Raw genomic sequence first — 71,508 nt, 5'->3', positions numbered from 1 at the left:
TTGACTACGGAACCCTAGAAATGGTTGGTATGAAGCCGTAAGTATAGTTACAATATTATTATTTTTAAGTTGTTTCATTACAATTCAGCTATATTCCGAAATCTTCAATCCACAAGGACATACCTACATATGCCTAATACACCCAGCTAGTTTAGTAAATAAAATTGCTCATTTTTCAGAATCACCTTATCAAATTTACTGCTCAATCGTAGCAATACAATTGGGAAATTCAACAGTAGGACACTTTTAGAGTAAGTAACAAGATTTATGGAAGTAATTTTTATATAACTAATAATACCTATTGATTGAGGCTAAAAACGTTATTGAACACGATTATTTCGTTATTTAGCTATGTCGATCATTGAGCTGCGTAGAGTATGTGTTTTATAAGGTAGGTATGAGAGGGTTTCGTTGATCAAGGGCCAGCGGAGCCGGCGCTATCGCCTACCTTTTAAAGTCACTGCACACGCCGCATAGGCCGCCTCCCTGCTTTCACAAGATGCGTTTCACTCGGGACCCCTCGTTACGACAGTTGTAAATATCACTTATTGACTAATTTAAAGATTTCAAAATAGTAAACCAATGTTATTAACTTATTATGAACGAGCCGATTTTGATTTTGACTGATAAAGTTTTGACAGTTGCGTCCTCTGTGTGACCTTCACAGCTGATCGGGCGTGTTTACGAATCTTGATACGAGATGGACTTACGAGTTCCATTTTTCACTAACCATAAAAAACCGGAACCAAAAAATAATTCAAGGTTAGTATTTATTGTTGATTATCGCTTATTTTATATTGGTAGAACATTTACTTTCTTTCCGTCCCTTTTCCGTCCTAATATTCTTCTATATTATTATGTATTGATTTAGTGGCCAAGGTTGAGTTCGGAAAAAACTTTATAGCCAGGTACCTACTATCAGCTGTAAAAGTGCATGGCGAATTTATCAATGAATTCATTCATTGCACTCTAATTAATGCATTGTGTGATCAGATAACCACTCAAATAAAATAAAATAAATACACAAACACGATTGTCGGCCTAAGAACACCCAGGTGGGGCCACAAGCCACAACTGCTTAATACTCACAACTACGGACTCAGAGCAGCCCATCTTCAGAATAATCGAGCCAGAAGCCGAGCCGCGAGCCCCGCGCTGCACGGTCACGCAGCGTGCAGCGGCCACGGCCAGCCGTCGGCTTCGCACTCGCAGCACCCCGCACGCCGGGCCAGAGGTCATTCATGAATACCAAGTCGACTTGACCCGCCGGTGCAAGTCATTATTATTTTATTTATTTTGAACGTTATACCAAGTTATACTAAGTTACTTCTATTTATGAAATTGTGAAGTACGTATCATTATAATAAGATAGACTTAGGTAGGTACATTCAGCAGATCGCCCTGATCAATGTCGAGACAATAATTAAACCAAGTTATAACCATTTGGTACGGCTGGCTATCCAAGTGAATAATTATAATTTTTTATGTTCAGGGTTTATTTATATCGAGGCGAATGTTTCGAGTTGAAATCTCCAAATTTATTTATTTTATTTTATTTTATTTATTAAGGTCTGCCAACAGCGGTTACAATAATACATGGTTAGGTATACATGCATTAGTATTTTAAGCTTATTGCACAACTAATTATAGGCAAACACCACTTGTGTAATCTTAAATTAAATTAACATTGAGTAGCTTAAAAAAGGAAACTGAAACATGCTGTAGTTTTACAATTTGGAAACATAAACTGCACTGAAGTACTTATTACATGCATTGAGACAAGAAAAGAAGATACAAGACAAGATAATTTGTTCTAAGATTTGCACGGCAGCGCCATCTCTCTTCGCTAGCTCGTAATCACATGTGTTGATTCAGTTAGGAGATCGAACTAGTTTCGGTTCTACCTCAGAGATGGCGGGGGGGCGCCAAGCCTTCGGTAATTGTGTCATATACTTGGAAATTTCGTCCCTTGCTTTCGTGATCCGATGGCCGAGTGGTTTTACAGGCATCCGTCCGGTTAACGGAGTACGCTGGTTCGATTCCAGCTCGGAACACTTGGAGGCCTTGGTCACTTTTTCTTTGTATGACATTTAATTATTTAATGTTTATAGTATAATAGTAGTGTTACTACTTAAAAATACAAATTAAAATATTTTCAAATGAGAATAATTTAATTTGTTCTAAGATAAGTTGGGTAATTCTACTTTGAACAATTTAACTGTAGATGTTGTTTGTTGGCCTTTAAGGTCAGCATCGGGTCATCGCGTATAAATAACAGCATACCATAGGGGATACCCCCATTTGCCAGAATTTCATTTGCCATAATTTTATTTGCCATCCTATTCAACAATCATAATATTGTTTCTCATAACATCTTATGCCATAATCATTGTTTACTATATTAATCTAGTGCCAGAAACTTTGTTTCCCATAAAGTCAGTTTCCATAATGTCATTTGTCAGAATCATCGAAATCCGTAATTACCACATTCCATACCATCATTTGTCATACAAATTAGCGTCCAGAAAAGTCAATTTCCATAATGTGCTTTGGCAGAATCGAAAACTACTATAATAGGTACTAGAAGGACTAGAGAATGAAACTGCTATCAGAAAGTAGGTTAGGTTAGGTTAGAACTGTGACCCCCTGGAAAATGAAACTGCTAACAGAAAGTAGGTTAGGTTAGGTTAGAACTGTGAACCTCTGGAAAAGAAAACTGCTTGAAAAGTAGGTTAGGTTAGAACTGTGACCCCCCGGAAAATGAAAATACTATCAGACAGTAGGTTAGGTTAGGTTAGAACTGCGACCCCCTGGAAAATGAAACTGCTATCAGAAAGTAGGTTAGGTTAGGTTAGAACTGTGAGCCCCTGGAGAATGAAACTGCTGGAAAAGTAGGTTAGGTTAGGTTAGAACTGTGACCCCTGGAAAATGAAACTGCTATCAGAAAGTAGGTTAGGTTAGGTAATAATATGGGCAACAATTAATATGGCAATAATTGCTTATGGCGTTTGAATATTCTATGAAACCATATTATTGCACTTAATAATATGGCTAACAAATAGTATGGCATTGTATGATTATGGAAGGTAATATTCGGATAAACAACGAGTATGTCATATGATTTTTATGGTAAACAAATCATTCGGGCAAATGAAATTCAGGCAAGTTAGATTCGGGCAAATGAATATTATGTTAAATGACTGTCGGGCAAACAATAGACAACCATACCATAGGTACCTACAGAAGTACCTAAAGGAGACTGGATAGAGTAAACCATTATCTCTGCTTCATCTATATCTACTCATTACGTAACTTCTCTAATTACGTATGTAGGTAAATAACACCAATAATATCACATCACCAGTAACGATTTATTTATACAAAACTAAAACTACGTACATACTTAGTAATACAAGTAAATTTTAATCAGTATATAAACAGCACTCGAAGAATTCACATCAAAGTTTTTACATAACTCTTATAAGATGAAAGTTGTAATAACAGGAGCCGCTGGATTTCTGGGTTCTCGGCTGGCGAAGGCCTTGCTGTCCTCAAACTCGTCGTTGGCCGTGTCGGAGTTGGTGCTCGTGGATGTGACGGCGCCGGGCGCGCCGCCCGCGCGCGTCCCCGTGCGGGCCGTGGCTCTGGACCTGGCCGCGCCGGGCGCCGCGGAACAGATCATCGAGCCCGACACGGCCGTCGTCTTCCATCTAGCGGCCATCGTCAGCGGGAACGCGGAGAAAGACTTCGACTTGGGATTCCGAGTCAATTTCGACGCGACCCGCGCGCTGCTAGAGGCGGCTCGGCGTCGCGCGAACAATGTAATTTTCGTCATGTCCAGTACCGTGGCGGTATACGGAGGAAAGTTACCGGACGCGCCGGACGAAGACTTCGCACCGATGCCGCAGACGTCGTACGGCTGCGCCAAGGCGATGGCGGAGCTGCTGGCGCGCGAGTACGGGCGGCGCGGCTGGGCCGACGCGCGCGTGGTGCGGCTGCCGACGGTGGCGGTGCGCGGCGGCAGCGCCAACACCGCCATCTCGTCGTTCGCGAGCGACATCGTGCGCGAGCCGCTCGCGGGCAGAGCGGCCGTGGTGCCGGTGCCGCCGGAGCTGCGCATGTGGGTGTCGGGCCCGGCGACGGCGGTGCACAACCTGGTGCACGCGGCGGCGCTGCCGGCGGAGGCGTGGCGCGCGCGGCGCGTGGTGTCGCTGCCGGGGCTGACGGTGGCGACGGGCGAGATGGCGGCGGCGCTGGCGCGCGTGTGCGGCGCGGCGTGCGCGGCGCGCGTGCGCTGGGCGCCGGACGCGGCGCTGGCGGCCATGATGGGCTCGGTGCCGGCGCGCCTGGCCGCGCACGCCGCGCTGCGACTCGGCTTCCGGGAGGACCAGAGTTACGACGACCTCATCCGCGAGTACATACGCGACGATCTCGGCGGCCGCGTACCTCAGTTATAGGCGGTAGACACATTTCGCTTGCTTTATTTTCAAATAAAACTAAAAATTGGCAATAATCGATCGTTTATTAATTGAAAAATAAAGATTCACCTTCAATTACTGTCCTTAACTATGTGTACCTACGTGTCATCTTTTTGTACATTCAAAGGTACTATAAATTTCTCTTAATTAACAATAATAATAAGGACTGTATCGATAAGTATAAGGACAAAACAAACCTCGTCTAAATGTTGACGTGTGCATAATTTTATATTATTATGTTCCGAGAGTATGATCTGAAGGTATTGGTAAGCACTATTTGATATAAGAAGGTCTAATTTTTATTTTAGAGACTTTATGGTACTTTCATTAAGGTCTAGCAAATAAATTTCGGACAACCCCTATCTGGCTTAATTTGAGAATATTTCAATGACTGTTTGCACGATTTCAACAAACAAAGGTTAATATGCTGCCAAAATATATTCTTTAAGAGTCCTCTTCATGGTTTTTCAATTGGGTACTTGCAGAATAAATGCGGTGAATTTATATAATTAAAAAAAACGCTATTTTGAGCAACGTTCCGGATTGTCGTAAATTTTTGATGCAAGCAGGATGAGAGAAACAGATAAAAAAATTAGCCATAGGCCAAAGTCTAATTGACATTCACGGTGTTTGAACAGTGCCTAAACCAAATCGATATAAACAATGTATGAAAGTTAAATTCGACATCAAAGTCGGAGTTAGAGGAAGCACCATGCCACATTCTCTAAATGGCCGCCATACACAGATCCTGAACTTTATTTCTTAAAAATAACTGGACAGTGTTATGGAATAAGCGATCAAGCGACAGTTAGTTGAAATCGAGAAAATGAGCTAGAAAGATTTGAAATTTGAATCTGTTGTTGTAAGTTCATTTATAAAGCAAAAAAGTTAATTTTGACACTGAACCTATAAAAGTGTTCATAATTTAAATTGATAAAAAAAATAACACCATACCTATTCAAGTTTCGAAGTTATTAACGTTTTTCCGCTTGATTCTTTATTGAACTAATACTGCGATGAGGTTAATTTATTTCGCCGTAGCGTACTATGAGACATATTTTGTCGCTTGATTCTTTAATGCAAATTGTTAGAGGTAAAGTGAATACTGGAATAAAATAAAATTGCATATATTTGAGTAAATAGTGCTATTGTAAATAAATTAACAACAATGTTTTCCTCCACAATGATTAGGACTAATCCGTCTAACAATTTAGTTTTGTTCTGCAATCAACTTTTTTTAATAAATGTCAAAAAAATCAGCATATATGGCAAAATTGGCATTGTAACTAATAATAATTCATTAGTACTAGCCAGGATTACACACACAAGATATTATGATATAACAAAATCTCTTGATACTTAGTTCTCATCAAGCGAAATATCCTGCAATTTCAAATATGTAACAACGAATTAAACGACACCAACAGGGCGGTTAAATCGATATTGCGTTTATAAATCATCAAAACTTTAAACCAAAACGAATTAATAACATCTTTATGGCGTTTAACTCGATTTTGCGATTTAGAATATACGCTTATTATAATTTGTAAAAGTAAATTTGGCGTTCAATTCGTTTTTACGTAACGACTTAGTACACAGGGCCATACAAATTTTAACGTGTCGCTTGATTCTACCCCTTAAAATAAGGCTGTAAGCATGATTTTTCAACAAAGAAATAATCAATACTATAGATTATCACATTTATATCCGAACTGCATTCATAACTTTTTTTTCGGATTTTGGCGCTTAGTTCGCTATTCCATAACACCGTCCAACTATGGCTAGACTATGTCCAGATATTCTGCTTTGTGGATCATATGTCGTTGAGGTTCACACAGTACAATTTTTTTTCGCAATCGTATCGTTTTTTACGCACTTTGTGAATTTTCTAGTAGCATTTGTCCGGAATCGTAATTGTTACTCGGGAGGATTAAGTCAATACTGTCTAAACCACTTGCTTTACGTCGAGTTTCTAGGACAAAATGTGAACCTTATTATGTGCCTTATTAAGCCTATGTCTTGTTTTAAGAAAAAAATATAATAGCAAATAAATACGGCTACTTAAAGTTGTCCTCATACTTAACGATACAGTCTTTAGTCTCTCCCTCCCTAGCTTCAGTCGTGTTCGACAAGAGTTACGAATTCCCTCTTCGCACGGGTACCGTACGACGCGACGGTTTTTCGTCGTAGGTATCGTACGACGCACCAAGGCAATTTGTAGAAAGAACTGAAATCTGACCAAAATAATATTGCCGGAAAAGCACGCGTCCTTGTAATGTTCGATCACTGATCAATAGTTGAAGAGGCTCTCCTCGATGGCCCGCTCCGAGTCCCAGACGGCGGCGTCGTCGCGCCACTTCTTTTCCTTCTTCACCTTCTTCTTCCGCGGCGGCGACTCCGCGCGCTCCTCCCGCGCGGGCGAGCGCGCCTCGGCCTCCGCCCGCGAGCTGCGTCTCCGCTTGCGGCTCTTGCGATCCGGCGAGGGCTCCGGCGAGGGTTCCGGCTCCGGTCGCTCTTTGTGCTTCTTTTTCTTCTTCTTTTTGTCCCGGCGCACCTCGCCGTCCGCGTCCGCCTCGTCGCGCGCGGGCGCGGGCCGGTCGCGCGCGCCGGCCCGCGCCAGGCGCCGGCGCACGGCGGGCGGCGGCAGCGCGCGCTCGTAGTCGGCGCCCAGCAGCGGGTGCCGCGCGCGCGTCGGCGGCAGCGGCACGCGCTCCGGCGAGCCCTCGTCCGCCTGCAGCGGCGCGCGCGGCCGCGGCAGCTTGGCGCGCAGGCGCAGGTGGCCCCGCACCGCCACCGCGCGCACGCAGAACCCCGCGCCGCGCGCCGCCGGCGCCAGCACGGCCGCGCGCTCGTCGCCGCCCGCGCCCGAGGCGCACACCTCGTACGCCCGCCCGCCCGCCTTCACCTTGCTCTTGAAGGCGACGTCGAGCGTGGCGCCGCGCAGCGCGCTCGCGGGCAGGTCGCGCGGGCAGCGCACGATCCACACGTCGTCGTCGGCCGTGACGGCGGCGCCGGCCGGGAACTCGCCGAGCACGGGGTGCATGTGCGCGTGCGCGCGCAGGAAGCGCCCGAGCCGCCCGCCGTCCGAGGGCGAGGGCCGCGCCGGCGCCGGTACCGGCGGAGCGCGCTCCGCCTCCGAGCTGGACTCCTCGAACGTGATCCTGTCGGAGATCCTTCGCCGATCTGCGGGCAGGGATTTCTTCGGAGTCGTCTGCTGCGGCGCGGGGGGTTCGGGCCCCGACCGCGAGTCCTCCTCGAACGTGATCCTCTCGGAGAGGCGGGGGCGGCGGGGGGACGCCGTCGACTGCGACGCTTTCCTCGGTTTGGAGTCCGTGTCGGGGTGCGACCGCTCCTCGAAGGCGCCGGGCTCGTCGTCGGAGGAGTCGCGGTCGCTGACGAACTCCTTGCTGGTGTAGTGCTTCGCCTCCGGCGGCGGCGAGCGGGGCGGCGCGGCCGGGCGCGGCTGGACGGTCGTCTCGCCCGCTTCGAATTTCCACCACCCGTCGAAATAACTCTCGTCGTTCGCGGCTTGTTTAATTTTCGTCTTATTTTTTTTCCTCGGCGACGGGCGGCTCTCGGCCGGCGCGTCGGCGAGCGTCTCCGCGGGGCCGTCGGGAGCCTCGGTGGTGGAGGAAACGCGTTTGCGTCTTTCTTTATCGCGCTTTTTCTTTTTCTTCCTGGGCTGTTCGGAGTCGGGCGTGGGTTCTCGGTCGGGGTCGGGCTCGGCGGCGGCGGAGGCGCGGCGCTTGCGCGCGGCGTGCTCCTGCTTGACCCTCACGCGCAGCATGTGCTCGGCGGCGGCGGCGTCGTGGCCGTTGGCGAGCGACTCGCGCTTGACGCGGCGCTCCGGCGCGGGAGAGGGGGAACACTTTTCCTGTTTGGGTTTCTTGAGCTTGTGTCGCACGCGCGGCGTCTCGAGGCCCTCTTCCTCCTCCGACTCGCGGTCGCCATTTTGGAACAACTCCTTTTGAAGTTTTTTTTTGTAGTTTTTGCCAGATTCGGATTCGCCGTCGTATGTCCTAAAATAAAATAAAAATATAGTAGGTATATCAAATTCATTCATATATCAGCCATCTTTACGAATGAGGCCTGCGATGGTTGCGATACACATCCACAAAAGCAAAAAAAATATCAAATTATCCTTTTTTTGACCTGACAAATGCATGTTTAAAATCTGGTAAAAAAGGTGGTTGTAAAATAAAATAAAAAACAAATATGCTATAGAGGCCACTTGCAGGGGTGCCTAATTAAGGATATCAAGCATATCCATTTTTTATTTTCTTTGGGGCTATGTATGTGTAAGACTTTGTAATGCCTAATATCGTAATATCACTGCAATCATACCTGGTACATATATTGTGATTGATCCAATATATTATGTATATTTTACATTAGTTCTGCAAGATTTCAATACAAATTTAACTAAGCATAACTATTAAGCAGCTTTCTTTTTATTTTTGACAAATAAATAGGTAACTGATATAGTTTTATCTGGCTACTTAGGTATAGGTAGGTATGTATGTCAATACAACAAAACTATGGCCGGCAACAAACAGTCTTAATTTTCATAATCCTAAAAAATCATAATCTTATAAAATAAGATTGACTGCCTTGCCACACACATTCTTAAAATTCAAATTATTCGCAATCTGTCAGATCAATCTGAAAAAAATCATAATCTTAAAAAATAAGACTGTGTGTGGACAGTTGCGAAATTGTATGGGAATATGTGCACTCGATCTGATTTCATAAGATTATGATTTTTTAAGATTATGAAATTTAAGACTGTTTGTTGCCGGCCTAACAAAGATAAAAAACATTTATCTTGTCATGTGAAGGTGATTTGGGGATTGTTACTATTGTGCGTGAGCTGTAAGGTCACATTTTTGATACATTTGTTTTGAAGTATGTTCAGATGTGGCTAAGACGTATTGTTTGCCAAATCTAGCGATTATTTACAAATTGGTTGAATCGATTAGGCCATTTAGGCCCTATGTACAAGGAGGCGCTAAACAAATATAAGAATTCTATCAATTTACTGAAATGTCATTTGAATTGAAATGACAGACTCTGCCACAGCACTAATTTAAAAATAAAAATGAATGACGTGATAAATTAATATCGTAAAATACTGACTAACGAAGATCCGCTAAAATGTAACATGTGTTAGATTATCTTTAAAGTAAGCAATATATTGATTTTAAGTACTTGATTTTTTTAAATATTATTACATGATTTTATTTAAAATTTCATTAGGTCGCACCATCATGTGTCAAAAATGTGAGCTTACAGCTCCGGGACAATATGAACAAAATGTCAGCTATACAGCAAAGAATAGGAGTAACAGGGAATCCAAACCCTCTCCCTTATGACCAAGTCATCAAACCACCTGAGGCTTTACTAGAGATGACACACATTAATAATATATGGCCTATTTTGCTTTTTTGGACAATTTGGTTAAATGGTAATAACAAAAAATATCAGAAACAGTTTTATTGTGTTTTAATATCTAAAAGGTATTCTTGGAAAGTTGATAAATACAAACTACTCAGATTTCATATCAACAGTTACTGATTAAAATTTTTTTTATTATATACTTTATTTTCAAGTGATTATTTATTAGCTACTTCTGACTGTTCAGTGACAAAAATAAATCTTTTTGGCAACAGTGGTGAATATTTGCTATAGATGGGACCTTAGGCAGTCTATAAAACGTAATCAATAATTCATTTTATATAGAACTTTTAGAAATCCATAAATAAAGTTACAGGGCTAGTAATGTTTTTATTATTTGTAGTTCTTACAGTAACATAAATGAAATGTTTAGTGTTTATTCATTTGGGTTTCGAACGAAAACTACTACAAACAGCAGGCGTCACACGACTAACATTTTAAAAAACTTACTTTTCCGGTTCCGTATCGGAGTCATCCTTTGAAGTGTTCGTCCAAGCAAACTGCTCATCTGACGAAGACCCCATTACTCTACTGTTCAATGCACTATTCCTCTCAATATTTCCATTAAATAACGAATTTTAGGTTATAATCATAACATAACCTATAAGCGCATCAGTGCAAGTTGTTTTGACAATGACATTTACATTTTTGTTACCATGAAAAAAAGTCTGTTAGCCTGGAAAAAAGTGGCAACATCGTATTGTCATGCCGTTTTGTTTCTTTATTTAATTTAATTTATTTATTAAAAATTCACACAAAAGTTAACAGTATTTCACCAAAGCACTTATGGGGTCTTATGATTTGAAAGAAATGATACAAAGAATATAATAAACCAAGACGACCCTTTTTAGAGTTCCGTACCTCAAAAAGGAAAAACGGAACCCTTATAGGATCAATTGTGCGTCTGTCTGTCCGTCTGTCACAGCGAATTGTCCCCACAACTACTGAACCGATTAACTCACAATTTGGCACATATATGTTAACCTGTGACCAACCTGCATATATTTACAGATATTAAGCTAGATTGAGTTGTTAGGCCAAAAAGTGTGTCCACATGAGAGGGTAAAGTTGGGGCTGGTGTCCCTCTCGCACTTATTGCCACTATCAATATCATTTGAATGACGTCATCAAATCAATGTCATAATCTGGGGATACCAGTCAATATTCAAAGCTACTAGCAAATCTACTAATACCCTATTAAAGGTTTTTTTTTTATTACGCAAATCTTTGGTTTTATGGCTTCATAATATGACTTACCAATTCGTTACAAGGTATTAATACCCTTACCTCGATATAATACAAAAATAATTTAAGAAGTTTAAACTTAGTTATCAACTTATCATACAGGTAAAAATACTATTACTACTATAGTAATCTTTTAACACTGGTCACACGTGCGAGAGGGACACTACCCCCAATTTTGACCCTCTCGTGTAGACATACTTTTGCTAGTCTGACAAGAACGCCTTTCTGCGCTGGTGATAAGGTTCAATTTAGTATGGCAAAAAAAGTGTGAGTCCCTATTGAAAGTCCATGCCAACCTAAGACCCAAAGACGGACGCGGGTCGTATGTAATTTAAATTAAGAGACGGGCGACGGACGGGGACGGGGGACGGGTGTTTAGCGGGTGGTCTAGTGGTGAAGACGTTAGCCGCGTAAGCTGAAGACCCGGGTTCGATTCCCGGCTCGGCCACCAGTGGGCCTTGTCGTTTTTTCTTTCGTGTATGATATCTATTTAAATTTATAAATTAAGAGAATTGAGTTTTATTATAGGGGCCACCAAGAGGCCACTTTTGGGGGGTAAAAGTGAAAATTAAGAAATCAACGAAAGAGCTTTTTGTAAGTATTTCAAAAACAAGTAATTTAGTATAGATGGTATAGAGTAATTATTTTGTATGTCTTTCCCATCACGGAACAATGGTATTCCGGACCTTTGGGAGGCGTGCGCGGGGCCGAAGCCAACGCGTAGAGGCCCTTTCGACACTTTAATGAAATGTAAGGGGTACACCGAGCGAATGTTGCCCTTGCCCGTATCATGGGACACACGCAGAGGCAACACCCGCCAGGGTGCAAGGAGTATTTGAGAGTTAATGGAATCTAAAATGAACTGGGCTATTATGATGAAAATGATGGACTAAATACTGGGCTATGGATAAAAAAACCGGACGCCTGCCTAATAAAACGGTATCCAATTTTATTTCCGGCAGACGGTGACTCGTAATTATTATTATTAGAGTAATTCAAGAAAATAGTCCAAAAAAATATTTGCCCTCTCCCCCTTGGCTCCAAAAATACTAAGCGTAAAAAAAATACACGAGATAGCAAGCATGATAGCCTTAAATCTATAGATAACAGAAAAACCTACCTATTAGAAATTTATTTTTCAGTCCGACTTACCCTTGAAGTCGGACAAGAAAATAACTTAAATTACGAATTTCACTCACTAGGTCACTACCGCTGCATGGAGTTACCAAATCTCTTGAAATTGTGTGAGCGCGTTTGAATATTATATAGATAAGTAAATTCATTTCTGTTCCGTTTTTCTAGAAATTGTTCAAAATATCGATAATTCGCAAAAATGACTTCAGTGCCTTCAAAAAAGGAGGCGCTTACGCCCTTAGTTCATGTGGTGTACGGAACCCTTGCAACACGAGTAAAACTCACACTTATTCCCTTTGGTGCGACTCTGTCCGTCTGTCTATGTGTCACTGTCACATTCCTAAATATCTCGAAAACTACTTAAGTAGCAACAATTGTGCTATCGATTTGAAATTTGGCATAGTTATGAACATTGTTAATCTCTACAAATTGAAAGTATTATTTAAAAAATTTAAAATGAAAGGGGGCAAACTGTAAATTTCAAGTTATGAGGTCAAGTGAAAGTTTGAAAAGAAAGTTAGCAAGAACTCATATTATAGGTACATATAAAAAAAATTTTTTATAATATTTTTGTGTAATGGAAAAAAAAGAAAATGTAAAAAAATACCGTTCCCCCTTTGTCTCCTAAGTTTACCAACGAAATATTAGGAACATTGTATAAAACATTGGTTTTATGCAAAATATTGCAGGAAAAATAAAATCGTGCCTGTATCTTGGAAACTTGTTTTTTTAATTAAAAAAAAAAATCAGATTTTTAACTTTCAATTTAATTACCCTTGCGGATGTATATAGTAAGTACCAGTGGCGGGGCGTGAAAATTTTCGTTGGTAAAGCCGGAGGGGTTTTTGGAATCTGTTTTGTATGGACTTCTACAGATACTAGAGAATTTTAGGGAACCCGTTGGGAATCGAGTTGTATCGACGCTCCGCCACTGGTAAGTACTTCAAAGTCACACGAGATTTTACGTGAGAAAATCTCTTTAAAAACCAGCATACTAAAACGGGTCGCGCAAATTAGCGAATTCACCGAGATATATACCTAAGATAAGTACTTATAGAGTAGTCAAGAGTTATATGTGAAACATGAGATTATTTTAACTACTGAAAGTACGCACGGAACCCTCGGTTGGCAAGTCCGACTCGCACTTGACCAGTTTTTTTAGACTTCACTTGTCTTTTACATAGTTTAAGGTTTATCCACACTGTGTGTTGATTTAGATTTCCGTGATTTCTTCATCGACATCATTTAATAGTTAACTGTATCCTGGCAACTTTTTTTTCTTTGCCTGGAAAATGCAACTATATTTTTGATTTATTACGATCTCAGACGAAGGATAAGGATACTTGACTTGACTTGACACAAGCGTACACCCGTAAGGGACAGATATAGAATAATGGAGTGAATTTAAGAATCACTTTAAAAATGGCTGACAGTTTACCATAAACAACCTACGTAATTTGGGCGGATAATAAGCTTGACAAGTCACGTCCTTATTGTTTGCCAGAAACTCGTTAGTGGCAGCGGCGAAAAAGTGAAACTATGACAAAGACAAAAAATAACATTTTGCTCTCTGTCACTCTTATTATAATTTGTATGTGACCATCTCGTTCGGTAGTGGTATTATTATTTGGCTGTCTAGTCTATAGTATCCTTTGTTTAAGATTACGGCTTGCAACAGACAGTCTTAAAAATTCATAATCTTAAAAAAAAATTGTATGCAAATTGACAGTTCAACTGACATCTGTCAGTGTCAGTTTGAACTGTCAATTTGCATACAATTTTTTTTTAAGATTATGAATTTTTAAGACTGTCTGTGGGGAGCCTACGATAAATACACGGCTGTCCAAAATCAAAGCCTAGCAAGTACCGAAATTTTACAGGAGAGGCAAACAAAGATTTTGTTAAAAAAAAATAGTACCAAAGACCTTTTTCTCACAAGACTTGCTTTTATATAAAGAAGTATAGCTTGCTTTACAGTGTGTGTGTGGATTGAGTGAGCACCTTCCGAAAATAAAAAAAAATATGCTGATCATTTAGTAAAAGTTCTAAAACAATTGTAAAACGAATCTCTGAATTTGTAAAAAGATAAATCAAAAGATACAGCCATTAACATGTGCTCACTCAGTTCTCACAAACTACCAACGAAAACAGTGAATATATTCATGTTGACGTTGACAGGCTTCATCGAAAACAGCTGGTTTAAATATGACGTAGCCAATGCGCGTTTGTCATCATATTTCGCGATTAATGCTTCCCATACTGTGTTATAGTTTTCTGCGGCAGGTATTACTCCAGCACAGATCGACTTAGCTTTATCTGTCAGATGACTAAATAAATAGTGAACACGCTCAGAATCCGTAAGGTTTTTATTCTCATGAATAACACGTTTAAATGTTTCATAGAAGAAAGGAAAATTTTGAATATCTCCATCGAAAGACGGAAGATCAATCCTTGGGATTTTAATGGAGTTGTCCTTACAGGAATGGCTCGAATCCCTGGATGTCGGGGTGCTCTGAGAAGGTGCATCAATTTTTCCAATTTGACATTTTATTACGCAGTAGATATCATCAAACGCGTTCATTGCGCTGTAGTTGACGATGTACTCTGGGTTCAACTCCAAGTTCAGAAGATTGACTTCATCCATCAAGTCTATAAATTCTTTCCTTAGTTGATCGACCAATCGAGCTTGCGCGATGAACTGAGAGAAAGCCTTCTTTTTTTTTTTTTTTTAATTTATTGAGAAACAAACAGTCTTATAAAACATGTATGTAAATATGCTAAAAGCTAGAATTTCTTATAGAATAGACCTATAGTTTCATATATGTAAATATACTTTTTTATAAACTTAATACTATGAATATTAGTTACATGACAACTGCAAAAAATCTAATACAAAAATAAGATAAGACCGAGAATAGCTGACCATAAACTTTAAAAACTTTAAAATCTAACTCAGTAAAGAAGAAACACTTTTCTTAAATATTCCTAACGAACTGCCAAAAATATCAGTGTTCATACAGTTTTCATTGTACGACCTGCATGCGCGTTTGATATATGATTGCTGTGCATACTTGGTACGACATCTTCCAACACTGAACAGCATTTTGCTCCGACAACCACGTTCTGTTCTACGAGGCACTCGAAACCCTATATTATGTAGAATTTCAGGGGCATCTACATGATTGTTGACGATTTTGTATAAAAACACCAAATCATTGCATGATCGCCTTAATGATAGCGGCTGAAGTTTATGTCTTGAAATTGATGAGGCGTAATCTCCATATCTACCTCTAATTCGGAATTCCAGAGCTTTAATAAATATTTTTTGTACCCTTTCGATTCTCTTTTTATGTACGTCATAGTAGGGATTCCATACCACCGAAGCAAATTCCAAGCGACTTCTGACGTAGCTATTATAAAGTATCTTGTAAGTTAATGGTTTCCGAAAAGGTTTAGCAATGCGGAGAATAAAACCTAGTTGTTTATAAGCTTTATTTAAGATACTATCGATATGAGAGACAAAAGTTAATTTAGTGTCCATTAATACGCCTAAGTCTCTTATACTGTTCTGACGCGTCAGATTACTCCCACATAATTTATAATTGTACAATAAAGGATTTTTTTACGTGCAAATGTAATCACGGAACATTTGCTATTATTTAAAAATAAATTACTCCCCGCGCAGTAGTCTTCAAACCGTAGTAAATCATCTTGCAGCAGAGAACAGTCATCGAGGGTCTTAATGACTCGAAATATTTTGGTGTCATCAGCATAGAGAAGGGCTTTTGAATTATATAAACACTGCGTTATGTCATTAATATATAAAATAAATAACAGAGGGCCCAGGTGGGAACCCTGTGGGACGCCTGACGTGGCTTGTTTAAAATCAGATGTAAAGCCTCCGAGTACTACAGCTTGTGTCCTATTTTCGACATAAGACTTAATCCAGCGAAACAGATCCCCATGTATACCTAGGTTCCATATCTTTAACAAAAGCGTATTGTGGGAAATTTTGTCAAAAGCTTTTGCAAAGTCTGTGTATATAGCGTCAACTTGATGTTTATTATCCATGGCGTCACGTATTACCTCAGTAAAGGACAAGAGATTACTTTCAACGCTTCGACCTTTGTAGAACCCGTGCTGGTTTGGGTTGATGTGACGGCGCACGTCATGGGAAAGCTGGTCAGTAACAATTTTTTCTAATATTTTGCCAAACTGGCACAATTTTGAAATAGGTCTGTATTTTTCTATATGTTGACTTATATTACCTTTGGGGATAGGTGTGATCCACGCCTTTTTCCAGACATGTGGAAAATGGCCCTCATTAATTGATTGACTAAATATTATTGTAAGAGGAATTACTAATGTACTCGCACATTTTTTTATTAATAAAGGATGTATCTTATCGGGACCAGCTCCCTTGTTTACATCTACAGAATTTAAATATCTAAAGACTAAATCACCTGATATATTGATCGTATTGACGTTAAACACAGGATTAGATGCAGGTTCTAAACTGTCAATATCTAAAGGTGGAAAATTAGGGACTTCGAATACTGACTGAAAATGATCATTAAATAAGTTACATATGCTTGGACCATCAGAAACCGATGCACCTCTGCAGTACATTGTCTGTGGTATGTTTTTATTTGATGTAGTAGACTTAACAAAATTCCAGAAAAACTTTGAGCGATACCTAATTTGATCTTCGGAAAATGTTATGTAATTTTTGTAACAAGCTTTCTCAACCATTACAGCTCTTTTTCTTAATTTTTTAAAAGTTTCATAATCTAAGGGATTTCCAAAACATTTCCATCGTTTATGATATTTTCTTTTTTCCTTTAAAATTTTTTTCAAAGACATGCTATGCCACAATGGAGCTGAACATGAATTTTTCGAGGGGAAACTAGGAACGTGTTTATCTAGTAAGGTATGTAATAAACTATAGAATTTATTTACACAGTCTTCGACATTTAAATCTTTGAAAAATAAGTCCCAGTCTGTATTTGACAATTCACTGTTAATATTATCAAAATTCGCTAAATGGAACTTATAGACTAGGGTTCGCGCAGTCTTAAGTGGGGCTGTATAATTCAGGTTAAGGTTCAAGTATAATGCTTTGTGGTGTACATCCTCGAGTGTTAAGGGGCAATCACATTTGCTAACGCTACAAAGGGTATTGCTAAATATTAGGTCAAGAATACGGTTGTTAACATTAGCTATGTCGTTAAATTGATTTAAGTTATTAAGCGCCATAAAGTCAGATATTGATGTTACTAAAAAGTTACTAGAAGGGTTCAAGGATAATTGGCATGAGCCCATATCTATCCACTCAGCTTGAGATATATTAAAATCTCCGGTGATAAGAAATAAATCGTTTGGGTGATCGTATATGACTTGTGAGGTTAAGTCAAAAAATGAGACGATAGTGTCTTTATGATTCGAGCCGGGCGGAATATACACGCATCCTATATTTAAGTATATTTGGTGTGAGTGCGTATTGTTGTTGTTGATGGGAAGCGAGACCCAGATGCACTCTGCGTGCGCGGGGGAGGGGCAGGGCCAGTCGCGTTGCAGCGGCCGGAGCTCGCGCCGCACTGCCACCGCGACCCCCCCGCCGCGCGCAGCGCCGCTGTCCTCCTCCGACCGGTCGCACCTATATACTATATAGCGGTCATCAAAATATTCCCTGTCGTAAAAGTTTGACGTTAACCAACTTTCCGTAATACATATAAAATCTAAGTCTTCAAGTGCCACTTGTGAGAGAAACGTATGTGATTTGGTACGAAGACCCCTAACATTTTGGTAATAGCCTCTGAACAACTTACTATACATTATCAAAAGGAAACGTATATATTTGTATTTGTACATTCATAATTACAACCAGAGTTGCGTCGTAGTTACATTCGTGGTCATTTAAATAGTGAAGTAATGAAATAAACAAGTGTAAACAGACTTTATTGGTTAGTAATGTGTTTGCGATGTTTATCATACATATTAATAAGCTAGTATCTTCATATAGCGCACAGGCAGCAAAAAAGTATTGATAAGATTCAAACGCGCATGCACGCCGGTAAATTGTGGTTATAAGCAGGTAGGTATTGTAAGTTTTTATTACATTTAAATTGGCCAAGTGTTTATAAACAAAGGATTGGTATTTTTTATGGGCAGTCGTCAGGGAAAACAAAATACAAGATAGACATATTTGGTGTAGTACAAAAGGAACATATATTAAGTAACATAGTCATTTTAATTTAGATAAATCCGATTCATTATGTATCCCTATGATTTTGGAGGTATCGTTCTTACGCATGAGCAGTGGCGTAGCGAGGGGGGGGCCGGGGGGGCCATGGCCCCGGGCGGCACATGACAGGGGGCGGCAAAATCGGCAATTAATTTTTTTTACATACATAGAGACAGAGTCGCACCATAAGTGTTCCTTTGTACCTTTTTGTTACGGAACCCATCTAATAAATAAAATTTTAAATTATGAGACCAACAGTTTTCAACTTGAGCTGAGAAACGTGCCAATTCTCTGTTTTGTGCTGGCGCCGAATGCACGATGTTCATAAGTATTGCACATTTCAAAGCGATAGCATAAGTAGTTCTCGAGATATTTAAATAATGTGACAGACAGACAGACAGACAGAGTCGCACCATAAGGGCACAAATAAAAGGACCTTTTTGGTAAGGAACCCTAAAAAGGCGCGAAATTTAAATTTTCTATGGGAATTTAACCTTCACCCCTATATTTTCAATATTTTTTTGAAGTGTCAGGATATAGTTCGTCGATGATTCCGCCAACGTCAAGGACGTTAGGAAGGCACGCGTTTCAAGAAATTAACTAGCCGCGGAGCCCTCTATTTTACAAATTTGCCGTTTTTTTTAGTACCAAGATCTGGTTGACCGTCTTCTTTAGTAGGAACAAAAGACAAAAGCTATTGGTTTGGAATGTTTGGATTAAGTACCTCAAAAGGAAAAACGGATCCCTATAGGATCACTCGTGCGTCTGTCTGTCCGTCTGTCACAGCCAATTTTCTCCAAAACTACTGAACCGATCAACTTGAAATTTGGCACAATATGTCCTGTGACCCAAAGACGGATAAGCAATTTAAATTAAGAAAATTTAATTGTAGGGGTCACTTTTTGTTGGCAAAAATGAAAATTAAAGTTTTTTAAACTATATTGTGTTACATATCAAATGAAAGAGTTTTTTATAAGTATTTCAAAAATATTTTCTCAAATAATTTTTCGTAAGTAATTTAAGATACTAGGTAAAAAATGCACAAAAAAATACACGAGATAGCCTTCAATGTATGGATTACACACAGGCTCTAGGCGCCATATGGTAAGGGGGCGCCAAAATCGAGAATGTGGAAAAATCCATACAAAAATATTGCCATTCATAAAGCGCGGTTGCTAGGGCGCCGTAAAAGGAGGATTCTAGTCCTTGACGAACCACATTGTTGTGCGGCGAACGGCAAAGTAACGTCGCTATCCAAATACAAAAACATGAGTCTACCCGATAGTCCAAAGCGTTCCTCATAAAGCCAAGGGCGCAAATGTTTGTGAGTCACAGCAGATGGTGAGCGAGCTTCAAAGCACTCAGATCACTTAGTGATGGCGAAATATAAGGCCTAAAAGTATGTTCCCAAACACAGGAGCCCTGTGAAGTCAAAATACCCCAAAATATGTCAAAGACTGCAGCTCTGCAGACGATAAAAGCTTGAAAGTTTGCGGATTCCCCGCTGGCGAGTTGTCTTAATAAATCAGGTCAATAGGAAAAAAAATCGCGCTCGCTTCGCTCGCGCTTACTATTTATAATTATCTTCTCTTTTAGTTAGGACAAATTCCGAATCTGCTTTCCTGACTTGGCCACCATAGTGCTCCATTTTGTACTATACTAGGGTGCGACTACGAAAGTTCAACCTGTTCAACCATTTTTCCCTTTCGTACTCTGAAGTATGATGAAATCCATAAATTCTGTATTGTTTTAATATTCAAATTACGGCATTACTATGAAAAAAAATTCGCGCTCGCTTCGCTCGCGATTTATTTTCCTGCTTCGTGAAACTTCTTCCTAAGGGCGCCGAAACTCAAACTCGCTCTACCCTGATCCAATGTATTACGGGCCGGCGCTGATTACACAGGAAAGCAGAAAGGAAGGAAGATTATAAATATACAGTCAGCGTAAGTCGGACTTAAAAGAAAAAAAACTCAAATTTCAGTCTGCCGCTGAAAGGAGTTACCAAATCTCTTGAAATCTCCCTAAATTAATTTCCGTTTCGTTTTTTTAGAAATTGTTGAGAATATCGATTATTCTCAAAAATGATTTAAGTGAGTTCAAAAAACGAGGCGCTTAAGCCCTTCTTGTGGTGTACGAAGCCCTTACAACGATAGCACAACTCGCACTTATAATGACCAAATAATCTAGACATGTTGATCATAAGAGGGGCGGCATATCGGCAAAGTTGGTGATCGGCCCCGGGCGGCAATCACAGACGCTACGCCGCTGCGCATGAGGATCTTACAGTCGCGGGTCCATAGGAACATATAGTTAAGTTCTGCCTTCATCTCTCTGGCGCGCTTTAAGAGCAACTTGTTCTCGGGTGTAAGGTGGTCACTGATGAAGATAGCTCGTGCCGGTCCATCCAGGCCAATGTCCGCGGTGGTGAGGCCGCGGCGCGCGCGCACGGCCGCCAGCAGCTCGTCCTTACACACCCGTCTGGTGAACTTCACTATGATCGCCGGCGGGCGCGCCTCCTTCACGTTCGCGCGCGCTCCTTGGCTTCTCGTGCCGGCCGCCATACCCTCAGAATTGGACGCAGAAATATCTCGTGTGGAATTGTTGTTATTAAAACGGCGAACTCTGTGCACGGAATCAATGTTATTGAGCTCCATTTTCATACCTACCTTCTTGTATATTGAGTCTATTATTGTTATGAGATTTTCATTCTTATTAAATGGTATGCCCGATATTTCGACATTATTCATACGAGCTTGCTGATCCCTGACGCGCAGTTCATTTTGGAGGTTATGTATGTTTTGCTTTCCGATTTCTAGTTCAGATTGAAGTTTTGTAACGACGGCTGCCTTGCTCTCCAAAGCAACGGTCCTGTCTTCCAAATCAGAAAAGCGGGTCTCCATTTCGCTCCATTTTGCCTGGAGAGAATCGACCGTCGTGGAGATATGTTCAATTTTTGAATTTGTGGAGCTGAATTCTGCCCTAAAAGCTCTTAATTCCTCCAGCACGGCAGATGATCCTTGTGAACTATCCGTGTTCGTGCGGCAATTGGTACAGCGTACTTTTTCTCGCCTTTCGGCATTCATTTTGCGGTAGCTGGCTTCCAACACACCTATACAAGTGAAGTGGCATAATCCTCGGCAGTTACCACATTCAACTCCATCAGTCACAGACAGGCCACAAGTCTTACACTTCATAGTAAAAAGATTATTGTTTTCTATAGATAACAGTTACACTCGCGACCAAATATCGTATTGCTAATAAGTGCGCGGTTTGAAGCTTCGGCGCGTTGACACGATCGTTAGCCGCGGCCGCAACGAGCGAACTGACTTCTTGTCACTGCTTAGCTTTGGAATCATGTCGAAAATGGTTTGCAAACGCATGAAACATTGAGCACGTTTTGCTTCCGCGAGCTTAAGTCTAGTTGCCATGGTTACCTAATTGTTACTATGACAGCACGAGAAATATGAATAAATGCCTAAGATGCACAAATAATAACGAATAATATTCAACTTGTATAGTACCTTAATACAAGTCGAAGGAAATTAAATAAGTAGGAACGGTCCGCTTGTGTAATATCTTAACACAAGTGTAACTTTCGCGAAAATATAATTAATTACAGTGAAAGAAAAACTGAGGCTTTTAGGAATAATTTACCCGTAGTATTCAGTTTAGTTTAATGTATTAATAACTTAAATACACCGATATTATGTTACGAAGATCGCTATAAAACTTCCCGTGAAAATAATGACAAATGTCAAAAACAAATTTTGAAATTTTATTTGAAATTTACGAATATAAGTAACGCGATGAATAGTCCCACGCGCTCCGCGTAAATGAAGTCACAGAAAATAAAAATAACTTAGTATGACTGTGCCTTAAGTAACACGATGTATAAACGGGAACATTTTTATAAAACAATTTAAATAAAGGAAGTTAAAGGAAATAATTTAAATCAGTGAGCAACAAGGATTACTTATTGAGAAATAAATTTAGAAAATCCGGTTCGAAGGACCAAAAATATGGGGCTGCGGAATAACTTACCGAATATTTAGGTCACTGGTTTGCTCCTTGGCGAGTGTTCTCACTGACTTTGGGTTTAGTTGGTTGAATTTAGATATTAATTTTAGGATCCTTTTAATTATATACGATTAACACAATCTTCGCAACACATGAATTTCGAGTTTTTCTTTCGTGACACTGACGTTACTGTCACTTTTTTCTTTATTTCAACTCCTTGTTGACAACACCCGACGAGGAGGCCATAATAGGTTTTTAACAAGAAGTTTTGAATTGAGGCGCAAACAATTCATTTAACATATAATATTTATATACTAACATTTAGTAAAAAATAGGCCAACCTACCTCTATAAATATTAGATCACCTAGTGACGTATTAAATTTTTTACAAATAGTTTCTTATGCTCACTCAATCCACACACTTTTGAAAAGCCGAATTTTGATGAAAAACATAAGATTTAGACCGCTATTATATGTGTATAGTTTAGTAAAAGTGAAATGGGAATTTGTAAAATACAAAACGAACCACTAACGTGTCAGGTTTTTTTATAATAAATTTTTGTAAGTGCTCACTCAGTCCACACGTTTTGAGAAAGTTAAAAATGTAAATATCTTACGATTTGTAGCACCTAAGACACTCGAAAGTACTTCAACATTTAGTAAAAATTTTTACTAAATATCCACCATCTAATATTATTTTATATTCGTTGTCTGGTTTTAAAGATATTCAGACATAACTTTTCTCATACAAATGTATCAAGTAGGGTGACCACACTATGTCGGCTCCTGATTTTCCCCACCTTCCCATTGTCATATTGAGATTGGGGAGTTTCGTTCGTTCAATTTTGATAATATTAAACTAATACCATATTAATTATCCATCTGCAAACTGTTTTTAGGTTATGTTCTTGGCCTAGTGATGATGTGTATTGTGTAATTTTTATCGACATCAGGGTAATAACCATATCGACATGCATGCATTAAAAAGGACATGAATGATAATTGGTAAGAAACAAAGAATATAATACTTCACTAGTAAGAAACGAGAACCTGGTAATCTAATCGCGCTAACAGATGAGCGTACCGGATTTGTAAGTGGGAGCGAGAAATAGTTATTCTTTTCTCGCTCCCACTTACAAATCCGGTAAACTATTATCAAAATTGAACGAAACTCCCCAATCTCAATATGACAATGGGAAGGTGGGGAAAATCAGGAGCCGACATAGTGTGGTGTGGTCACCCTACTTGATACATTTGTATGAGAAAAGTTATGTCTGAATATCTTTAAAACCAGACAACGAATATAAAATATTAGATGGTGGATATTTAGTAAAAATTTTTACTAAATGTTGAAGTACTTTCGAGTGTCTTAGGTGCTACAAATCGTAAGATATTTACATTTTTAACTTTCTCAAAACGTGTGGACTGAGTGAGCACTTACAAAAATTTATTATAAAAAAACCTGACACGTTAGTGGTTCGTTTTGTATTTTACAAATTCCCATTTCACTTTTACTAAACTATACACATATAATAGCGGTCTAAATCTTATGTTTTTCATCAAAATTCGGTTTTTCAAAAGTGTGTGGATTGAGTGAGCATAAGAAACTATTTGTAAAAAATTTAATACGTCACTAGGTGATCTAATATTTATAGAGGTAGGTTGGCCTATTTTTTACTAAATGTTAGTATATAAATATTATATGTTAAATGAATATATTCACTGTTTTCGTTGGTAGTTTGTGAGAACTGAGTGAGCACATGTTAATGGCTGTATCTTTTGATTTATCTTTTTACAAATTCAGAGATTCGTTTTACAATTGTTTTAGAACTTTTACTAAATGATCAGCATATTTTTTTTAATTTTCGGAAGGTGCTCACTCAATCCACACACACACTGCTTTACAAGACAAACTGTTGAAACTAAATGTATGTGTCTATTTAGAACTTTTATGTGCCTTACTAACAATTATGTAATTACAAAAAAATAATAGTATTGTTTCGTCAATTACAAAACAAAAAGCTAGCAAGTGGTCTTACTAAGTATTTTAAATGGTTAATTTTCGCATTATCCCGGCATTTGCCACGGCATTTGCCACGGCTCATAAGAGCCTGAGGTCCACTTTGACAACTAATCGCAAGATTTGGCGTAGGAACTAGTTTTTACAAATGCGGCTGCCATCTTACCTTCCAACCCGAAGGGTAAGTAGGCCTTAATTGGACTTAGTCCGGTTTCCTCACGTTTTTTCCTTCACCGAAAAGGGACTAGCAAATATCAAAATATCATTTCGTGTCTGATCACATTATAATATTTGTTTGATGGGATCATATGTAATAACAAAAGGCAACATTATTAGACAATTAATTAAATTTTATGCATAAAACAAAAATCAGTCATCGGGTAAACAATAGGCTACTTGACCCTTTTTATAGTTTGTCTTATAGCATTACTTACTATCCAATTAACGGAAAAAAATATCACTATATTTTATTATGGCTTATAAACCGCAAAAAAATATTTTTAAAGAATACGTTTACGTAATATTTCAGGCAAAAACAACATCAGCCATGTCATCTATAAATTTTCTGTGAATAAAGTAATTCAGTGCGAAAACAACACTTTCTGACAATTTAAGTACGAGGCATAAAGGTATTATGTAATGTCAGCGATTGATTTGACATGAATTCTATGAGGTCACTACACGGCCGACAGAGTTTTCGGTGGCCAAAAAAAATTTATTCACATTTTTGAATTAAAAATACGTAGACATCGTACACATTTAATAGGTACCCAAAATATTATAGAAGACAATTATTTATTGCGCCATTGATATGAGTCTAGTAGCCTATTCGCCTCCAGGTTAAAGATCATCCGAAAGGTCATTAATTGGCAATCGACTCCAAAAATCACGCCTTGTTCCTGGCATTAAAGGCACTAATTTTGCAACTAGAGTGTCCTTTTTTTAACACGATAGTTTCGTATGTAACACACGCCATATACTGCACATCAACAACCTGTTACAAGCACTAGGTACTACTGGCAGTTATTCCTTTAGGTAGATTGGAAAGGCATAATTGTTAGAACTATTTTAAGTTGCTCCCATCGTCAAATATATATAAGTAAGTTAAGTAGGTACCTACGTAAAATAGATCGCAAAAATAATGTTAAAAAGCATTCCGAATGTTAATACCTCGATCCAAGCCCCATTAAAACATCACAAATAAAAAACCACAATTCAGCACCACAAACACTTTTGCGATCGCCACACACAATATTAAATAAGTATAATATCACGGGCTAAAACAACGAACATAATGAGAATGACTATCTAAAAGCAGCTGCTAAAATTCGTCTCCATCGATCACTTTTATTCATCATGCGTTCGCGCAGCAGCGCAAAGTACGACAAACTAGAAACTTCAGGTTGAAACTCGTTCCCTAAATTCTGATCCCAAACGGAACAAACGCGGGCGGGGGCGCGGGAACGGCGACCGTTTGAATTCAAACTTCACTCATTACTGACTTGCTATGTTTTATTTATTGTTATATCACAGAATATATAATAGTACAAGTACAGAAGGCCCACTGCTTTGATGTTCACGAAATGCCGCCTTTATAAATACCTACAAAATTCTTACAAAGAAACGAGCCGCACGTGCGCGGCGTCCGGTGATAGGGTTACCTATAGATTAAAATAATTAATACTCACATAAAATGTTATACTATTATATTCAAGTCTTGGGTAATTTCTAGGTATATATACTGTATTTATATATTTTTGTTCAAGTTCCAACATCACAAAAGCCTTATTGAACTTTCCCGTGGGACTTAATCAGTAGTAGATCTGTGTAAGAATGTCCTATGGTATTTATTTTATTTAATATGTCTATTTAACTAACTATTATTAGCCATTTCACACGCGGACATCGCTTAAAAAAACCTTGCGACGTAAAGTAACAATAGAAAGTGCGACCCTGCATTCCGTGAGAATGCGCGCCACCCCTGAGTAGGCCGCGAACTCGCGGCCGCCAAGATGTACTTGTAGCGCGGCGATAGAATCGCCGAGTGAGCCGCCCCTGGTTATATTTGAATTCCTTGTTCAACCCTTCGGCAATTTTTTAAATTTAAAACCTAGTATGGGACAATTCCATATTCAAAAACCTAGTATGTTCCGTTTACAAACTCAGAAACCTAGTATAGCATGCACTTACTAGGTTTTTGGACTTGAAAATGTTACTTACTAGGATTTTGATTTTGATATTTGCATGTAAGATATGCACTTGCTAGGTTTAGAGGGTTCCGTAACTTTGATTCTAATTGAGATAGAAATACAGGTGTTTTTGCATTAGACGCAGCTCAAAATTCGAGGCTGATTGATTAAAAAAACGTATTTTGACAAAAAATGTCCCTTGCTAGGTTTTGATTTTGGACAGCCGTACAGGTTCATAACAGACTTTGTAAAATAGCAATAACGAAACGCTTGACAAATGTCTTACTCGTATCTGTGTCCGTGAAGGCAAAATTTGACATTTTCTTTCTGTCAAAAGTTTGTCTTAAACATGGTGAGTCTGTGTAATTTATTAAAGTAAATCCATTAAAATCGTTTATTTATTGTGCATAAAAGTATTTAAATGCTATTTGTGAAATTTACGCTGGGTCTGGGCATAAGTTAGAACTGTATATTTTGATTCTTAACCTTAAATTTACATAGTTATTGTGAAGACAAAATTTTGCGGGTTACTTGTCGTCGTCGATTAATAACACGAATTAATATACGGTACAGTGATTCTTCCCTCCGGTGCGAGGTGTCTATGCGGCACGGCCGATAGGGCCGTTCTTTGGTCTCGTTTTGCGGTCCGTGGATAAGTGTGTTTTTCGTATGTGCAGGCTCGCGGCCCCAAAAAGCACTTGAAGCGTCTGAACGCGCCCAAGGCATGGATGTTGGACAAGCTCGGAGGCGTGTACGCGCCTCGGCCGAGCACCGGGCCGCACCGGCTGCGCGAGTGCCTGCCGCTCGTGGTGTTCCTGCGCAACAGGCTGAAGTACGCGCTGACCGGCGACGAGGCGCTCCGCATCGTGAAGCAGCGGCTCGTGCGCGTGGACCACCGCGTCCGCACCGACCCCACCTACCCGGCCGGGTTCATGGGTGAGTGCCGAGTGCCGAGTGCCGAGTGCTGCTGCTCTAGTCTACTGCACACTTCACACTGCAGCTGCAGGACCCTTCTCTCGGTTCTAAATTGACAGTGGCTTGTATCCTATCTAGAAAGCTCAGTATCAGTGACATTTCTATGTTTCGTGATAACATTTTTGCTATGGATAGTTGGATACTGTTTGTAATCAACTGTGACATGTTAGACCATAATGATAACCCTAATCCTACTTTAAAGTAATATGAAGTTGACTTACATTGTTCTTAATAAGTTACCTAAGTAATAGTAAGTTTTTGCAAAACCCTATGGAACAATAATACTGATTTTTGTGTGTGCTTCAGCACCACATCTACTTATTTAACAGGTGACAATGTCTGTATAATTATTTAACCATCAAAAAAAGACGAGAGAAAAAGACTAAAGGAAATATAACACATTTTTTTTTCTTAATAATATTGATATTCTATTTTGATTGTCATTTTTAGGGTTCCGTAGCCAAAATGGCAAAAACGGAACCCTTATAGTTTCGTCATGTCCGTCTGTCCGTCTGTCCGTCTGTCCGTCTGTCACAGCCGATTTACTCGGAAACTATAAGTACTACAGTGATGAAATTTGATGGGAATATGTGTTGTATGAACCGCTACAAAATTATGACACTAAATAGTAAAAAAAAGAATTGGGGGTGGGGCCCCCCATACATGTAACTGAGGGATGAAAATTTTTTTTTCGATGTACATACCCGTGTGGGGTATCAATGGAAAGGTCTTTTAAAATGATATAAAGTTTTCTAAAAAACATTTTTCTTAAAGTGAACGGTTTTTGAGATATCAGCTCTCAAAGTCGTAAAAAGTATGTCCCCCCCCTCTATTTTTATAACTACGGGGTATAAAATTCTAAAAAAAATAGAGGTGATGCATGCTAATTAACTCTTTCAACGATTTTTGGTTTGATCAAAGTATCTCTTATAGTTTTTGAGATAGGTTGATTTAATTATATTTGCTGCTACGGAACCCTTTGTGCGCGAGCCCGACTCGCACTTGGCCGGTTTTTAGTTTTAATACTTATTATTATTTTAATTGCTGTTGATAATTTTTAGATGTTGTGTCGATTGAGAAGACCAATGAGCTGTTCCGTCTGATCTACGATGTGAAGGGACGCTTCACCATCCACCGCATCACTCCCGAGGAGGCCAAGGTTAGCCACTTCATTCACTATATCTATCTATCTACTTGTAATGTGTTTGTGTCAGAGCAACTGCCACAAAGGTATAGTAACAAATCACTATAATAAATAATGGAAATCTCACTGTTGTTTTTATTTATAAGTCTAAAATTGTCAATTACTTAAATTTTAATTGTAAAATGGTATTGGTACATTGAAGTAGTATTTTCACTAAAAATATAATTGTGATAGTGACAGTGGATGAGTTAATGCTGAGGCTGACTCAAGACCACCTTGTGAGGAGTGTAGTGATAGTAAAAATGTGTGGCGTGTTGCAGTACAAGCTGTGCAAGGTGCGGCGCGTGGCCACGGGCCCCAAGGCGGTGCCGATGCTGATCACGCACGACGGCCGCACGCTGCGCTACCCCGACCCGCTCATCAAGGTCAACGACTCCGTGCAGCTCGACATCGCCACCGGCAAGATTATGGACTTCATCAAGTTCGAGTCCGGTAAGTTATTACTCCACGATTTGATATAGGGGTGAATGACAATGATCGGCCAAAGATAAAAAACCTAAATTAACACGGCGCGTACAGTTTTAGATGAAAAAAAATTAGGGAACTGTTGAGGTTAGACATTTTCACCAAATACCGCAATGTACTGAAACTCGTAACTCGAATTCTCACTCCATGTGAATACGCCCTAAGGGCTTGCCTCGCTTTCATCAACTCCCTCAGACTCCTTGAGGTAATGACTGAAGAAAAGCAAATCTGAAGGATACCACTCTTTTTTTGTGTAAATTAAATAATTTCAGTTTTTTATCTTATACTTTTAAACGAGCAATTCTTGTATATTTATTTATTTATTTATTTATTTATTTATTTATACCGACGATCTCGGAAACCGCTCTAACGATTTCGCTGAAATTTGTTATGTGGGGGTTTTCGGGGGTGAAAAATCGATCTAGCGTAGCCTTAGATCCCGGAAAACGCGAATTTTCGAGTTTTCATGAGTTTTTCTTTCTCGTTTGTAAACGTCAAATATGGTCGCACGAGGTCAGTCTAATGTACGCAGATAGATCGTAGGTGTCAGGGTTTCGAATCCCGGCCAGAAATTAAGTTTTTGTTTTTGTCTTTTTTTTGTTTTTGTATTTATATGAGTTTTTTTTTTATCTAAAGACGTGATATATTAAAATAGAACCGAGCGAAGCTCGGTCGCCCAGATATTAATGATAAATTCGTGATTCTCATTCTCGTAAAGTCCGCATTTGGATTATCACGTTACATGTGCGCAGAAAGAGGCTAGTCTGTTGTTGCTGGGCAGGACCAGGGACCAGGGGCACCCTGGAGGCGCATAATTGAGCTAGTATAGTTTCAGGAAACGTGGTTGTGACTTGTGATAGATCAAGGGTTCCCAAGCTATTTTTAAGCAGTGCGGTCAAAAGTGAAATGTCCATTCCCCCAATAAATATTACATGTGTGCACTTGTTGAGTGTCCGCGGGGCGCGCCCCACAGTTTGAAAATTGGTGTGGTAGACAGATATATCGACCAACCCACATGTGATCCTGTAAAGGTTCTTATTGGAAATGGAACTTTGAAAATCATAAATTAGGTTGTATGTAGCTTGCACAGAACCTCAGATGTATTGGAACACGTTACATAGCATAACATCACAGTAAATGTAATTCATTGTACGGAGAAAGTGAACAGCACCAGTTGATTAAATTTTCATTTATTCATAACCAAATAAATACAAACCTTATTATTAGATTAACATCAGATTGAACACATGGTTGAGGAGGCTTAGGCGTCATAAAGTTTGATTTAGAATGAGAATCCTGACGGTTATTTGGTGATGTTGCAGGCAACCTGTGCATGATCACGGGCGGCAGGAATTTGGGGCGCGTGGGCACCATCGTGTCGCGCGAGCGCCACCCCGGCTCCTTCGACATCGTGCACGTCAAGGACTCCACCGGACACACCTTCGCCACCAGGTCCGTTCCACTCACCAACATATTACTAACCCTATGTACATATATAACAATACTTTCATGATATCATGAAACAAAGTTATTGACCTAGCATTTTGTTCCAACAAAATTTGCTCAGTTTGGTCACTTGAGTATTTTGGAAGATAATTCCTGCCTATGGGGTTGAGTTTGGGCAGCTAAAAAACTTTTTTTATAAACCCCGAAAGTCTAATGATTTTATCAATTTTATGTTCTTCACATTAAATTAAAATATTATTAATTCTATTATGAATTTAGATTTAACAACTTCGATTTATTAGACTAGCTAGATGTCCTATTAAAATGACTTATTTATCAAGTTTGTATGAAGAGAATGTTGAACTATGGTTCTAATTACAAAAATATTTCTACTGTCTTATTTAGATTACTCTACACCGTGTTTTTATTGATTTCCGTTAACTTTAAGGAAAGGTTCTTTAGATAAAATACAATTAATTTCTCTAAGAAACTAGCGTCTTAACTCTTACGGTTATCGACTTATTAAAAACATAAAGATAATTACTGAACACGTGTGTGACAGCCTTTACCAATTTCTAATGGTATTTGTTTTGACATGTGCCGTCAATAATTTGACACTAACTTGAATGTTATTCTTTAGGGTCTCTCACATTAATAAATTCATTAATTATGTATGAAAATGATGAAAAAATTTTTTTTTGCGAACTTAACTAAAACTGATATACAGGGAGGTTCCTGATAATGAACCTTACGACGTGTCTAATTTAACGGAAAACAAAAGAAACACGGTGTATAGTCATAAGGGGTATATTTTTATAATGTACCAGACCCCATACTGCTAAGCGAAACATTTCAAATGTAGGAAGACAGGTGTGTAAAGGTTTTCAAGATTTTGGTTGGGACAGGGTTCAGGGTGCGGGGAAATTCGTTCGCGTGAAATCGAAGGAAGGTCTTATAAAGCCTTTTTCTCGTATCAGCACTATATCCGCTAGTTGTCTTTGCTGACCAATTATATAATAGTACATTGTGCAACAAGGGGAGGAAGTTGAATATTACTAACGAGAGTAAGTTAAATCGCGACGGCTTGCCGGAGCGATTTAAAGACTCGAGTTTGTAATATTCATACTCCCCGAGTTACACACAATGTTTTTCATCACACTCGCAATGTAAAAAATATGTAAATAGATGTAAAAAAGTTAAGTACGGTACAAGAAATTTCATTATTCCCTTGGGAGAACGATTTTTCTATAACTCACGATCCGCCTGCGCGCAATAGCACATTTAAAGTGCGGGTGTGATGAAATAGTTATTTGTTTTACAAGGGGGCAAAGTTGTTGTTTAACCGCACATGCCAATATTGATACCCGAGTAAGCGAAAGATTCCAATATTGAACCGCGACCGTAGCGTGTGAAACACAAACCAAATTCTGACTATAAAACATTAAACTAAATCAAATCCATCGATTTATTCCATATTTGTGCTTCAAAATCATCATTAATAGGTAAATTCTATCAGCTAGTTTAAGACATCAGATTAAAATTTGTATGAAGTTACTTTGCACTCTTGTGGATAAAATTCAAATTTGCTATCTGTTTTCGAATAGCAAAGTAAGCCTTTTCTCGTTGGTGGCAAAAAATATATTCTGTATAGAAGCATAAATCAAATTAGAATCTGAATAGGTCCTAGCGAGAGTAGCGACTTGTACCGGGCTCGCTACTCTCGCTAGGATGCGACTCGTGTCGGATGCCCCGAGAGTGTACGGAGGGTGCTGTGTCGTTGCAGGTTGAACAACGTGTTCATCATCGGCAAGGGCACGAAGGCGTACATCTCGCTGCCGCGCTCGCGGGGAGTGCGGCTCACCATCGCGGAGGAGCGCGACAAGCGCATCGCCGCCAAGCAGCAGGCCAGCTAGGTTACGCGCTACTTCTAAATAAAAACACTAAAACCGACCTCGTCTTTTATTTGTCCGGCTGGAATCTTATAGTGCCAACGCCAACACATGACCGTACCGCACGAAGCTCATACACATATAGTGCTATTCAAATCAGTTAACAGTTTAAGTTTAAGAATATTTTTTTCCCCTCACTAGCTCGGAAACACGTTTTTTGTCCTTTAATACCAGCGGGTAAAAACGCATTTTATAAAATTAACTTTTTAACAAAAAATAAAACCGCCTTCAAAAATAAGCGCGTTACAAAACACGGAGAAACTAAACAGCAAAAAATAATAAACCTTTGAATTCAGATTTCTTATCGTATTGCAATAATCTAAACATCCAAATTATAAACAAATCAATTATTTTTGTAGTCGGTACCAGACCTGTTCGTCGCCTTGTTATTTCCTGTTTGCTCCACCCAGGCTGGCCCCGACTCCAAAAATAATTGATTTGTTTATAATTTGGATGTTTAGATTATTGCAATACGATAAGAAATCTGAATTCAAAGGTTTATTATTTTTTGCTTTTTAGTTTCTCCGTGTTTTGTAACGCGCTTATTTTTGAAGGCGGTTTTATTTTTTGTTAAAAAGTTAATTTATTTGTTGATTTTTAGTGGTTCCTAGTGATATTATATGTATCAGTCCGAATATATGTACAGTAGTGAAAGAATTATCCTTTAACTCCTAACCATTGAGGAGTTGACCTTCCATCATCAACTCAGCCACATAAAATTACTACCGTCAGGCGTAAATACTGGTGTACCTTTGAAAAATACACTAAAAACATTACATGTGCCTATAACATTTGAAGAGTTCCCTCGATTTCTCCAAGATCCCATCATCAGACCCTGACTTGGTGCCAATGGGACCATCTCGGGGTTATACCCGTTCGATCAAAAAAAAAAAATTGAAAATCGGTCCACGATTCTCGGAGATATCGAGTAACATACATACAAAAAAAAAAAAAAAAACTCGAATTGAGAACCTCCTCCTTTTTTGAAGTCGGTTAAAAATTGATAAAAATAGGTGAATCTAGTAATAAAGATGATTTACCACCTTCTTTATTACTAGTTTCACCTACTTTTATCAATTTTAAAGCATTTAATTTGACTTTATTCAAAGTCAAATTACTTTACCCACTAGTGCGTTTGCGTTTTTACCCGCTGGTATTAAAGGACAAAACACGTGTTTCCGAGCTAGTGAGGGGAAAAAAAATCCTATTTCATAAGCAAGTTAGCTAAGAAGAATGATTTTTCCTCATACAAAACCAGTTATCAAACTTGGTTATCTACGAGGAACAAGGGTCGAATTCGAACCTTACTGCATGTCAAAACAATCACTGACATACATGTTGAACTTTATGCCTTCATACTTAAAAAGTGAGAAAATGTTGTTTTCGAATAGAATGACCTGATGCACAGATAATCTATAGATTAACATGACTGTGTTGTTTTCGAATGATTACAGAAAAGTATACTTTAAAAATATTTTTTCTACTCGTCGACTGTAATCTGTCAATTAGGACACCACAGACTAAATTATAAGTGCTAACTTTTCAGTGTTGGATACTCTATGGCAGTTCCGACTCAACTATAAAGCTAGGAACATACTACGCGGACGTCCGTCGTAAATCGACCGCGACCGCGACCGATCAGTGTGCACGGAACAAAACATCCAGCGAGCCAGATTTCGATCGGACGTCCATGCGCTCAAGGCCACGTCCGCGTCCGTCGACCGATAGTTTGCACGGTTATGTGTATTTCCATTGTCCAGATTCCCGTCCGCGGTCGATTTACGACGGACGTCCGCGTATTGTGTTGCTAGCTTAATAATATATGTAATCTCATTATAGTTGACTTTAAGTTAACTGTAATAATTTCAAAAATAGATCATACAATTTCTATACTAATTTGAGATACCTGGCAAATTTTTCTGCATCTGAAATACATTTTTTTTATTTGTCGCGTTATCGGCCAATGAGACGGTTATTACAAACAATTGGTTGCTAGGTAATTCGATGTTGATACAAAGGTGAACGACGCTATTAACATTAATTTTAACTTGCATGAATGATGATATTTCCGTCCATTGATGATGAAGATGATGACTCGTAGAAAAAGTATTGTATACAATAGTGATATAACTAAGCTTTTCACTCTCGTACCGTACTATTAGGCCACTCAGCAAGCTTCGTGGCCTAAACATGGTACTCGACTGAAAAGCTTTGTATTATATCACGATTGTATAAAATACTATTTTGCTGTTTTTAAGTCATAAAAAATATGGTAATATTTTATTTCGGTTAATGGGACAGTGCTTAATCATATAAGACAGACTTTAAAAACCGGCCAAGAGCGTGTCGGGCCACGCTCTGTGTAGGGTTCCGTAGTTTTCCTATTTTTCTCAAAAACTACTGAACCTGTCAAGTTAAAACAATCACTTTTTTTCCTTTAGGATCGATTATTTCCGAAAATATTAATATTATCAAAAAACGATCTTAGTAAACCCTTATTCATTTTGCGTTGGGGTTGGAATGAGAAAAAATATCAGCCCCCACTTTACATGTAGGGGGGGGGGGGGGTACCCTAATAAAACATTTTTTCCATTTTTTATTTTTGCACTTTGTTAGCGTGATTGATATACATATTGGTACCAAATTTCAGCTTTCTAGTGCTAACGGTTACTGAGATTATCCGCGGACGGACGGACGGACAGACAGACAGACATGGAAACACAGAAACTATAAGGGTTCCTAGTTGACTACGGAACCCTAAAAAGGGTCAAGTAGCCTATTGGTAAGTGATAAATAATTGTAATTACAGAGATTTAGAAACAAACTTTATTATACATTACGACCTACATTTAAATTTAAATTTTATTAATAAAATGTAGTCTTACAATTCTTACAAAACACGTGTAAAGTAGGAATAGAACCTACCTAATTTATAGGTATCTACTTTTACTATATCACAGTTCGAAATGACTCGGACATCGTCTCGGTATGACCTACCTACTTATACTTAGCAGTAAAGTTTTCTAAGACATTTGTCTCGATTTCGGCATCCCCTTGCAGTCATAATCTACCCGGGTCGGTGCGGGTACGGCACATCGGTGGGAGCCGTCAGAGCTCGCTGGGGGGGTGGCGCGCGCGCATGTGCCGCTCGAGGTCGCGGCGCCGCACCAGCAGCTTGCCGCACTCGGCGCACGCGTGCGCGCCGCCGCCCCGCGCCGCGCCCGCGCCCGCGCCGTGCAGCTTCACGTGCTTGTTGAGGTTGCTCGGGTCGCCGAACGCGCGCCGGCAGTGCGGGCAGCGCAGCGGCTTGTAGCCCGTGTGCGTGCGCAGGTGGATCTTCAGCCCGTAGCGGCGCGAGTACAGCCGGCCGCAGTAGAGGCACGCGTGCCCCGCGCCGCCGCCCGCGCCGCGCCCCCACGCCGTCGCCAGCGCCTCCAGCGCGGCGGGCGCCAGGCGCGCCGGCGACGCGCCCGTGTACGGCCGGAACGCGCTCCGCAGGTCCAGCGGCGAGCTCGCGCCGTGCACCAGGGCGGAGAGGAACAGCAGCGCCGACGGCGTCCGGCAGCCCAGGAACAGGTGCACCCGCAGCATGTGTGGAGCGTCAAAGCGGGCGTCGCAACGGTGGCAACCGTATTCACCAGGACCTGATAAAAATTATGCTTATCACAACTTATAAGTTGACATTCTCTTAAGACACAAATATTTGCATGGAGTGTGTTATAAGTAGGTAATTTAGATCGATTCGTTTTTACTACTGCAGGACAATCATGGTCGCGCAATAAATGATAAAACATCGGGCCGTCCCTATCGCTCTAACAAATAGTGCGATAGGGACGGCCTGATGTTTGATCATTTATCGCGCGATCATAATTACCCGCCTGGAGCATATAATACAATGTACGAGCACCTACCTCCGTAGTTATTCCGGTTATTTGAGTACCTAAATATTATAAATTAATTAAGAAGCGGTACCTATCTACCAACCTATTTTGTTATCTGGCGTGAGGTGCGGCACGGCCGCGCGCTCGAGCGCGTCCTCGCTGGGCCACAGCAGCAGCTCGGCGTGCGGCGCCGCGGCGGCCGTGACCACGACGCGCCAGGCGCCGGGCGCCGCGGGCTCCACGCGCTCCAGCACGGCATTACCGGGCGCCTCCACACGCTCCAGCACGGCATTACCGGGCGCCAGGCGCGAGCGCGCCGCCTCCACGCGCTCCAGCACGGCATTGCCGGGCGCCAGGCGCGAGCGCGCCGCCTCTACGCGCTCCAGCACGGCATTACCGGGCGCCTCCACACGCTCCAGCACGGCATTACCGGGCGCCAGGCGCGCGCGCGCCGCCAGTGCCGCCGCGCCGCACGTGCCGCGCGCGCCCGCCGGCACCAAGTAGCCCTCCGCGTCCACGTCCACATATACCTGTGTTGTAAAGGTTAAACGTTTCATAAACACAATCTTGCATATTGGCGCGACAGAACCAGACTACATTTGTGCGTTGGCGTCGCAGAAGTGCCATTCGGTTACGGGGCTTGTTCTAGACATTATAGCAAAATCTAAAATTTTATAAATGTAAGAATATGAAAGACGCGGAGTCGCGCTTTACGTTTAGGTAGAATTTAAAATCAAAGGGAACCAAGGCGAAAAAAAGAGATGAAAGAATAGACCTGTAGTTAGGGTAGGTTGGTGTAGTTAGGGTAGTCTTGCTTGGTGGCGGTCAACAGCTCAGCTTATCCCCACGGGTACTGACCGGTCTGTCGTTGGCGTCGGCGTCGGCGGCGGCGGCCAGCAGCTCGGCGGCGGCGACGGCGCGCGAGGCGCGGCCGGCGCTCAGCCCGCGCAGCGCCACGCAGCCCGCGCCTCCCAGCATGCCTCGCGACTCTCGTCACGGCACTCAAGACTTGCTTGCCACCCTGATATTATTTGCACTTCACTATTTACGTAAACTATCGTTTTTTGCAAAATATTCTTGGTGCGAGTAATTTTTAAAAGGTTTGTTACCTACACAAACAAAATTAATTTGACTTTAAGTCTGTTGACAAGTGCAACCTGCGGTAAGGTCGGCGGCAGAGAGTGCCCGGGAGTGACCGGCGCGGGCGCGTGTCCCGGTATATATGCCCTCCCTGAACTCCTCGTTGCTGATACACAACACGCTTTTCGTACGACTTGTAACCTTATTTGAGGGCTGTGCTGTGCGAGGGGAGGCCCGGAGGGCGTGGAGAATCGCGCAGCATCCCTCGCTGACGCTAATCGCGCCGCGATTAAACTATTGTTAAGCGCGCCGACCGCTGACAAGTGACGGCTCCAAAAAAACTATGCACTTGTCGGGGATTATGGTTGCAAAATATTAAATTAATGGCGTAGACATCAGCTACGCTACGTGTCGTGTTGTTGGTGGGTTAGGTACATTACCTTATTTTTATGTAGGTACCTACGGTAGGGTACTTTTGTGTAGACTACCTATATTTATACCTAAATGCAGATATGTACATAATGTTTCACTGCTAAGATCATATCATATTTTATTGAACAGAGTAGGTACCTACGTAACTATATTACAAATACCTCAGGGTTTTAAGGCCGGTAACATACGTACAGCATCTTGTAAGGCGACAGCACTACGCAGACTGTACGCCACGCACTGTCAGCACGCAGCTCGAATACCTACAAGTTGCGGTTGGGTTACAGTCCGTTGTTTAAGGCCCCTTCCATAATTTTCATAACTGAGGGAGTGTTCAAATTTATACAACATATTAATCATAAGAATTTTATTCCATAATAATAAATAACAAATAAGGGTCTAAATATAACTACAGAACTGTCTCTACATAATGTACAAACTTCGCGGCGCATACAAACAATACAAAGTTCAAATAATAGCTAATACCTACATACTTAGTTCCAGTTCCTAATAAATGAGGAGAACTTCGACAAACGTCTAGGCAGTACATTAAAAAATTAAAAAATTCTTTATTCATTTAAAGAATTACTTGATTAATTTTAGTTGTGGATACCCCTTTTTAAGTAAACAAATACCTGTGGTAAGGGGTACCACTCTTCCTTAAACTAGTAGGTAATCTAAACAAGAATAATTTATAATTTATACATTGTTGCTTAAGAAAAAGTATTTCAGTATAAAAATGATTTAGAAACTCGTTTATTAAAAAAATACAGTTAACAGGTTCGCCGTGTAAATTGACCTTGAGGCGTCTTGCTAGAAAGTTAATAAAGCCACTTTAGGATTTTCATACAATAAATCTATAACTCGTACTAAATTTAGTAAGACGATTTTGTAAGTTTTTAATTACCCATAATTCTTTTAAAGCATCTACTTAGAGTACTTAGTAATAGTTTGCCTAATTGTTTGCCTATGGACGGAGTACGCTACTGCCTACGAATTACGATATTTACATATAATAGACGCGGAGTTCCTGTACATAATGCTCTACATTAGGTTCACCAAAGCACGTCTCTCACAGCTTAAAGGTCGAAACCCTTAAGACAAAAAATCTAGACAACCTCTAAGGTGTAACCCTGCAACAATTTCCCCTCACAGAAGGTAATTAGAGCAGTGCTCAACTCAACTCCCGCGCGTGATAAATGTAGGTTGGTGTTGAAGTAGAATAGTTCCTACACCATTCGTCGCCGCTGAGCCCGCGGCCGCGGCGCAGCCCGCTCGGCGCCGCGGCCTACGTCGTCGCTGCAACGGAAAATACAACTTTATTCAATCATTCTACATTTTTATGACTTATTAATACTTATATCCCCAGAAAAAATAGGTATTGGTGGATATCGGGCTCGCGTATAAAATTTGTATTCCCAATAAATTATTGGAACTTAAATAAATAGTAAGAACGGTTTATGTAAAAAAGGAAACCAAGTGGTAAATGTAACCTGTCTAAATAGTGGTGTACAACAGTAAAACTAGTAAATGGACAGAATTCCAGAATGGTCATCCAGAGAATAAATAAGTAGGTCTATTAGTACTATACCTACTAGGATTTCTATTATCTTGGGTACCTACGCCACCCAAACCTAGCCAGGAGCCTCCCTATCCTAATGGGTCTCGGGTCCGCTGATAATTAAATGAAAGGTCACTCAGTGCAGGTCTGAAAGTTTCTGTTGAAATGTTCGGGAATAAAGCAGAAACAAAATAACTCTGAGAAATGAACTGTCATCTGCAATGTGTCCAAGCTAAATCTGCATAAGTGCTTAATGCGAACTTCAAACACTAAGAACATTACAAATCGTTCAGATCGCACAACCCTGTTTGCGATCCGACTTACCACTGCTTCAACATCACCCTGCTAAAGGAGAGTAAGCCTTAACGCAAAAAGATAGAGTCGAGGAATGATCGGTGAGGTGATGCTGTTGGTCCGCCGGATTAAGTCAGCGCGAGCCCACCCGGCCTGAGCAAGGTGACGATCGCTTGCACTATGACAACATTGACAACGAAATGCTTTGTGTCTCTGTATCATTTGTCCATACTAGCGCGAGTGACAGTGATTGATGCGCTACGGAGCCGTAGACGACTGGCGTGTTGGCTATGCGCCCCGGCGCCGGCTGCCTGACCTGTCTCGGTGTTTGTACAAGTGACGCAGCAGCAATGCGAGCATTCCTAATGAAAGTGAAGCAAAGCTTACATCCATGTTAACACTTTTGCATTACTAGATATGTAGGAGACGTTAACACATATGTCACTCAAAAAATCTTTATTAGTTAAGATTAGTAGTTAAGAAAAAACATGTTATTTGTAATTATTTATAGAAATAAACAGTTTTTTTTTTTTTTTTTTACAAGTAATAGACATTTGGGATTTGGTAAAGAAATAATACAAAATTACAAACATTCAACATTCATTTAAAAATCCTCAATAACGTGTAAAAGTAGGTTGTGTAACATTCGTAGCTCGTAGACACTGCTACAGGTTTGTAGCACGTGCTACGGCAGCGGCGCGCGCGCCTCCGTCGGCTGAAAATACGTCTCGAGCGTAGCACTCCGTAGAGCTTCGGCGTAGCGAACAGAAGTTGCTTGCTAGGTGGCAGGAGCCCAAATAGGTAAATAAAACAATAACGTTAATGAAGGTGCCAGAACGCAGCTACTCGCCCAGCTTGTGTATATGTCGTATCAGTTAATTGTTTTGTTGATTATTATTATGTATATGTTTTTTTTTTGTTTCCATCGCCAACACATTCATAGTATTTTAATTACCTACCCAATAAGTATGTACCTAGTAAATAATTTCTAACGTAAGTAAAATAAATTGCTCACTTGATGTAGGTACCTAACCCACCCATTTAATCAAAGCCGCAAGCAAAAGGTAGTCGGTTTACATTTCAAGAGCAACATTATTATAAAACTATTTAAAAACTGCACCAAAAAAAACATCCACCCCATCAAATGAAATCACCACAAACGCGACACGTATTGTGCCTTCATTAAGTGCTCCAAATTGTAACATTTAAGCTCTTTACACTGTTGTTGGGCGCGAGCGCGCATGTTGACGCAGCTGCGCATGCGCATGCACGCGAACAACGACTTTAAATCCTGCGCACTAAGGTTCTATATCAATAGTAGCGTCTATAACGGCAGGTCTCGTGGTCCATTTCAAATAGCACTTGCAATTTTGTGTGCAACTGCACGGGAATTCAGACAAAACGTCGCGTTAATAACGATTATTTTTGATTCGTTGCTACTTTGGCCCCGAGCAGACAAGACTTATGAAAATATTGACTGTGGAGGCGGAAGAGCATGGGACTGGACAGGTGGCTGTCGGGAGTGGCGGGGCCAAGTCTCCGTCAACGTTCGTGTTTACTGCGGAACAGAGTGCTGTCGGTCTAATTGTTATTGTAGATGGCACTAGGACGAAGCAGGGGAAATATTGGAAGCAGATGGTAACTGTTGATGAAACTTGGAGGCCCCATTAGGCCACTAGGTATATTGGGACAAAACAGGACAATAAATACGAAACGTAGTCATCAACGCAAGTTTGCTGTGCACTTACTCTAACCCGCGATATATCGTTTTTGGCCAAGACACTAAAGTAAGACCTCAGTTCTATTGGCGAATGTATACTGAATTACATAAGTAGTAATAAAATGATAGATTTTTGTCCCCGGAGTTTTTATCACAAGGTACCTATTCGTATTAGCGTCCGGAATAAAATTATTAATAGCGCAATTAACACAACGTAGTTTTTTATTATTCCAACAAACTCTACAATATCCCAACACCTGCGTCGCCACAGATTAACGATTTGCATCGGGATAGACCCCGCATGTGTATATCAATCAGCTAATGCGCGGTCAAGTGCGTGATTGCATTACTCGCCATCTGATAACGTTATCACTTGTCCACCATCTCTCCCCCCCACTCCTCCCCTCCGCGCGAGCGCGCACGTGTTTTGATACCATCGACAAATCGCTCCCCTATTCTTACATATTTTGAACACACCCCAGTATACATTGACACCTCAACCCGTAACTCAAATGGTATATTAGAATCAAGAGACACTGGTTTTGATCGTGGACGATTGAGAATTACAGGTCAGATAGCATCGCCCGTGCCGCCGCGGTAATGCATCCACAATGCAATTAAATTGCTGCGTCGATTACAATTGAATCTGCGTGGAGTGCGGAGCTTATTTGATTAATGTGTTTTTGTACGGTTGATTAATAAACTTGTGTAAATAAACATACGATGCAGATGTTTATGTCTTATTTTGTTATATAATATTGATACTGATATAATATTGATACTGTTTTGGTAACTGTGTTAAAAATATTGCGTAATTCTTACTGCCAAGTATTTGTAAAGTTAGTGTAGAGTGTAGACATCAAGTCGGCCACATTCAACTGTCGTAAAGTCCGAATGTTACACAATATTAAATAAGTGCTTAGTGTTAATTTCGTGAATATTTTACTGATAGCCCATTATAGACACGTACCTGCTGTCGCCCCCGTTTTATGTTGTAGCGGCATTGACTGTTACTGTCCTCTTGTAGTTTTTCTGTTTTTGCTTTACGTTTTAATTTTATTTTGTATATGCTACGAATTATTGTTGTTATTATTGTTGTTTCTAACTAAAATAATGTACTTCAAAATGCTAAGGTTTTCAATGATTGCGTATAAAGGGACCGGCGATAACATCGGACAAATAAAAGACCGCAAAAATATCTGTTTCTAGAGCCATAAGAGTGTGTCACATATTTATGCAGCCTCCTGTTTGTACTATCAGCTGCAAAAGTGCATGAAGAAATTATGAATGAATTCAATATTATTGCTGGTGACTGTACCAACTTTGTAGAAATGTCGCTGACGTCGTTATTTAAATAAAACACATTGTCAAAAAATATTATGTGATAATTCGAGCGGCAAAGCTTTATCCACTTGCACTTAATCTCCCTATTGAACTAAATAAAAAAGCATTTGTATAATAACTGTTCTAGCTGAACGCCTCGCTCTAGGTTTGTCGCGCGGCATCACGCCGCTGGGCGCCGAGCGACAAGTGACGCGACAAGTGTCACAAGTGACTGAAGTGACGCCGCACGTGCGGCCATTGAGCGCGCTATTAAAACGATATGTTGCGCGGTGCTTGGGGTGACGGCGCTTACGTCGTCTAGCGGGCGCATTGTCTGTGCCATATTTAATGGGTTATAAAGTTATGTAACGGGAAGTCAATGACTACAATGACTTGAGGATCATCATAGAAGGTAGGTCCGAAAACATTCAGAAGGAAATCATTCGTGGACATATCCATTTGTTTACCGTCATACAAAGTCTATGATAAATTGTTTGTTATGCACTTATTTATTTATTTATTACACAAGAACGGTTACACTAATTACACTTGCTACTAAGTACGTATGGTAATAATACATTTAAATATTAGCAAAGTTAGTAGCCAGTGTAATTGGTGTAACAATAATAATTACGGATATCGAATTAAGAGCTCGTGATTGTGTGTAATAACATACATGTTTCCTTACTTACCAAATGAAAAGGTGGTAAACGGCTTTAAAATGACCTAAGTGCAAACTACAATATGATCATTGCCATGGTCCGGAGTCCGAACCAACCCTACACCGTGACGTGAGTGGCACCCCTCGCACACCGACCCCGCACCCCGCACCCCGCACCCGGCCCCCTCGACCCGCACCGGGGGAATGGCGTCATACCACTCTGATAGGATTTGGATACACTGGTTTTGCGGGATCGCTTTATTTGTGGTGAGTGTGTGGGGTAGAAAATGGGCCAAGTGTCGACGAAAGTATCCAAGTTCGAATACTTCGAGCTTCAGTTTCGTGCGTTAAGTATATTAAAGAATGAATGCAGCACGGTTAGTTAATACGTTTTAATTTTACGTAAATAATGTATAACTGTAACTAGTTCTAGAATATTTAAATCAGGTAGGTAGTATATCTGGTTAGGCGAAATCGCTATTTATAGATTAAGTTTGGTGTTTGAATTATCTATGAATTGTACAAAACGCTGAATGCTTACATACATTACATATTCAAAATTTTATAAAACGTACCTATAACTGCCTCTCTTTACAAAATTAAAGAATGCGTATGTTTGACATGACTTTCAAATAGCTGTACCTACCTTTTTAAATAAAAAGTATCGTTAAAAACTACTTGCAGAATTTTAAAAGACTACCTAACATAAAGTTCAAAAACCGCGTCACATTGCATTTAACACTGTTGCTATTCTTTTAACTTGGCCCCTATCGCACCCTGCCCCCAACACCGCAGTGCGGCTAATGCAGAACCAATGGGTCCGTAATGAGCAGATTGCCGGCGCGACGAATCTGCGCCCGCGCCGCCGCACCGTGCTCCGCCGCGCCGCACCGGCTGCGCGCGCACGTGCACCGCGGCGAATGCAACACCCCTACCGGTCGCCCACCACCTCCACACTAATCTCAACCTTACCTCTCAGGCATACAACTCGTTGCGTTCTTCCTTACTAGTCGTTGATATGTTTACTAGTCTGTACCTTAGTTCTGAGGGATTAGGTCCTAAACATGTTGAGGGAGTAGTTGTGGCGACAGGTTGTGGCGCCGCGGCCGGGTGCCGCTGACAGCGCCACCCACATATTGAATCCGCATGCATTGGGTTATTTGTAATATTTTTCTAATATAATGTTAAGTGGTGAAATGTGATAAAATACGCCAATAAGTAAAACTAGTGGCTAAAATACTTTGACCTTGTATGTTTTTCAGTTGTTTTCAGTCCATAGCAAGAAAGTATATGTGATACAATGATACATATGTATATACTCACAGTATGAAATATAGACCAAGATGAAATAAAAAATGTAGCTAACATTAAAAATGAGGGGATCCCTGATAATGCAATTAAGCTTCTTCCATAGTAATGTACCTATTCTTTATTTTGGGTAACAGCTCCATCCAGGATAAAATGTGTAACTGTACACATGTTTCCGTACTATTATTTTGGGGACGTTTGCGAATATACTTTGACCCATTCGAGTATTTTGTGCAAAAGCCTCTCCAGTCATTTGCCTACTAGAGAGGTTTTTCAACGCTCCCTATGCGACGGACGGGTCAGTAGACACTAGCCAGCGTCACTGGTTGACTCCAGTTAGCGCGTACCTTCAGGTTCCTCCTCCTCCTCCTCCTGCGTGGAGGGCGGCGTGATGGACTCCTCAGGCTCCACGACTTGCGCCTCCGCCTCCGCGGCCGCGCGGTACAACTCGTTGCGGGCCTCCACAACATCGCGCACGATTTCTGTAACACGCGGATTTGCATTCAGTTAGCGTTACTGATGAATGAATGAATTACCTGCCTTGAAAACTTGAGAGCTATTGAAATAAACGACTGTACTCAGGTTATTTTATCGCAACTGCTGCGACATGCCTTGGACATGGACATAGAGTCTAGTCGCCGCGAGCACTCATGCCTGATGATGGGTCTTCTAAATGACTCGAAAAATGTCGAAGCAGTCGCGATAAAATAACGTTAGTACCGCTGTTTATTTAAATAGTTGAATACCTATGCCTCACGAAAGTCTATAACTTGAGAGCTGATCATGTGATGGAATTGGATCTACATACACTCAGAGTAGGGATGCGGTGATGTTATGGGGATGATGAGGATGATGCTTGATGCTGTTGATATTTTATGATTTTAGGAAGCAAACGACAAGGTGAATTATCAGGCGGCCAGAAATACCCTCGTCCAACGTCAGGGATTCAATTGTGTTGTCGGTCCTTAATGAAAGTACACTTCAAAATAAATTTTTTGAAAAAATACTTGAAGTCCGTATCGATCTATCGATCGATGAAGTGGCGATCGGTGAGCTTACCGGTGATGACGTCGCGGCTCGTGATGATGGAGTCCAGCTCCTCGGACACGGCGCTCACCAGCCACGGCATGAACTCCTCGTCCACTCCTGGAAATACCAAGTTGAGCGTCAGATCTCACCATAGTTACATCACGATTGAAAAACAAAGGCGCGAGGCGTAAAGACTATCAGGATGCGTAGCCGAATGGCACAAACGCTCACAAAATCAAAATCAAAATCAAAATAATTTATTCAGCAAATAGGCCACAGGGGCACTTTTACACGTCACATGTACATAGGTATTTAAAAAAATATTTAAAATTGAGTTGAAATTACAATTGATACTATTATATACTAATTCTAAGTTCTAACTAAAGTTAACTCTATACAATTAATTAGAGATGTAGAAGGTCTCTAAATGTCGAATTACAACCAAGAACTACACTAAATTTTAATATAAAAAGTACAAATACAAAAAAAAAAAAAAGTCTAAAATTACTTTAGAGGTGCAAATGACTCTAAATGTCACAACTAAAAATAAAATGTATATCTACTTAATCTAATTCTCCTTAGAGATGTATATGGTCTCCATGAGTCAAAATCATATATTTAAAATATTCACTAAAAGAAAGGAAACAAACGACAACCGAACAAAGTGTCCTAATTTAATAAAAATTAGAATTAAAGTTACTAAGTTATAACAGCCCCAGTAAGCTTAAACAGACCGGTCTTCACAGACGGCACCCGTTCACGAGTATGACGCATATCTCAGCCATCGCCTCCCTCAACCTTTATTCGGGAAGGTGGCGACCCGATCAACGACGCCACCGCAGCAAAGACTTTTAAGTGTGCATGACATGTTTAAGCTGCCAGGCTAAATTAAATATTCAAATAATAAAACATAGCTGTAAGACACTATATTCTGTGCTCGTATGTTACAAAGGAAGGAAATATAGATTTATACAATAAAATTAAAGTAAGATAAACATTAAACATTAAACACATAATCTTGGAGATGTATAAGGTCTCCAAGTGTCCACAACTAAACTTAAATAAAAACAATATAATCAGACGAGAATATGTTCTCATACGTCAATTGAACACTAGTATGCTTAATTACACAATGCAGAGAAAATGAAAAAATATATACGACTTCATTCATCTATTGACAAGCAACCACCTTAAAGGCATCCCTATCATCTATAAAATCACGAAACGAAACGCTTCTTGTAGATATCTATCTCTATCGCTCTTGCGTATTGGCGCGACAGAGCCAGACTACCTTTCGCGGCGTTTCGTTTTCGTTTCGCGTCGGAGAAATGCCATTCGGCTACGGGGCCTGGTAACAGAAATATAGGTAGGTACTACGTCGGACATCTATTGACAAGCAACCACCTTAAAGGCATCCCTATCATCTATAAAATCACGAAACGAAACGCTTCTTGTAGATATCTATCTCTATCGCTCTTGCGTATTGGCGCGACAGAGCCAGACTACCTTTCGCGGCGTTTCGTTTTCGTTTCGCGTCGGAGAAATGCCATTCGGCTACGGGGCCTGGTAACAGAAATATAGGTAGGTACTACGTCGGACTCAAGGACGATTTTATAAATACTTTGTGACGATACATAGACTCCAACCGTCCCACTGCCGAGTAAAGGCATCCTTCTTATATTAAGTATTCCACTTATTCCAATTTCTTCGTGCATGTTGCAATACTTGCTATTAACTTTTAACTAGGTACTGACGTGTTTATGCGGTGTAGTGTAACACTTTAAATTCTAGCGTTTTGTATATAATAAGTACTTAATGTCACTTACAGGTCCAACGCAAACAACTAACATTATTTTACCTTTTTTCCCGACGTTTCGATTACGTAGCACTGGCCGTAGTCAGGGAAGACTCGTTCCGTCCCAGCAATTTTTTAAATTTTTATTATGATCATTCGTTGGTTGACCCTAGTCGAGACAGATATACTAAACGAAGTCAAGAAAAGTGAAAACAGAGTCTAGAATGGAGCTTACCAGTTTGTAAAAGATAGCTTATTTATTCACTTTTGCTTTAAAAAGACCGAGGTTCTATCATCCAAGGAATATGGCGGAAGCGCATATTCCATTCTTTCGCATTTGTCTTCCATTACCTCTGTGCACGCGCTCCAGCAGGTAGCCCTGGTCGCGCAGGCCGGCCAGCACGGCGGGCAGCAGCTCGGCCACGTAGCCCTGCACCAGCGTGGCGGCGGCGGCAGGCTTGTGTGTTACCTCTGTGCACGCGCTCCAGCAGGTAGCCCTGGTCGCGCAGGCCGGCCAGCACGGCGGGCAGCAGCTCGGCCACGTAGCCCTGCACCAGCGTGGCGGCGGCGGCAGGCTTGTGTGTTACCTCTGTGCACGCGCTCCAGCAGGTAGCCCTGGTCGCGCAGGCCGGCCAGCACGGCGGGCAGCAGCTCGGCCACGTAGCCCTGCACCAGCGTGGCGGCGGCGGCAGGCTTGTGTGTTACCTCTGTGCACGCGCTCCAGCAGGTAGCCCTGGTCGCGCAGGCCGGCCAGCACGGCGGGCAGCAGCTCGGCCACGTAGCCCTGCACCAGCGTGGCGGCGGCGGCCCGCGCGCGCGCCTCCTCCGCCGCCACCTGCGCCACTCGCGCCTCCGCCACGCGCCGCTCCTTCTCCTCGTACAGACGCTGAAAAGAACATTGACTGATTTAATTTGTTTAGAACGGAACAACTCCGTAGAGTTACTGATGCTAAAACGGCATTATCCTGCTATCATGCGTACGTAGAGTCAGTTTTGCGTTATGGCCTAATAATGTGGGGTAATAGCACAGACTTTAATAGAGCTTTTGTTGGGCAAAAAAAATGCATTCGAGCATTAAACGGGGTGCGGCCAGGTGAATCTTGCAGACCACTTTTTGAAAGGCTTGGTTTGTTACCACTTCCTTCTCTATAATGTTTGTGAAATGTGCATGTTTGTTCATAAACACAAAGATTTATTTAAGAAAGCCTGTGATAGCCATCCACGCTCTTGCCGTAACCCGGACAGACTATTACCCGATGAACATCCAAGATTAGCAAAACATAAAAAAAGTTGTACGATTATGTGTCTTAATATGTATAACACCTTACCAAACGAATTGAAACAATTAAATATTACTGCATTCAAACGACAGTTGCATGAATGGCTTAAAAAAAAAATTATAGCACAAAAGAGTTTTTGGACATGACAAATAAGTAATTAACCTTGTATGACTTTATATTTTAAATGAATGAAATATATAAAATGTGTAAAGCATGATAGAGTTTGCATACCATTAATGGTTAAACATGAAACTTACCACCTATCGCATTAACACCCGTGTAATTGGTATTGTTTAAAGCAAATAAATTATTCTTATTCTTAACGGAACGGGGCTTCAAAAATAATTGTAATGTGAAGTACAAATGTTTTGGCGTCGGAGGCAGGAGGAGTGTACCTGGTCCATGGCGGCCAGGCGCTGGCGCTCGGCGCGCTCGGCGTCGCGCAGCTCGGCGTAGCGCCGCTGCTGCTCGCGCAGCGTCGCCAGCTCCTCCTCCTGCGCCACCTCCGCCAGCGCCTGCTCCGTCGTCTTCCCCACCAGCACCTCCAGGATCGGGGACACTTCCAGGTCGAAGTCGAATAGCTGTGGACGGGACGAACACATGATGATAAGAGTTATGGAACTGGGAGTTTATTGATAACAATATGAACCGGTAACTCCACAGTGAAGTTGAATACTCACGTCACCGGGATAGATCTGCGTGGCGGCGTCGGCGCCGGTCTTGGCGGGCACGTAGAGCGGCGTGGCGGGGCGGTCCTGGAAGAGGTCGGTCTGCACGCCGACCTCCATCTCCACGCCCTTGTCGAACAGCTCCTCCAGGTAGTACTCGGTCTGGATGGGGTGGTGGCGGCGGCCGGGCGCGGGCGGGGGTCCCGGGGCGCAGGCGCGCGGCCGCGGCGCGCCGGGCCAGCGCGCGCCGCCGCGTGCGCGCCGCCTTCGCTGCCGCGCTCTCGATGCCGTCGCCCTAACGGGACAGATAGACATCACGATTGTTATAAGCTAACATGTAAATTTATCTAAGGTTAACTGGAGGAATGAATTTCCTTTGAACAAAAGAAGTGAAAAAAATAATATTAAACTTGCGCTTGGTTGTTATGATTATATTTAAAATTCGTAGAGGATCGAAAAACTACGATTTATTTTTAGATCCGTTGTCGGAAAACAATCGTCTCCCAGTGGGAAGTGTATTTCCTAAGATGTATGGTCTCGCAAGTCTAGGAAGTCACTGCAAATGAGAACGACCAGCGCAGCGGTATCAGCATGGTCGCGTGATATGTCGTATAGCGTAAGTGCCTTATTTTATACTAATTTTGCAAAAAGGACGCACTGACGCGATTGACTAAATCACGCTGGTGTAAGCCCGGCTTATAATAATTTGTGTTTACATCATTTGTAATAATATTAATTCATTCCGCATATTATGCACACACATACGTTGACCCGAGAGTATTTTTAAAACAACTATCTGCCTATGCACGTCCTACGCAGCCAAATATAGGGCAGTCGATTGTAAAGTTCAATTTAGACAGTAACATGGTTTACATTCTATTTACTGAATACTGAGTAGTGAGACCGTGCATGTGTTGTGATGTCTCGTATGACTGGCCACACACACTGTCAATAATTAATGTACCTATATTATTGTACGTAGGTACTTACCTAATGACTAGAACTCTAACCGCGGTCGACGGACGAGTGACTCGGTCCGCACCGGCCCGGCCGCGGCCGCGCGCCAGTAAACCTACTTTTATTAGTTTTTGGAGCAGCCGGACTTCGGAGCAATAATTTACCCGGGGGCTATGTAGTGACCAAAGGCCGTTAATCCCACGACACATAAAAACATGTGAACCTCTTGAACCCTATCCATAGAGCTAAAATAAACGCATGCTACGAATCTAGCAGTATGTTTGACTATCTTCATAAAGTAAGTTTTTGTGGGACTCTTTACTAGAACGATATTCGTTTTTATTCGAGTTCTGATATCAGTAGCAGATAGTCTGCTGTCCAGCACGGAATCCGAGGTTGGAGAAACATGATTAGTGATTAGGTAAGGTGTTGGTAGGTACTTATCATAAAGCGGCGTATGAGGCGGAGTGCGTGACCGCGTAAGGAAATGCGTCACTCAAGGCTATGGGAGCCCTTGCCCGCGCCCCGTGCCCTGTACCCGCAGCGCTGCCCGCCACACGCGTAGGATATATTGATATTACCTACTTCTTGTAGCCTACAAGTTGTAGGGCTTTGAAAGACCTAAGCTTTTTTATTAAAATTTTAAATTTCGTAGGTTCTAACAGTTGAAAACTTGACACTAAAGGACCAAATTTGGTAGATGTGATCGATGTGTGATATTAAATTTTCATTGAATGTCTATTGATATTATCCATCTGAACCTTAATTCTATACACAAAATAAGCAGGCTCTCTGAATTGGATAATTATGTTTCTTGGAAATACTAACATAAGGCACTTCACCTTGACTTGTCATTCAACGGCTAGACCTTAGTCGCTGTAAGTGGTGACTATTGCTGCTAAGGTCTACAAGCGATTTCGCAGGCGTAGGTCTGTAATCAACAGTCATTTATTATTATTACCGTTGGAAGGTCTACTTTTGATACACAACGCCTGACTTTTATACGCATTAAAAAAACAGTTATTTTTATGTGTCCCTTCTTTTGACCAACTTATACAATCATGTTGAATTGAATTACATAATTATGAATACGTGTTACAAGTAAAAAAAACCGGCCAAGAGCGTGTCGGGCCACGCTCAGTGTAGGGTTCCGTAGTTTTCCGTATTTTTCTCAAAAACTACTGAACCTATCAAGTTCAAAACAATTTTCCTAAGAAATATTTATAAAATTCTACTTTTGTGATTTTTTTCATATTTTTTAAACATATGGTTCAAAAGTTAAAGGGGGGGGACGCACTTCTTTTTCCTTTAGGAGCAATTATTTCCGAAAATATTAATATTATCAAAAAACGATCGTAGTAAACCCTTATTCATTTTTAAATGCCTATCCAACAATATATCACACGTTGGGGTTGGAATGAAAAAAAATATCAGCCCCCACTTTACATGTAGGGGGGGTACCCTAATAAAACATTTTTTTCCATTTTTTATTTTTGCACTTTGTTGGCGTGATTGATGTACATATTGGTACCAAATTTCAGCTTTCTAGTGCTAACGGTTACTGAGATTATCCGCGGACGGACGGACGGACGGACGGACGGACGGACGGACGGACGGACAGACAGACATGGCGAAACTATAAGGGTTCCTACGGTTGACTACGGAACCCTAAAAATAGTGTTCATATGATAATTGATTAGATTAACTACCAAATTAAACACTAATGTGAACCGGAGAATAAATTGTAACAGCCGCGTAAAATCGTGACAGCGGCTGAGTATCGCGAAATGATGGCAAATATTAGGACACGGCTAATAACGCGTTGGAATGTAAATAAATGCAAGGTAAAGACAAGTGTGCGAGGGTGCGCGTTGCGTGCGTGCTTTGCTTCGGCCGGGCGTACGGTCAAGCCAGCCTAATATAATAAGGAGTTAGGTACCTACTTACATCGAGGCTAAGCATATCAGTTGCTGTTAGAGTTATCTTGTAGTGTTGAAACTTGTTTGCGTGTTATCGGTATACTTAATAAACAAGAATCTAATGTACCGTAACATAATTATATATATAATGAACGAATGACTTACGCTTTCTGAGAGTACCTACTAAGTTTCCTGTGAATTATAACAGTATGGAGGAGGAGAGTGTTCTCCTATACAAAACAAAAACTCAAAATCGATACAGTAATGTGATTTCCAGCAAAAAACATTCTTTAAAATCTGCATTAAATTTCCAATGTTTTGACGTGAATGAACGCGGCGGCACGCTCGGCGTCACGTGCTGGCCGGCTCGCCGTAGCCGTAGCGACACGTAAATTATTACTTACTTACTAGCCTGCTGCTAGATTATCAAAATGCATAAATTTGGCTACTTTATGTTTAAACTAACTTTACGGTTCCTTTATGTTTTACTACGTTCACATAGTAGAGTCATTCGGGTCAAGAGCACGCACTTTATTTTTGATGGCCCCTAAAATCTATACCAAATAAGATATTTGACTTATTTAAGTATAAAATTGGTCGGATATAAGTACATTTTCATTAATTAGGCAAATTTACCATCAATGTTCATTAGCTTGCTCGGTACATACGTTTAAAGCAAAAAAGACCCAATGCGTCCTCTTGACCCGATATGTGGGTAAAATTACGCACGCATTAGGGTAAAACTACGCGCAAGGGGTAAACGTACGCATTCAGGTTTCTAGAGAGGTGGGTACTCGAATAAAATAAAGGTTGGCAATAATCAACATTTATTATCATTTGTTGTGAACAACTGAACATACTATTCAACATCTTACGCATTAATAGCATTAAGAAAGCTGATTGATGAATTACTATGTTCGTGGAAGTTTAACTGTACTAGAACAGAGATCAAAATAATTATTTTTAATTCAACAGCCTCATTAAATTTTAAAATAATTTTTATTTTACGCCTCTAGAACATTTACTAATAACTAACTTTGAACATGAATTATTTATTATCTTTAGTTGAATATTTTCGTCACAAATGGGGCATTTTATTAACTTACTCTTTTTATTCATAATCTTTTTATTTTGTTTCTTTTTAATAGTTGCATTGCATTTTTTGTTGGTTCCTAATGCTCCAGGCTTAGTGTCAAACTTCACCTCTCCTCTTTTCTGAAATAAAAAAAAAAAAACTAAACAACTTTTTGTTATTATCCTACGCGTTGGGGCACGAGTACGCGTCGTGAGTAAAAGTACACATGCGTACTTTTAAAGTCGCACTCTTACCCCAATCGGGAAATTTCTAACATCAACTGACACACCACACGGGTTAATTACATTAAAGAAAATATATATGATCTCATAATAAGTACAATAAATATACAATAGAAAGAAAGTAAACTTACTTCCAGATAATTATCCATTCAACTACAACACACTTTTCCCGGTAACAAATATGGAACGAAATTATTGCACCACAGACGTTCGGCGACCTGTCGCACCGAGTACTCATTTTGTGCCGGAGTGGCACGTGGCTCCTGAACGGCGACACAAGCGCCACCTAATTTTGCCAACATACGCCTCGCTCCCCTTCCCCGCTGTCGGAGATCGGGCTACTGCGTACGTTTACCCACTGCGTTCCGTTACCCCGAATGACTCTATGCATTAGGTTAGGTAGGACATATTTCGGATTAAAGTAAAAAGGAAAAATTAGAACAGTTTACTTGCCTCCAATATGTCCGGTACTCTATATAATCATTTAAAAATTAAACAAGGCATAATTGTATAAATAAGCGCAGCATGGAAAATCGAAGAAATTTCTTGAAGTCGTTCACTGAAACTAATGAAAGACTTGTCAAATGATTACTGAAACGACCGCAACTGTCTATTCCTGTCCACATCGATTACAGGTAAACAAGTACATGTGCTGAAAGACTCAAGTTTTAAACTAGTAAGTAAACAATGTCTATGCAAGAAAATAGGAGGAATGCAGACAAGAGCCGTCAGGCGTCGTCGAGGGTGAACAATAATAGACCCTATTACTTTAATGACAAAGTTTAAATTGGGGTCAGTAAGTAGCCAAGGGTCATTTGTAGCAATTTGCCCGAACGCTGACTGACATGCTAATGTTGTTTTTCACTGAATTATTTGAGTGCATGTGAAGGAATTAAGATCAGTTTGTAGAGTCGACTTTAAGTCATAGTGTGAGGGTTGCAAGTTGTGTGGTCGCTACCCGGGTGTCATGTATATTGAATGTGGGATGCGTCATATCGCGTATTGCAGCGCCCGGTCTGGTATGATAGAGCGATTATGCGACATTCACCTTGCTATAATAATGTCAGTAATCAGTATCGTCACCTGCAACTACTTGTTGGCTTTCGCACTATGACCTTAGGTCGGGCTTATTAATGTGGTGAATCGAGTCCCAGCTATACCCTAACATAACAATATCATCCAATTATTAAATGTTTTTTGAAAGTTTACTCACAACTTTTGTTTGTTTATAAGTAAGTTTTATAACAGTAGATCTAAAACCACATGTAACTAAAGCCCTTAGAAGCACTCGACTTTTTGTTTTGCCAGATGCCATCAACTGCTTTTAAATGCCTGTTTTGTTGTTGACGAAGTTTTACTTATTACTAGTTTTAGACTATTAATAGTTTATTCCATCGCAATAAGAAGTATAATGGCCATCAGGTAGTGGTCAGCGAGGTGAGCAGCCTGCGGGCGGCAGTCAACGGCCGGCCCACTTACGGCGCCAACATCTAATATTGATCATTGTGTGGCGATGGCGAGCGGCCGCGCGCCGAATGCCCCTTCATTTCTGTCCTTGCAAGAATTGTCCCACTGCTAACTGAATCAAGTTCAAACTTAATACGAAAGTCACCGAACGAAACGTCGCAATCGGTTGCAAGCTTCCCTTGTCAGCTGTGTGGCAAAGTATGTCGCTCTCGCGTAGGTCTGGGTACGTAGCCGAATGGCACAAACGCTCACGAAACGAAACGCTCGTAGATATCTATCTCTGTCTCTCTTGCGTATTGGCGCGAGAGAGCCAGACTACCTTTCGCGGCGTTTCGTTTTCGTTTCGCGTGGCAGAAATGCCATTTCTCGGACATTAGACAAAGACAAATAGACGCTAAGGACAGTAGTAGAAAATACGAAACTACGAGTAATTATGTATTGTTATAAGAGAAGCAGGTATTCATTAGAAGAGCAAGACAAACTAATGTTACACTTTGTCTCTATTCTCTGCACGAATTTAGGACAGAAAACAACGAAATAAATAATCTCAGCTAACCATAGTTTCTATCATATTCTAGTCGGAATATTTCGCTTATGAGTGTTGGCTTGTAAACACATACGATAGCATCTGGTAAAAAGCCGAGGAAGGAAACCAACAGTGAGTCGACGCCGCCAGCCGCCGAGGAACTGTCGGCTTATTCAAATCGTGCTAATAACATTAGGTGTAGGGTTTGCAATATCCGCCGATTTTTCGGATCCGGATATTTCGGATCTTAAAATATGACGGATCCGGATATCCGGATATTTCGGATAAAACGGATCCGTGTTGAAAAGTTAGCTTTTTATAGGGATTTCGTCAAATTTAAACTCACAAAACGACATAAATATAGTGTATTATTGTGTCATTAACTTTTTAGACAAACTTTTTACACATAATTAATGTCAATCCCATTTTACAGCATATAACATTAAACAGTAGGCCAATATTTTTGTTTAACATAAGATAACAGGGTAATTTAGTGTTCACTAATACCTCCGTATTTACTGGGACGTCAATCTTCTGTAACCACAGCCAATACATCCAGGCAGAAGTAGGAAAATAAGTAGGATAATCGTTGGACCAGGGAGTGTCAATATGTAACTACACAAAAAGTATTACACTTGTAAAATATGTGACACATATTTAGTTATCATGTACCAATTTCATGAAATTACGCTTCAATGCCTACTTCCTGAACCTTTAATACTCGTAGCTCATTAAATCCGGCTGTATTAGAACAATCTTCCGTTATTATATATATAAAACTAATCGAAATCGGCTGAGTAGTTCCAAAATACTGTGGAATGAATTGTCGCCAGCGGTATTTCCGGAGCAATACGACCTTTAAGAAAAGAGCGTACAGCACTCCCAGCTTAAAGGCTGGCAAGGCACCTCCAATCCTTCTGGCGTTTCGGGAGTCCATGGGCGGGAGTGATCGCTTACCATCGGGCTACCTGCCTGCTAGTTAGCCTCCCATCTCATAAATAAAAAAAGTGGCTTTGGATTCAGCCTATAACATTTTTATAAAGGTAATTAATTTCTCTTTAAGCTTAAAAGCATCCATTTCATTCGTTTCTGCTTATATACAAAACTAGCTTTTACCCGCGGCTTCGCCCGCGTAATAAAAGTATTCTTATTGAAACGTTTACAAAAAATAAGATTTTCATTTGGATCCGTAGGTTTCTTTGTAGGTACAGATGTCCGCGATTATTTCGATTAAGGTAAAGCGGGGCAATTCTCGACTGGAGGGCCATTGTAACTGATCTATTTGCTGTACGGTCCGGTTTTGGCTGACTGTACCTTACACATATTACTATTGCTTTAAAATAAATTCTTGCAATGATTGTAGAATTGTTACAAAGCGACCACAGCGTAGGTAGTAGGTACGAATATGTATGTATTTTACCTATTTAAATATTTATACTGGGGAAACTTCATACAACCCACATAGCCAGTATCTCGACGCTATGGTCGGTAGGGTAGAAAGTACTTCCTTGCATTATCGCTTACAATTTTTTCCATTTTGCTTATACTTATTGCAAACGTAAACATATAAAAGGCAAGCAAACAACGATCTACTTACAGCACATTGAATGTAATAGTTATTACGGATGCAGGATACTCGCCGATGCCTACTTACTAATACCTTCCCACTGAGCCACCTGTAGATTTATGCCCCCGTCCCCGTCCCCTATTTCTATCCCTATCCCTATCCCTAACCCTATCCCGTTCCGTCCCCTCCCTGTCCCTGTCCCTGTCCCTGTCCCTGTCCCTGTCCCTGTCCCTGTCCCTGTCCCTGTCCCTGTCCCTGTCCCTGTCCCTGTCCCTGTCCCTGTCCCTGTCCCTGTCCCTGTCCCTGTCCCTGTCCCTGTCCCTGTCCCTGTCCCTGTCCCTGTCCCTGTCCCTGTCCCTGTCCCTGTCCCTGTCCCTGTCCCTGTCCCTGTCCCTGTCCCTGTCCCTGTCCCTGTCCCTGTCCCTGTCCCTGTCCCTGTCCCTGTCCCTGTCCCTGTCCCTGTCCCTATCCCTGTCCCTGTCCCTGTCCCTGTCCTGTCCCTGTCCCTGCCCCTGCCCCTGCCCCTGCCCCTGCCCCTGCCCCTGCCCCCCCTGCCCCTGCCCCTGCCCCTGCCCCTGCCCCTGCCCCTGCCCCTGCCCCTGCCCCTGCCCCTGCCCCTGCCCCTGCCCCTGCCCCTGCCCCTGCCCCTGCCCCTGTCCCTGTCCCTGCCCCTGCCCCTGCCCCTGCCCCTGCCCCTGCCCCTGCCCCTGCCCCTGCCCCTGCCCCTGCCCCTGCCCCTGTCCCTGTCCCTGTCCCTGTCCTTGCCCCTGTCAAATTATCATGCTAGGAGGTGAACTATAAAAAATCCTTTCTTAGTGCTCCTCTAAGGAACTTCCGTGTTAATTTGAAATCTCTTGAACCAGAAGTAAAGATAAAAACTAAAGCTATACTTATGGCTATTTTGGATATTTTAACCTCATTGCACAACAACAGGGGAGAATATTTCTTTTCCACCTCATTAAATTTTAAAATCGTTGTATTTATCGTGATCAGCGACCCGATAAACCATAAAAACGATACCCATATTGTGCTTTGACTTTACCCCCTTTGCACCCCTTTAGGGGTCAAATTTCTTTAGAAATCCTCCTGTGAAGTTTCGAATAAAATAGTCAAACTAATCTTGTTTCCCCATACAAACTTTGAACCCCCATTTCACCCTTTTAAGAGGAGAATTTTGAAAAATCCTTTCTTAGTGCTCCTCTACGCCATATAAGGAACCTTTGTGCCAAATTTGAAATCTCTAGGACCAACAGTTTCGGCTGTGTGTTGATATGTCAATCAGTCAGTCAATATCTTCTTTTATATATTTAAACCCCATTGCACCACAACAGGGGAGAAGGTATTTCACTTCCGCCTCGTTAGATTTTAAAAACTTTGTGTTTATCGTGATCAGCGACCCGATAAACCATAAAAACGATACCCATATTGATTTTTTGACTTTATCACCCCCTTTTCACCCTTTTAGGGGTTAAATTTTCAAAAAACCTGAAACACATAGTCAGCCATATGTCTTAAGGAATCTTCCTGTGAAGTTTCGAATAAAATAGTCAAACTAATCTTGTTTCCCCATACAAACTTTGAACCCCCATTTGACCCCCTTAGGAAGTGAATTTTGGAAAATTCTTTCTTAGTGCTCCTCTACACTATATAAGGAACCTACTTGACAAATTTGACGTCTCTAGGACCAGCGGTTTCGGCTGTGCGTTGATATGTCGGTCAGTCAGTCAATATCCTCTTTTATATATTTTTTTGATATTTAAACCCCATTGCACCACTACAGGGGAGAAGGTATTTCACTTCCGCCTCGTTAGATTTTAAAAACGTTGTATTTATCGTGATCAGCGACCCGATAAACCATAAAAACGATACCCATATTGATTTTTTGACTTTATCACCCCCTTTTCACCCTTTTAGGGGTTAAATTTTCAAAAAACCTGAAACACGTATTCAGTCATATGTCTTAAGGAATCTTCCTGTGAAGTTTCGAATAAATTAGTCAAACTAATCTTGTTTCCCCATACAAACTTTGAACCCCCATTTGACCTCCTTAGGAGGTGAATTTTGGAAAATCCTTTCTTAGTGCTCCTCTACACTATATAGGGAACCTACGTGCCAAATTTGAAATCTCTAGGACCAGCGGTTTCGGCTGTGCGTTGATATGTCAGTCAGTCAGTCAGTCAGTCAGTCAGTCAGTCAGTCAGTCAGCTTCTTCTTTTATATATTTAGATTAATAATTTATCGTTATTCCTGTCGGGACGCATCCAGTTAGTAACGACTAACGACGACAGTTTTAAAAACGATGGTTTACTGTTCATTTCGTTTACTTAAGAAACATTAAGTACCTAATACATATTAGTTTCATAGATTCTTCGCATAGCGTAATGTACCTAACCTAACAACTTGATATTCTGTAGTATTTGAATGAAATAAAAATGAATAAACATTTTAAGCTACAAAATACACGAAATAATTCATAAGTTTTATTCGAAAACTCTTTCTGGTGTAGATCGATGGCTATATTTAACGGATCCGTATTATCCGTATTATCCGGATCCTATGAGTCCTCGGATCCGGATCTCAAATTCAACGGATATCCGGATAATTCGGATATCCGGATATCCGGATCTCAAACCCTAATTAGGTGGTACTGTTTATTGTATTATGTTTGGCTTTGAAAGTGAAAAATTTCGGACATGAATGAATTTGGAACAGTTAGAAGTATACATAGATTACATCATATTTTATTTACTTAAAAAACGCCTACGCAAGACAAGATAGAAATAATACATCTATTATAAATTGAAATAGATATCATACACGAAAGAAAAAACGGCAAGGCCCACTGGTGGCCACTGTTAGCCGCGTAAGCTGAAGACCCGGGTTCGATTCCCGGCTCGGCCACCAGTGGGCCTTGCCGTTTTTTATTTCGTGTATGATATCTATTTCAATTTATAATTTATATATAGTAGTGTGACTACTTGAAAAAAAAAGAACAAATCAAAAAAATATTCAATAAAATAATTTGATTTGTTCCCTAGTTGAATACAACTATTTGTATTGGATGTGTTGAACGCCAAAACCCATTTCGGGTTGTCATATTGCCCAAGAAAGTGTTTTTATATTTTTACTTTAAATCTGATCTTGCAACTACGTGGCACCACTTGGATAGACGGCAGTAGTAGAGTAGTGTTACTCAGTAGTCTCAGTACTCAAGTGAGACTGAAGATGTGCGGCAAAGGTGCTGCCGCGTACGATGCGCTTGTGTATCAGGTAGCCGTGCTACAGTACTCACGTGAGACTGGGGGTCCAAGTGAGTGTCGTGCTCATTAGTTACAGAACAAACGCGAGACTGAGAATACATACATGAGACTGTCATGCTCAGTAGTTACAGAACTCACGTGAGACTGGGAGCATGAGAGTGTGTTACACTAGTGTGAGAACTCACGTGAGACTGGGGATGCGCGGCGAAGGTGCTGCCGCGCACGATCCGCTTGTCGTGCATCAGGTTGCCGCCTGTCGTCGCCATGCTGCCGCTGCAACAACACGACAGGTCAGGAGGGGTAACATCAAACACTGGCGCAAGAAAACGTGCATGGAAAAATAAACTTTTTCAGAGATAATCAAATATTTGTCTTTAGACAGGTCATTATCATTATTCTCACATTGGGTAAGTATAACATATCGTGACTGTAGAGTACGAACCTAGGTAGGTACGTCGAGGTACTTTGTGAATGTGGTTATGGTTGGAAGCAGAAGAATCGTGTTTTCAATGTTTGACTACATCGAGAATTGGTCATCATGAGCACTACAACCCGTGAGAATTATCGTTTTATTTCATCAATGTCATCATCATCAAATACTAAGTATTTTGTATCAAATACTAAGTATTAATCTGCTTTCTTGATGCATTCATTTTGTTGTTGACGAGTATTTTCAATTCGATTCACAGCGAACTCTACCTACATGAAATCGACATTGCTGAAATCATTCCCATTGCGATTGCCAACTGAAAACTACAATAAAGTAGCATCGAGATAAGATAAGGGCTACAAACGAGTAGGGCCCGGCTCAATGACGGCCCCGATTCGGCCATGAATCGTTAATGAGGCTCTCAGCTGTAGGTTCTGTGGCTCGTCATACCGGCCATACCAGGCCATCACTTGTCAATTTCGTGTTAAAAATTCACACTTCCAACGCCGACCCGGTTTACAGTAGCTACTTACTGCTTCTGCAGTAGCTACTGTAAAGCTACAGTCATTCACAAGATAACAGAGCACCGTGCTGCCATCTGACCAAAATAACTTTGACCTTTCGCCAGGCTTACATTGCGGACGGGTAACGTGTGGATGACGAGGAAGATCTACTAACTGAATAGACCTCAGCGTCTAAGACAATATTTTTGATTTAGAGACAGTGAACGATTCATTTCAATAGAAAAACAATGATAATATGAAATAATGTGAAATAATCAAACCTCTTTTGAAAATTCGATTTGCTTATTTTGAGATCATCGTGTGCAGCAAATGTTCGGGATGCTTCCCGCACAGTCTTGAGATGATATAGTTGATAACACTGCAGTTTCCACTGATATAACGATTTATTGATAATATGATAAAAATGATACAATTATTGAATACACTCCGCGGCGGTCGGGCATGTACTGTCTCATATAGGTAAAATAAATGCTGACTGACGGAAAGTGCTGATGAGCGAAATGTTAATCCTTGTACGGACTGTACATGCTCCCGGGCGCGAGATGAAAAAAGATAAGACATAAAAAATATAAGATATGATAAAATTAAAAAAGTAAACACAACATAAAATCATTCACTCGCGGCGAATCGTCCTCCTACGATGGGTGACGTAGCCTTGTCGAGTCCCCGTGCTCTCGAAAAATTTATCCTGGGGTTGGTTTTGGGTTGCACATTAGGTGTACGTTGCGGGTTGGCCTCCTCTCGATTGTCATCTCTGGCAACATACTGGATTCTAATATTCGCGGATGCGTCGCTGGGGGGCACCGGAGGTATCTGCGCCGAACAGCGAAGACGCAAGCGTTTCCATGTATATATGATGAACACTACTATAGCGGCGGCTAATAGTAGGTATACAAGGACGTACTGATGGACGTCGTGAGTTGATATTTGGTCGGCTAATATTCCAGATTCACTAGCCTTCATTTCTTCCACTTGTCTATCGATATCCATAAATTGCTTCTTGTAATCGCCGCTTGTAGGTGTAGAAACGTTTTCTTCTTGTATAGGTACTGATAAGTTTATGATGTTGTTGATAGGAGGCATTACGATGTTCACTAAATTAGGCTGGATGTTGAGGTTATTCGTATGATATTTATGAGCGAATATTGTGAGCGATTCGCTTTTAATGACACAGCCTTCTCCCAGAGAAATAATGCCTGCTCCGCTTATCTGCTCTGCGGTAACTTGAGATTCACATATGATTCTTATGGTTCGATGACCGCAGGAAAAGTATAAATAGTTGTTTTGTTTAGTCAACCTTTCCCATTTATCCATGCAGGGTTGCTTGATACTACTACATTTTGTCTCACTTCTGTCCTTGATACATAAGTTGTCGTCTTCATTCATGTGATATATAGGCCTTTGTAAAGGGCATAAATGATTTGATATATGATATTGTTTGCAATCATCTGCTTCCTTCTCAGAAAGCGGTATGAAAGAGTCCTTCTGTATGTTCATGGCAACATACTCAGAAATAGGTAAGATACTGATCATTGTTTCGCCTTGTTGCTGAGGTACAGGTATCAGGTGATATATTTCGTAGTCGTCTCGGCTGGCTAACGGGATCCTGATTTCAAATATGAGGTACTTGGTTGTCATTCTTGCCTTGACTTGGAGCAGTTGATATATATGTTGTAAATCTGTTTGTATATTTTCAATTGGAATAGTTAAGTCCTTTGATAACTGTCCGGAAATGATGCTTAGCTCCTTTCTTAACTGCGCTGGAGTCAGTAAGTGATAATTAAACTGTCCATGATGAACGTCAGTGATAGTATCCAGTAATGTTTCTTGAATGCTTTTTAGGTTTTGCAAAATTGAGTTAGTGATAATCGATGATAACATAAATTCACTTGTATTTTCCACTGCGACAACTTCTTTAGCAATAACATTGGTCGCCTTTTCAAGATTGATAAAGTTGCGGTTGAGTATTTTATGCTGCTTGTCCATGGCTTCTTCTACCCTTTTTAATAAATTATATTCAGCCTCAACCACTGAAGTCTGATTTTTCCACAGCAACGCCAAGTGTTTCTGATTTTCTCTAATAAGATTGATATCCTTTTCATATTGTTTTGCGAAACGTTCGTCTAATATTCCAAACAAAGTATTCGCGACATATCCGACTCCATTGGCTAGGCCGCGCCGGCGCCGGGCCGGCCGTGTGAGTTGCTGAGCGAGCATTATATTGTTGTAGTACTCCAGTTCTGCGAATCCGTGCCTTAGTTGTATTAAAATTACGTCGCATTTTGATTGCTTGTCTGCTTTGATACACATGTTTTCTAATGAGTGAAGATATTCCTTTAGTACCTTTTGTCCTTGCCAATAAGGTTCCATGTCGTAATAGGCAATAAGCTTCCATTCGTCGCGAATAAGGTGCATAGTTGATACCTTGTCGAAATAAATTCCTTGATGTTTGTTGATATTCGTAAGGCTGTGATCACACTGGGCGGGTAATATAAATGCGAATAGTAGCATGAGCGCAAGTGTCAGTAAATTTCCCGTTCTTTTGGGACGCCGTTTTATAACCTTGGGCTCTCCTTTTTCGGGTCTGCTTCTGGCTTCAACTCTTCCGTGTTTTCTTGATTAACAGGTAATTTTGATAACTTGGTAATGGGTCTCTTGAGCAATCCATTCTTCGTTTTGATTGATACCACGCGTACATATCCGTCGTGCCCTGGATGAACGCTTACAACTTTGCCAAGAGCCCACTTTCCGGCGGGCAAGTTGGCATCATGAATGATAACTATGTCTCCGACCTTTAAGTTTTCTTTAGGTTTTTGCCATTTGCTCCTTTTTGATAGTTCGCATAAATATTCTGATTTCCACCTCTTCCATACGTCTGAGAATATTTTTTGCACAAGCTGCCATCTCGTTCGCTCGTCTCGTTCGGTTTCATATATTGTCAAATTTGGACCGCTTGATAAAAAGTGAGACGGCGTTAAAAAATCCAAGTCGTCTGGGTCTTCAGAGATAGCGCACAATGGTCTGCTGTTAAGGCATGCTTCCACTTGAGTCAGCAAAGTTGATAATTCTTCGTAGGTCAGTTTTTGCTCACCCATGACTCTACGAAGATGATGCTTGAGGCTCTTCACTGATGCTTCCCATAATCCTCCTGCGCTAGGCCATGAAGGGGCATTAAAATGCCATTCAATTTCCATTTCTGATAAAGTTGTAAAGAACTCTACATCCAAAGTATTCTTTAAGTCAATGATCTCTTCATTCAGTCGCTTGTTTGCTCCAACAAAGTTCGTCCCCTGGTCACTGTAAATGTGACGTGGAGTTCCTCGCCGTGCTGCCATTCGACGAAGAGCTGATAAAAATGCTGAGCTGCTGAGGTCTGATACAAGTTCGAGGTGTATAGCCTTCGTCGCCATACACACAAATACTGCTACATAACCCTTTGTTGTCTTTATGCCCCGGCCTTTATTTGATTTGACGTCAATAAAGCCGGTATAATCAACGCCTGTGTGATAGAACGGGCGCGTCGGGTTACACCGCGCCGCCGGTAAGTCTCCCATGATTTGTTCTTGCCTCATAGCTCTATGACGTATACAAGTGACGCACTTATTGATATAATTTTTTACTGCTCGATTCCCTCCTATGATCCAAAATTGATATCGCAGTTGCCTTAAGGTCACTCGAGCTCCACCGTGAAGGGTCAACTTGTGCGCATTTTCCATGAGAAGGTTGGTGATGTGACCTCTGTGAGGGATGATAAGGGGATACTTCATGTTTGGGTCAATATTAGCCTTTCCTATTCTTCCTCGTACTCTGAGTAGGCCATTGTCGTCCAAAAAGGGGTGCAGTGATAAAATGTTACTGCTTGATTTTACTTGCCCATGTCGAGACAAGTTGTTGATATCTTCTCCAAATGATTCTTGTTGCACCTGTTTGATAATCATATTTCTTGCTTTTCGTAGTTCCGCCACCGTGAGGTATGGCACTGTAGGTTTGCATTTTGATACGGCGCGTAGTACCCACGCTAATACTCGCGTCATACGATTGATATTGCTGTGCTTGATAATTAAGTCACTTACGACGTTGTTGCCTTGTAGTGTCGTGACACTCGTCACGTTTGTTTGTTTTGATACTTTGATATCTTCATCTGTTGTGTATTTTATTTCTTGTTCTTTTTCTTCAAATGTTGATAACCAGGAGGGTCCCTGCCACCACAAGGGGTGTTCCTTTAACTGTGTAGCGCTGATCCCGCGGCTTGCGCAGTCTGCCGGATTTTCGGCTGATTTGACGTAACGCCAGCAATCTGAAGGTGCAATTTCTTTGATAGCTCGTACTCTGTTTGATACAAACGGCTTCCAACGGTTGATATCACCTTGTAACCACCCTAAAACGGCGGTCGAATCCGTCCAACAAAAAAGCTTGATATTGTTTTTTGATAAACTTTCCATAACATTCTTTAATAATTTGGAAAGTAGCAATGCTGAGCTCAGTTCCAACCTTGGCAGGGACACGGCTTTTTTGGCTGGAACCAGCTTTGATTTGGCGGCCACTATGGTTATCTCTGGGGGCGTTGAACTTGCTCCAGTACACTCTCTTCGAATAACACTATAGATGACGCACGCGTACGCACGTTCTGAGGCATCACAAAAGCAGTGCAATTCGATCGTGTCTTTCTCTTCGTTTTTTAACCATCTAGGGATTTTGATATGATTGATCTGATAAAGGTCTTGCTTGATACTTTTCCACTCGTTTTCAATCGTTTCTGATACTTGATCGTCCCATTTAAAATTGTCTTCTTTCCATACCGATTGAAATAATAGCTTTAGTTTGGTTGTTATGGGGCACAACCAACCTAGAGGGTCGAATATCTTTGAAATGTCTGATAAAAGTGAACGTTTCGTCACTGTAACGGCAGGTGACGACTGTATTTTAAGTTGAAATGTGTGCAGGATTCGGTGGTCTCCAGGGTCCATTCAATGAATACGTTTATTTTATAATTTTAAATATACGTTTATTACGTAAAATGGCTCGATATAAGCTTAAATATTAAATGCAACGAGTAAGGTGTTAATCGTGCCGTATAGAGATGCGAATGGACGCCACAGGATGAGCGCGGAGAGGGGCTGCGCGGGAGTTGCAGTCGTAGCGTCGCTAGATGTCGCTACGTGATGCGTGAACATGCCCCCGGCCTTGGGAGCACCAGCTCCCAAAATGGTCTTCATTCGTTGTGGTCTGCCGGCTCGGATAGCAGCGGGCAGATCTTTGAAAAGCTGCGTCGTATCGTCCCTGTCGCCGTGAGTATGTCGGCGACACGGTTCACGCCGTCGCCTCCGGGATATAGACGCGTGACTCGGCCTAACCGCCATTTGAGAGGAGGCAGGTTATCGTCTTTGATTAGGACGAGACTGTTTAAGGCTATGTCGTCCTTATTCGTCTTCCACTTGGTTCGTCGCTGGAGCTCCGCAACGTACTCCTTGGCCCATCGACGCCAGAAGTGTTGACGGAGGGCTTCGATCCTGGCGTAGCGAGACAGGCGGGATGGCTCCTCGTCCGTCAGGTCCTCGCTGGCAGGGCAGGTCAGCGGCCGACCAATTAGGAAATGAGCAGGCGTGAGTGGGTTTAGGTCAGTAGGATCTGTGGACAAGGGTGAAATGGGCCGGGAATTCATAATGGCTTCGGTCTGTATTAAAAACGAGTTGAATTCCTGGTAAGTTAGCCTAGCATTACCTACTACCCGTTTTAAATGGAATTTACACCCTTTTATTCCCGCTTCCCATAATCCACCGAAATGGGGGGAATAGGGGGGGATGAAACTGAATTTAATGCCATCATTAGCAGCAAAATCGACTATATCCTTCGTATTATTTTTTAAAAATGTAGAAAATTCTTTTTCAGCCCCGACAAAACATTTTCCATTATCGGAATAAATTATATGAGGCTTTCCTCGTCTACTAATAAAACGTTTAAGCGCTAATAAATAATCTTCAGTGGAAAGACTCGTAACAAGTTCCAAATGAACGGCTCGTGTGACCATACATATGAACAAACAAATATACGATTTAATCAGCTGAGCTCCTCTCCCCTTTCGATTAAGTATAAAAATTGGCCCGCCATAATCAACAGCTGTGCGAATAAATGGAAAACCAGGCTCTAAACGATCTAGAATAAGATTACCCATGATAGGACTAAGTACTTTACCTTTCATTCGAATACAGGTAACGCATTCTCGAACGATTTTCCTTGCCAAATTTCGCGCACCTAACGGCCACCAACATTCACGCAAAGTAGATAAGAGTAGCTGCGGTCCGCCATGCAGCAGCCGCTTGTGTTCATATTTGAATAACAACACCGTCAACCTATGTTTACTGCACAATAACACGGGATGTTTTTTGTTATAATCGAAACTTGTTGAATTACACAATCTACCACCGACTCTAATCACTTGTAACTTATAACGATCGTCTAAAAATACGTTAAGACCGGAGATACGATTATATTGTTTACTATTCGTCTTAAGCGGTTTATTTTTAAGTAAACAATCATACACGTCCGGAAATGATTGCATCTGTGCGAATCTAACTAGCATACGCCGTGATGCCTCCAACTCGTCCACTGATAGCGAACCGGTTTGGCGGAGTTGTTTACGCTCAGAGTTAGTGCGTGAGTTTAATATAAAGCGGAGTACATATGCACCGATCCGAATTAATTTTAAGTAAGATGAACATTTGTCGAAATTAAATAATTCATTTTGCTGAGTGCAAACTAAACTCACCGCGGTCGATCGTAACTCGGGCAAATCTGTGATAATCGTAATTTGACTTATATTGTCATTAATAAAATTCGAATTTGAGTCGTGCAAAAATGTGGGACCGTTCCACCATAAATTGCAATCAATTAAGTTATCTAAAGAAACGCCTCTAGACAATAAATCACTAGGATTTTCTTCGCTTCTCACATGGAACCATGTCGCATTACCGGTTAAATCGTTTATTTGTGTAACACGGTTTTGAACAAAAGGCTTCAGTAGATGCGGAGACATACCTAACCACGAAATCACTATAGTTGAGTCACTCCAGAAGTAAACTTTAGTGAACACTAACCTTAAGGAATCTGTTATTTTCTTATAAAGCTTAGCAGCAACGAGCGCGCCTGACAGTTCAAGTTTTGGAATCGTCAATGATTTCAGGGGTGAGACTTTGCTTTTCGCACACAATAATCTGACAGTGACATCTGACCCTTCATCATACGTCCGAATATAAGCGCACGCGCCGTATGCATGCAACGATGCATCTGAGAAAATATGCAATTCCGTGTGTGCAGTGTGCACGCCCCTTACATGACGCGGAATTCGTAAATCGTTTAAACGGCTTAATGTATTTATGAAATTGTTCCACATCGATGTAATGTCATCAGGGACCGGAGTGTCCCAATCAATACGACTTAACCACAATTTTTGTAGTAAAATTTTGGAAATGATCACCGCAGGCGATAGAAGGCCTAACGGGTCGTAAATCTGTGAAATAATCGATAACATTATTCGTTTATTTAAAAATGACGTGTTAGGTAAGGGATCGATTTTTGTGGTATAATACAATTCATCGCGTGTATTATCCCAACCTACCCCTAGGGTTTTGTTCTGTGTGTGCTCGCCTACAAAATGCTCCCGGGACTTTTCCTGCGAAACGTCACAATTAAAGGTCCATTTACGTAAAGGAAAGCATCCTGATTGCAGAACGTTATACGTTTTCTGACATATGTCAAGTAAATTCTGGAAATCATCATCTCCCGTAATTAAATCGTCTACGAATATATCTTGGTTAATGACGCGCGCGATGACGTCATCACCACATTCCAACGCTAACTGTCGTATACAGCGTTGACTTAAATATGGCGCACTAGTTTGCCCATATGTAACCGTATTGAGTTCATAAACGTGTAATGGATCGGTAGGTTTTTCACGCCAGAGAATCATTTGCAAGGATCTCTGATCTGGTTGGATCAAAACCTGCCGAAACATTTTCTCCACGTCAGCACAAGCAACGTATTTGTATTGACGGAAACGCAACAAAATAGCAAATATATCGTTTTGAAGTGCTGGACCCGGCAGCTGTATGCTATTTAACGATTTATTTGTGGTAGTGGGGGCCGCCCCACTATACACGACGCGCAATTTTGTAGTGGCACTCCCCTCCCTAAAGACACCATGGTGGGGATGGAAGTAATTTGGAGTACCATAATCGGCGACACGAGTCATGTGACCCATACTTTCGTATTCTCGCATGAAGTCACAGTATAAACGTTTATATTCCGGCAAACGCTCTAATTTACGTTCTAAGGATAAAAACCGATTTTTCGCTAACGTATAAGAATCGCCCAACGTATCAGCTGATTCTCTTAGCGGCATTCGGACGGAGAACCGACCGTCCTCTTCACGTTTAGTCGTATTGATAAAAAGTTCCTCACATTTCTGCTCGTCAGATGTAAGAACATTATCTACCTGAGGAATATCCTCAATCTCCCAAAACCGTTTAAGTTGAGAGTCAATCGATTGAATAAAATAACAATGGACTTGATTATTAATGCGCAAGTTCCGTGTATTAATCGGACCAGATACCAACCAACCGAATTTCGAATTTATTAAGTACGGCCCTGTCGGTAATCGAATCCTTTCACCGTCTAAAAGATCCCAAAATATTTCAGAACCGATAAGTATATCGATCTCTGAAGGCACGTTAAAATCGGGATCGGCTAACTGAACATTGTCAGGAACACGTATAATATCTAAATCGATATAAGTCGAGGGCAAACTGGCTGTTACGCGCTTCAAGACAAAACACGATAAAGACATGGAATAATCCGAATTTCTAGACCTAATAGTTACATCGCATAACTGATTTGTCTGTGTAACTATTTCACCAACACCGGTGAGTTGAACAGTGGACTGTATAGGTTTAACGTTTAATTTATTACGTAACGCTTCAGTTATAAAACAATGTTCGCTCCCATTGTCTAAAAACGCACGACACGTATGGAACTGATTGTTCGCATCGGCTACTTCTATTAACGCAGTAGTAAGTAGGCGCTGGGGAACGAACCGACTACTTTCCGCGCTGTCTACGCACTCAGCTGTAGGCGCGCGGTCAGCTGATACACAATAGCTATGAGAAGATGTACTCGGCACTGATAACGGCGCGCTGTGTGCAGGCGCACTCGACGGCCTCACGCACACATCGTCATTGCCAGTGCTATCGATATGCAATAAACTATTATGTTTTTGTTGACATTGTTTGCACGGACCGAATATACATTCATTTAAGGAATGTCCATCGCGTAAACAATTTTTACATAGGGTTTTATTTTGAATTAAATTTAACCTATCTTGGACAGATAAATTTAAAAACTTAGCACACTTATAAAGTGCATGATTTTCGTTACACATCGCGCAGTTTCGGAAACGTTTATTATTGAACGGCTTTGATTTATTAGTATTAACAGTAGCAGAGACACAACTAACTATTTGTGTAGGTTTATTGGACGTGTAATTAGGCTTAGTACTAACCGCGGTCGGTGCCTTGGAATGATTCGAGTTTATCATTTCTAACGTATCCGCCCGGTTTCTGAGGAACGATAAGAGATCTTCCAGCTTAAGTTTCTTAGACTCATTATTGATTGACTTATCCGAGATAGACCCTATG

General features: G+C 41.1%; 6 protein-coding genes across 6 annotated transcripts; 2 read left to right on the top strand and 4 right to left on the bottom strand.

Moving 5' to 3' along the window:
- Window positions 1-3,333: 3,333 nt before the first annotated feature.
- On the top strand, window positions 3,334-4,515 carry LOC125226045 (D-erythronate dehydrogenase-like). The gene has a single exon (XM_048129874.1). It carries the CDS (start codon window positions 3,486-3,488, stop codon window positions 4,455-4,457), a length of 972 nt encoding a protein of 323 aa, XP_047985831.1. The 5' UTR covers window positions 3,334-3,485; the 3' UTR covers window positions 4,458-4,515.
- A 1,943-nt stretch (window positions 4,516-6,458) lies between these two features.
- Window positions 6,459-10,548, bottom strand: LOC125226044 (serine/arginine repetitive matrix protein 1-like). The gene is made up of 2 exons (XM_048129872.1): window positions 10,383-10,548; window positions 6,459-8,497 (listed from the first exon to the last, which is right to left on the bottom strand). Exons 1-2 carry the CDS (start codon window positions 10,454-10,456, stop codon window positions 6,769-6,771), a joined length of 1,803 nt encoding a protein of 600 aa, XP_047985829.1. The 5' UTR covers window positions 10,457-10,548; the 3' UTR covers window positions 6,459-6,768.
- A 16,462-nt stretch (window positions 10,549-27,010) lies between these two features.
- Window positions 27,011-32,824, top strand: LOC125226510 (40S ribosomal protein S4). Its single transcript, XM_048130493.1, has 6 exons — window positions 27,011-27,136; window positions 27,462-27,720; window positions 28,821-28,918; window positions 29,224-29,395; window positions 30,751-30,880; window positions 32,658-32,824. Exons 1-6 carry the CDS (start codon window positions 27,134-27,136, stop codon window positions 32,785-32,787), a joined length of 792 nt encoding a protein of 263 aa, XP_047986450.1. The 5' UTR covers window positions 27,011-27,133; the 3' UTR covers window positions 32,788-32,824.
- Window positions 32,825-35,784: 2,960 nt separating this feature from the next.
- LOC125225994 (PR domain zinc finger protein 13-like) lies at window positions 35,785-37,682 on the bottom strand. Its single transcript, XM_048129808.1, has 3 exons — window positions 37,563-37,682; window positions 36,808-37,234; window positions 35,785-36,467 (listed from the first exon to the last, which is right to left on the bottom strand). The coding sequence occupies exons 1-3, from the start codon at window positions 37,680-37,682 to the stop codon at window positions 35,932-35,934; spliced, it is 1,083 nt and encodes a 360-aa protein (XP_047985765.1). The 3' UTR covers window positions 35,785-35,931.
- Window positions 37,683-38,193: 511 nt separating this feature from the next.
- On the bottom strand, window positions 38,194-62,902 carry LOC125225993 (radial spoke head protein 3 homolog). Its single transcript, XM_048129807.1, has 8 exons — window positions 62,724-62,902; window positions 61,004-61,138; window positions 49,865-50,147; window positions 49,580-49,765; window positions 48,610-48,790; window positions 46,140-46,226; window positions 45,428-45,562; window positions 38,194-39,512 (listed from the first exon to the last, which is right to left on the bottom strand). Exons 1-8 carry the CDS (start codon window positions 62,900-62,902, stop codon window positions 39,502-39,504), a joined length of 1,197 nt encoding a protein of 398 aa, XP_047985764.1. The 3' UTR covers window positions 38,194-39,501.
- Window positions 62,903-66,802: 3,900 nt separating this feature from the next.
- Window positions 66,803-69,840, bottom strand: LOC125226132. Its single transcript, XM_048130018.1, has 2 exons — window positions 68,012-69,840; window positions 66,803-67,447 (listed from the first exon to the last, which is right to left on the bottom strand). The coding sequence occupies exons 1-2, from the start codon at window positions 69,828-69,830 to the stop codon at window positions 67,032-67,034; spliced, it is 2,235 nt and encodes a 744-aa protein (XP_047985975.1). The 5' UTR covers window positions 69,831-69,840; the 3' UTR covers window positions 66,803-67,031.
- Window positions 69,841-71,508: the final 1,668 nt, after the last annotated feature.

Source organism: Leguminivora glycinivorella, chromosome 5, assembly GCF_023078275.1.
Source record: "Leguminivora glycinivorella isolate SPB_JAAS2020 chromosome 5, LegGlyc_1.1, whole genome shotgun sequence".
NCBI lineage: Eukaryota > Metazoa > Arthropoda > Insecta > Lepidoptera > Tortricidae > Leguminivora > Leguminivora glycinivorella.
The sequence above is the reverse complement of the archived record's forward strand: the minus strand, read 5'-3'. Positions and strand labels throughout refer to the sequence as shown.

What these genes read in the sequence shown, in the direction of transcription:
- LOC125226045 (XM_048129874.1), top strand. Translation starts at nt 3,486, where the DNA reads ATGAAAGTTGTAATAACAGGAGCCGCTGGATTTCTGGGTTCTCGGCTG.
- LOC125226044 (XM_048129872.1), bottom strand. Translation starts at nt 10,456, where the DNA reads ATGGGGTCTTCGTCAGATGAGCAGTTTGCTTGGACGAACACTTCAAAG. An exon ending in TCCGATACGGAACCGGAAAA is followed by an intron (nt 8,498 to 10,382) that starts GTAAGTTTTTTA and finishes ATTTTATTTTAG; the next exon opens with GACATACGACGGCGAATCCG.
- LOC125226510 (XM_048130493.1), top strand. An exon ending in CTACCCGGCCGGGTTCATGG is followed by an intron (nt 27,721 to 28,820) that starts GTGAGTGCCGAG and finishes GATAATTTTTAG; the next exon opens with ATGTTGTGTCGATTGAGAAG. An exon ending in CTTCATCAAGTTCGAGTCCG is followed by an intron (nt 29,396 to 30,750) that starts GTAAGTTATTAC and finishes GTGATGTTGCAG; the next exon opens with GCAACCTGTGCATGATCACG.
- LOC125225994 (XM_048129808.1), bottom strand. Translation starts at nt 37,682, where the DNA reads ATGCTGGGAGGCGCGGGCTGCGTGGCGCTGCGCGGGCTGAGCGCCGGC. An exon ending in CCGACGCCAACGACAGACCG is followed by an intron (nt 37,235 to 37,562) that starts GTCAGTACCCGT and finishes TTTACAACACAG; the next exon opens with GTATATGTGGACGTGGACGC. An exon ending in CACGCCAGATAACAAAATAG is followed by an intron (nt 36,468 to 36,807) that starts GTTGGTAGATAG and finishes AATTTTTATCAG; the next exon opens with GTCCTGGTGAATACGGTTGC.
- LOC125225993 (XM_048129807.1), bottom strand. Translation starts at nt 62,902, where the DNA reads ATGCCTCCTATCAACAACATCATAAACTTATCAGTACCTATACAAGAA. An exon ending in TCTCATGCTCCCAGTCTCAC is followed by an intron (nt 50,148 to 61,003) that starts GTGAGTTCTGTA and finishes CTGTCCCGTTAG; the next exon opens with GGCGACGGCATCGAGAGCGC. An exon ending in GAGCCGCGACGTCATCACCG is followed by an intron (nt 45,563 to 46,139) that starts GTAAGCTCACCG and finishes CGCGTGTTACAG; the next exon opens with AAATCGTGCGCGATGTTGTG.
- LOC125226132 (XM_048130018.1), bottom strand. Translation starts at nt 69,830, where the DNA reads ATGTTTCGGCAGGTTTTGATCCAACCAGATCAGAGATCCTTGCAAATG. An exon ending in TACCTGTATTCGAATGAAAG is followed by an intron (nt 67,448 to 68,011) that starts GTAAAGTACTTA and finishes CCTTGTCCACAG; the next exon opens with ATCCTACTGACCTAAACCCA.